Source organism: Hyperoodon ampullatus (genome assembly GCF_949752795.1).
Source record: "Hyperoodon ampullatus genome assembly, chromosome: 11".
In the NCBI taxonomy this organism is placed as follows: Eukaryota; Metazoa; Chordata; class Mammalia; order Artiodactyla; family Ziphiidae; genus Hyperoodon; species Hyperoodon ampullatus.
Genome location: NC_136924.1, coordinates 92,996,602 through 93,068,690, shown reverse-complemented (window position 1 = coordinate 93,068,690; position 72,089 = coordinate 92,996,602). Strand labels below are relative to the sequence as shown.

General features: G+C 41.7%; 2 protein-coding genes across 2 annotated transcripts; both read left to right on the top strand.

Moving 5' to 3' along the window:
• Positions 1–19,260: 19,260 nt before the first annotated feature.
• APOLD1 (apolipoprotein L domain containing 1) lies at positions 19,261–21,374 on the top strand (the record flags this gene model as incomplete). Its single annotated transcript, XM_079716046.1, is given in 3 exon segments — positions 19,261–19,380; positions 19,383–19,385; positions 20,631–21,374. Coding segments are annotated over 3 exon segments (867 nt in total).
• Positions 21,375–40,170: 18,796 nt separating this feature from the next.
• Positions 40,171–60,679, top strand: DDX47 (DEAD-box helicase 47). Its single transcript, XM_079715123.1, has 12 exons — positions 40,171–40,263; positions 40,941–41,034; positions 51,478–51,666; positions 52,134–52,205; positions 52,424–52,542; positions 54,311–54,382; positions 54,509–54,625; positions 55,180–55,326; positions 55,875–56,012; positions 57,684–57,754; positions 58,333–58,462; positions 60,157–60,679. The coding sequence occupies exons 1-12, from the start codon at positions 40,177–40,179 to the stop codon at positions 60,286–60,288; spliced, it is 1,368 nt and encodes a 455-aa protein (XP_079571249.1). The 5' UTR covers positions 40,171–40,176; the 3' UTR covers positions 60,289–60,679.
• The last annotated feature ends 11,410 nt before the right edge of the window (positions 60,680–72,089 follow it).

Below are 72,089 nucleotides of genomic sequence, written 5' to 3'. Positions count from 1 at the left end.
CTGGATCTATAGGGAAAAGATGAACTATTATATCCGAGATGCTGGGATAACCCATTATACAAAATTATATCCCTAGCTCAGACCATACACCCAAAATGAATTTCAGATAAGAACCCAAAGTGAAAAGCAATGTTTAGAAGAAAAAACTAGAGAATATTTTTATGGTCTTGCCTTTTAAGGTGAAAGAAAGCCAAAAACCCAAATCACCAAGGAAGAGGTTGATAATTTCCACTACATTAAAATGAAAAAAAAAAGTTGTTTATTAAACGACATCATAAAAATTGATTGTTACAAAAACTTACAATCTGAAAGAAGATACTTGTAATATATATAATGTTACACAAGGATTAGTATCCAGATTACATAAAGAACTCCTACAAATCAATAAAATACAAGTAACCTATTGGGAAAAAAGAGACAAAAGTTAAAAAATTCACAGAAAAGAAAAACCAAATCACAAGTCATAGGATGATGAACCTTACTAGGAATTATAAAAATGAAAATAAAAACCAAGTTCAATTTTTAACCAGTTTGGCAAAAATAAATATAAATGTGAAGATACCGATTGCTGGTGAGAGTATGGAGCCATAGGACCTATTATGCACCCCTGGAAGGAATATAAATTGTTATATCCACTTTGGAGAACAATTTGGTAATGTCTAGAAGAGTTATTAATGCACATAATCTAGGGCCTAGGATTTCACTCTGAGGCATGTACTCTAGAGAAACTCTTGCCATAGTAAGTCAGTAGACTTGGACAAGAATGTTCAGAGCAGCATAGTAAAAGTAAAAAAAAAATAGAAACATATATTAGAAATATACATCAATAGGAAAATGAGTAGTTAAATTGGATTCATTAATAAAGATTACTACAATAGAATCTGATTAGATTATGATTAAACTTGAGCTACACATTCAGTATAGGGATGGCTTTTGCAAATATATTGAATGAAAAAAGCAAATTGCTAAAAAAGATATTCAGTAAGATAGTGTTTATATAAAATTTAAAACAGGCAGTTGAATACTATATACTGATTCACATTAAATATGTAGTACTTAAAGCATAATAAAATGCATAGAATGATAAGCACCAAATGCAGGATAGTGTTTACCACTAGTGGTAAAAGAGGAGGATGTGATCACCAGGAAAACAGATCAAAAGAAGTAACTATAGAGGATTTGAGTCAGACCATTGAAATCTTAAACATATATGCAAATATATACATATATATGCACATATCAGCAAGAAGAGAAACAGCATTCTTTTCAAATACACATAAAACATTCACAAAAACTGAGCACGTTTTTCAAGTTGTATACCATGGGTGACTGAATGGGATCCAGGATGGGCCAGAGGCTTTTGGGGACTGTGGCCTGACTCCCACTGGCATTTTTTTTTTTTTTTTGGCTGCACCATGGGACATGCGAGGTCTTAGTTCCCTGACCAGGGATTGAACCCCTGCCCCCTGCAGTGGAAGTGTGGATTCTTTTTTTTTTTTTTTTTTTTTTTCTGTACGTGGGCCTCTCACTGCTGTGGCCTCTCCCGTTGCGGAGCACAGGCTCCGGACACACACAGGCTCCGCGGCCATGGCTCGCGGGCCCAGCCGCTCCGCGGCATGTGGGATCTTCCGGGATCGGGGCACGAACCCGTGTCCCCTGCATCGGCAGGCGGACTCTCAACCACTGCGCCACCAGGGAAGCCCGGAAGTGTGGATTCTTAACCACTGGACTGTCAGGAGAGTCCCCCACTAGCATTCTTATCTGGGACTCTCAATTCCTTTTGGTTTACCCCAATTACATGCACAAATATGGTTTTCCACATGTGTCACAATACCAAAAAATCTGGAAAGCAGGTACTTGACCATAAAGAAAATCTTGACAGATTTCAGGCCACATGCAATGATTACAATGTACTAAAATCAGAAACTGAGGATAAAAAGAACCATCCCCAAAGCTATATACACACTTAACAATTAAAAATAAAAAGAGACATCTAAATAAATCTTGGATTAAAGAGAAAGCAATGATAGAAGTTACAAATTATTTAGAATTGAACAAAAACCCGTGGAATGGGATGAAAGAAGAAAATCTCTGTAGGTTTAAACAGAGTTTTAGAAAATGAGAAAGACGGAAAATAAATGCCTAGGCTTTTAACCCAAGAAGCTAGGAAAAACAAAACAAAACAGAACCAAAAAAAACAACAAAAGGAAAAGAAAATAAAAGATAAAATGGGAAACTAATGAGGGCACATACTTATATTCTATATTTTTATTAGCTAAATCTGGCAACCCTAAATGAATAAAAACGAAGAACAGGTTTTTTGAGAAGAAAAAGCAATTAGATAAATTTTGTGAAGTTTAATCAAGAGAAAGGAAAAGATAAAATTAACGCTGGGATTAAAAAACAGACATAATACTGATATAGAGGAGAATTTAAAGAATGTTATATATAATGTATAACAATATATTTTAAAAAGTGAACAATTATTGAAGACTACCTAAATTTTCAAAACTGAATCCGCAAGAAGTGGAAACCTGACCAGGCCAATAACCACAGAAGAAATGGAATGGTTGTCTAAGAAATACCCACCAAAAAGGCATATGGACCAAATGTTTTACAATGAGTTTTCCCAAGTAGTCAAGGAACAGATAATTCCCATCCTCTCCAAGTCTTTCCAGAGCACAGAATGAAATGGAAAGCTATGTGATTCATTTTATAAGCCCGACTTAACTCTGATACCAGCAAGGACAAAGACGGCATAAGAAAAGAAACAGGCCCAATCACGTATGGAACACAGAAGAATCAATCACTCAAGAACTAGATTTAATTTAGATGTATTCTGAATGAATAATGCATCGTGACTGATGAGAATTTATCTTAGAATGCAAGAAGAGTCTAAATGAGAATGTGACTAATTCACTATGTTAACAGATTCATTCAACAGATGCTTATTGAGCTCCTATTACATGCAAGGCACAGTGCTGGGAGCTGGGAAAACAGCAGTAAACCAACAACCTTTTTTTTTTTTTTTTAATTTAAATCAACTTTGTTTACAAAAACACTACTGTAAGAATCACAATTCTATAACTTTTCCATTTGGGTAAAAATATAATCACTTAAGTAACAGCAATTTCCTAAATTAAAAATGAGCCACAGTTCAAAATTAATTTTGAAAAGAGATTTAAAAAAAAAGTCTCTAGTTCAGTAGGAGGTTTGATTAAAAGCTGCATCAGCCTGGAAGGGCACCCACTCTGTCAGAATAAAGAGATAGTGCAGTGATACAGTATATGGGGGAGTAAAAGGAGGCAAACATTTGGTGGACGGGTATGTCTCATCGCTGCTGAAAGATATGGTAGGCCAGGGAAAAGTCCTTTGGTGGGAAGGATTCTGGCGTGGTCCATACATGATTTCTGGAGAAGCAGGAGGAAAAAGAGGTCCCCTTGGACCTGCTGGCAGCAAGGGACCACAAATTAGAGAATGAGGCATGTGATGGTTAATTTTATGGGTCAACCTGACTAGGCTCTGGTGCCCAGTTGTTTGGTCAAATACCAGTCTAGATGTTGCTGTGAAGGTATGTTTTAGATGTGATTTACATTTAAATCGATAGACTTTGAGTAGAGCAGATTACTCTCCATAATGTGGGTGGGCCTCATCCAATCAGTTGAAGGCCTAAAAAGCAAAGAATGAAGTTTTCCAAAGAAGAGGCAAATCTGCCTCAAGATTGCAGTGTCTACCCCTGTCTGACTTTCCTGCTTGCACATTTCACACTGAAAATTGCAACATCAATTCTTCTCTGAATTTCTAGCCTGCCAGCCTCTTCTACAAATTTCAGACTTGCCAGCACCTAGAATCCTGTGAGTCACTTCCTTAAAATTCCTTAACTCTTTCTCTCTATATATATCCTACTGGTTCTGTTTCTCTGCAGAACTGAAACACAAGGCAGAAGAATGAACTCTGAGAGCAAATGGGAGACTCTGAATGGAAAAGCATGAAAATATCTGCTCTCAGACGAAGCTGACCCGGTGGTGAAGACCTATATTGAAGGACACTCTCTGGGAGACTGAAACAGCACAAGCTTTATTCAATGACCATAGAATGAAAAACTGGGAACTTAGCTTGCAAATCAACTTCTCATCAGGGGTGATCAAGGCAAGATTTTTAAAGGTAGGGTTAATGAGGGGGAAGCATAAGCATTGGTTTTCTGGAAATAGGTGGGGTTCTTCCTGGAACTGAGGTGCCACCTCTTTTTCTACCTTCTATGGTCCACTACTTCCTGTCATGGCAGCAGGTGGGTATGTCATTTAGCATGCTAATGTATGCTAATGGAGCTCAAGGCCTATTGGAGATCAGGTCTTCCACCATCTTGGGTTTAGCGTGTTGTAACCAGTTCTGGTGGCCTCCTGTTTTTCTCTTCTGGTGGTTTCCTGTGAGACAAAGATAACACTTCCTCACAGCTTATATTCCCTCAGGGAAGTGGGGGTTAGAGTCTGAGACTAACATGCATGGTAACATTTCTACTAGGAACAGTTTCCCAAAATTTATTTTGACTATCATTCCTCACTCACTGAGCCTTATTGAAGTGTGTTGAGATGGACAGACCTCATCTTCAGCTCCGTTGCTGACTTGATTAACTTAAGCCAATCAGCGTATCCAGTCACCCAGCCCACAGTGACTAGTTTAGAGATCAGCATGACCAGAGTCTATAAAAGACAAGACATTCACTCACTGTGGCTTCTGGGAAAGATGTCAGGATAATTAACCTTCCTTTGGGAAGGAGATATTAAATTTCTACTTCTTACTATTCACAAATATTAATTAAGGTCGTATTAAGAACCTAGAAGAGTCTATTATTATTAGAAGACACAGAAAGGCAAAAGCCATACTGATAGGTTGATAATTTGATTACATGATGTCAGGATTACAAAACATCATGAGTAAAATTAAAAGACAAGCAACTTAGGGACTTCCCTGGTGGCGCAGTGGTTATTAAGAATCCACCTGCCAATGCAGGGGACACGGGTTCGATTCCTGGTCTGGAAAGATCCCACATGCTGCAGAGCAACTAAGTCCATGAGCCACAACTACTGAGCCTGCACTCTAGAGCCCACAAGCCACAACTACGGAAGCCTGTGTGCCTAGAGACCATGCTCTGCAACAAGAGAAGCCACCGCAATGAGAAGCCTGCGCACCACAACGAAGAGTAGCCCCCGTTCGCTGCAACTAGAGAAAGCCTGTGTGCAGCAACAAAGACCAACACAGCCAAAAATAAATAAATAAAAAATAAATTAATTAAAAAGACAAGCAACTTAATGGGAGTAAATATTTGCTACATACATAACAATAATTAGTATCCATGTCATAATAAACCTTCTATATATAGATAAGAAAAAATGGCAACCCAATAGAAATATAGGCAGAGGAGGTAATGAACAGATAATCCATATATAAGGATATGGCGGGGGGAAGGCAAAACAAAAACTACCCTAAGGGATATAACCCTTGATCTGTGATTTCCATTATTGCTCTTTCACACTATCATTTGTGTTTTGACTTCATTACTGGTGTCTTTTGTCATATTAACTTATATTTATTTTTCTATGATGAATTACATTTGTCTTTTCCTTTAGGCTCTTAAGTTTTCTATCGTGTTTTCTGCCATGTTTCCTGTTTTCTTTAATATTTCTTTTTAAAATTTTGGTCCATCTGGAATTTGATACACGTTGTGAGGAAGGGATCTAACTTTGTTTTCTTCCACACAGATTGCCAATTAGGACAGCATCTTTACTAAATAAACTTGGACTGGGTTTTTATTTTAAGTGTAAAAAAGGACATACACTACTGGAAAATTTTAAATTTTGATGCAATTGCTGTTTTTCTCCATAGGAGAATTACTGGCTGATAGATCTAGGTGCTTCTTGAAACTTATTCTACTTACAAAATAAAATTATGTCACAGGTTTAAAGGATGATAATTATCTTTAAGCTTATTATAATCTAAGATACTTAAAGACAGAAATCATACTTTATTCATTCTATATCCTACTACAATTCATGGATTACTTTTCATATATTAGGTATTCAATAATACTTATTTAAGTTAACAGTATGGAAGTAGAGCATGTATCTAACTTATCCAAGAGAACTGAAACTATTTTGAAAAGAAGCTCAAACACAACTGTATATGTTCCCATAGAAGACTCATTTTGCATGTGTGATAACATGCCTTACAGTTACTTACAGTTGAACACATTGTAACTGCTATACACCATGCAGTGAATAAGAGCACAGATTTTGAATCAAATCCTAGCTTTACCACGTATTACGTTTTATATTGTGATTGAAATAAACTTCTATCTAGTTTCTTCTAACTGGTTTTGTTCTACGTAACTAAAACTAATCCCAGCTGAGCCCGTTAATCAATGAAACAGATAATTACAAGCAAAAAGAAGGATGCATAGATATATTAAATGTTGTATACTTGTTTAGAAATAGAATTGTACAATTTTTCACCAATCTGTGAAATGAGGACCAAAGGACTTTTCTTTGATTATGGAATCACTTACTGGAGTTCACACCAATATTGTGTGTGACCATATAATTCATCATCCAAACTAGCACTCTTGAGAGTGAAAGAGGTCACTAAAGTAATTAAAGTTGTATAATTTTTGGAATATTTACTTATTGACAAATAGCTTTTTAAAAAAATTTTATTTCTTTCTAAAAAATAATGTATGTATACAAATATTTTAAAAATCTTCATATTAATTATCTGAATATTTAAAAATACGATAAGCAGAATAATTCAGTAGTCTTTTTTTTTTTTTTTTTGCGGTACGGGGGCCTCTCATTGTTGTGTCCTCTCCCGTTGCGGAGCACAGGCTCCGGACGCGCAGGCTCAGCGGCCATGGCTCACGGGCCCAGCCGCTCCGCGGCATGTGGGATCTTCCCGGACCGGGGCACGAACCTGTGTCCCCTGCATCAGCAGGTGGACTCGCAACCACTGCGCCACCAGGGAAGCCCAATTCAGTAGTCTTCATATGCATTCGCATGCTTTAATCAGTTTCTTAGCCATATCTTCTAATATTGGGTCACTGGTATTTTTCTAACTGATGTAATTTTTCTAATATGCTTTTACTGATTTGTTTGTTTTCTTGTTTTTTTCCCCCACAAAATTGCCTACAATCATCTTCAAAATTGCATTTTATAGTCAATAAACTTTAAAATATTCACTTTCAATGAAAAACAAAAACCCACCCTAAGTATATGAAAGGTGCTCAAATGTGCTCATAATCAAGGGAGTACATTTTAAAACTGCAGTATAAAATTCCATAGTATGGATGTACTGAAATTTAACCATTTCCAGACTGGTGGAAATTTAGATTATTTTTAATTTATTACATACAATGCTCAATGAACGTCTCTGTCTTGGTTTCTTTTTTTTTTTTCTTAAAAAAGAAATTTTTTTCTTAATTGCTTAATTAAATTTAATTAATTTATTTTTGGTTGGGTTGGGTCTTTGTTGCTGAGTGCGGGTTTCTCTAGGTGTGGCAAGCGGGGGCTACTCTTCCTTTCCGTGCATGGGCTTCTCATTGCGGTGGCCTCTCTTGTTGTGGAGCACGAGCTCTAGGCACACGGGCTTCAGTAGTTGTGGCACGTGGGCTCAGTAGTTGTGGCTCGCGGGCTCTAGAGCACAGGCTCAGTAGTTGTGGCTCACGGGCTTAGTTGCTCCACAGCATGTGGGATCTTCCTGGACATCCCGTGTCCCCTGCAATGACGGGCTGATTCTTAACCACTGGGCCACCAGGGAAGCCCCTGTCTTGGATTCTTGAATCTATCTCTGCTTTTGAGATATTCAATCTTGTAAACTTAAACCTAGAATGTAGCAGCAAACATCTTGGTATCTGGGCCCCAAATGGAAGCTGCATATTATGTGAATGTATGCTGAAACTTACCATCAGAATGTTCTTTGGATTTTATTCTTAATCATGGGCTTAATCTAATGCACTTAGGGACTACAGGAACTTTTTCTGGTCAGATTAGTTCAAACAGTCAGAAATTGTTCTCTTTCCTTGAAATAAAGCTGATTGAAGGATTACGTTGTATGAATAGCTGTAGGATTCAGAAACTCCTTTACAAAGACTTACTTTATTTTTAGGTTTTAAAATATCCATGATTTCTTTTGGATTAATGGTCTAAACATGCATGTTTTACCAGAGCCTTACTTTTTCATTCATCATAGCTATAGCTTGTTTGTTGCTCATTAAATGTAAGTATGTTTCAGGGAGAGGAAACTGTTGACTCTCTGCCCAGGAGGGAGAGAAAATATTTATCAAATTTAAAATTAGTATGTTTTTGTTTCAGCAATTCCAGTTTTAGGAATCTCTCCTACAAAAATAGTCACCAAGAGTTTGCACACACATACACATACCCACACACAAGGATGGTGGCTGAACCATTGTTTGTAATAAACAATGCAATTGAAAATATGATAAATGTCCATCAATAAAAGAATGGTTAAATAAATCATGACCTGTCCATAGGATGAGCGACAGCTACGTGTATCACCTTAGAAAAATGTTTGTATAAGAGAGGGTCCCAGGAGGAAACAGAACTCACTCCCAGATGGGTCAAAAGAAGAAATTTTAAGTAACGGTTTACTTACAAACATTGAGCAGTGTTAAGCAAACGAAGAAAGGATGAGGACGTACCTACAGACTAGCAATAGTGGAAAGCTATTACCATTCTAGGGCTTAAGAGAGGCCTTAAGGTACATAAGAGAGGACATAAACACCAGAAACAGATTCATAGACATAGAGAACAAACTTGTGGTTGCCAAGGGGGAGGGAGTGTGGGGGAGGGAAGGATTGGGAGTTTGGGATTAGCAGAGGCAAACTATTTTATAGAGGATGGATAAACAACAAGGTCCTACTGTATAGCACAGGGAACTATATTCAGTATCCTGTGATAAACCATAATGGAAAAGAATATTAAAAAAAGAATGTCTAGGGCTTCCCTGTTGGTGCAGTAGTTAAGAATCTGCCTGCCAATGCAGGGGACATGGGTTTGAGCCCTGGTCCAGGAAGATCCCACATGCCGTGGAGGAGCAACTAAGCCCATGTGCCACAGCTACTGAGCCTGCGCTCTAGAGCCCATGAGCCACAACTACTGAGCCCTCGCACCACAACTACTGAGCCCGTGTGCCTAGAGCCCATGCTCCGCAACAAGAGAAGCCACCGCAGTGAGAAGCCCGCACACTGCAATGAAGAGGAGCCCCTGCTCGCCGCAACTAGAGAAAAGCCCGTGCACAGCATTGAAGACCCAACGCAGCCAAACATAAATAAATAAAATAAATAAATTAAAAAAAGAAGAATGTCTCTATGTGTACAACTGAGTCACTTTTCTGTACAGCAGAGATTGCCACAACGTTGTAAATCAACTCTACTTCAATGAAAACATAAAATTAAAAAATAATAGGAGTACAGTGAAATTTGGAGCATAGGGGCAGGGCCACCCAGTGGAACTATAGCCAACGAGGGATTCAGCTACAGTCATCCCTCAGTATCCATGGGAGATTGGTTTCAGGACCCCCTACGGATACCAAAATCTGTGGATGCTCTAGTCCCTTTCAGTTGGTCCTCTGTATTCACAGGGATATATGTGGAACCTGTGGGTATGGAGGGCCGACTGTGTTGCAAAAGACAGAGCTGAAACAAGGGAAAGCAGGGAAGGAATACTCTGACTTCTTTCCTCTTAGGCTCTGATCTGTTGCTGGTATGTCCCATGGGCTGGACCCAGTCAGAAGCGTCTGGCAGTGGAAGCTGAGTGAGGCAGTACACAGGAGACAGGCTGCTGGGGCACAGAGCAGGCAGAGGGAAAGGGCAAAAAATAATCTGTGGAGATAGAGAATGACTAGCACAATATTTAGGTCATATTTTCTCAGTGGAAAAAAATTTGCACAGCAATCCATAAACACTATGCTATTTTGTAAAAGAAAATCACAGCCACATATTTGTATAATTGTAGACATTATGAAGAACACATAGCAAACTATAAACCTTCATATTACTTCTGGAGGATGAAAACAGATGGAGGGGAAAACTTTCTAACTTTTTGACATTTTTATACTATATGAATTTATTACAAGAAGTATTTCTATTGTGGTTAGGAAAATAAACTACATTTTCCATGAAAAGAAAGCACTGTTATGCCTAATATGAAGACAAAGGTAGGAGAAACCCCTAAATGGTTGTTAAACAGTTAATTCACTTAAGGGCACTGCATGAACACCCCCAAAAATCTGTTATTATTATTTTTTAATGTTAAAGTAAAAGAGTCAATCTTATCCGCTCTGGTGTTGGTTATAGTTCTCTGTTGCAAAGATCAGAAAGCAATCAAGATTATTCAAATAATAAAGGTGGAGTTAAAAAACTAAGGCTATAGGGCTTCCCTGGTGGCACAGTGGTTGAGAGTCCTCCTGTCGATGCAGGGGACGTGAGTTCGTGCCCCGGTCTGGGAAGATCCCATGTGCCGCGGAGCGGCTGGGCCCGTGAGCCATGGCCGCTGAGCCTGCGCGTCCGGAGCCTGTGCACCGCAACGGGAGAGGCCACGACAGTGAGAGGCCTGCGTACTGCAAAATAAATAAAAAAATAAAAAATAAGGCTATAGGATGGCTCATGGAACAGCGAAATAAAAGTTAAATAAAAGAAATAAAGATTAAGACTTCCTTCCGTTTGCCTTTCAGGTCCTGTCTCCTTATTTTTCTCAGCAAACAAACTATCTCTGCTCTGGGGGCACATAATGGGCAAAATGTAGCTTCCCCACAGATCTTGATATTTCAGTTCCAGCCACTGAGAAGACTAACTTAAGTCTCTCTAGGTCCAAATTCCAAAATCCCACGAGAAAGACTCTGACTGGCCAAGTTTGGTTCTGATGTCCACCTCTGGTCTATCTGGCTACAGTCAGTGGAGAAGGACCATGTAACACAATACAGACACAGATCCTGGAATTCTCTGGATGGAGCTAAAGAGATATTGTTAAATCAAGGGTAGGGCATATGTTCCCAAGCCACTTACGACAGTTGCAAAAAGGGTGAGAACATTATAAATTGATAAGCTAAAAATCACTTTTGAATTGCCCCATAGCTGAAAAATAAAGATATTTCTGAGGGAGCCACAGAAAGGCAATGGTAACATACTGATAAAAAAAATAAAATCAGCTGATAAATCAAATAATATCTTATCAGAATAATAAAGTACAAATGTTGAACTATTTAAAAGGCTAGGACTTCCCTGGTAGCACGGTGGTTAAGAATCTGCCTGCTAATGCAGGGGACATGGGTTCGAGCCCTGATCCAGGAAGATCCCACATGCCGTGGAGCAACTAAGCCTGTGAGCCACAACTACTGAGCTTGTGCTCTAGAGCCCTCGAGCTACAACTACTGAGCCCACGTACCACAACTACTGAAGACCGTGCTTCTAGAGCCCGTGTTCTGCAACAAGAGAAGCCACCGCAATGAGAAGCCTGCGCACCGCAACGAAGAGCAGCCCCTGCTCACCGCAGCTAGAGAAAGCCCGCATGCAGCAATGAAGACCCAATGCAGCCTAAACAAACAAACAAACAAACAAATAAATAAATAAAAATTAAAAGTAAATAAATAAAAGGCTACAAGGTCATCAGAAATCACAAATAGTCACTGGTTTGGGGAAAGGTACCAATAACTTATATTTGCACCCAAATTTCTAGATCTCAAAAGGATTCCACATTCAATTTCTAATTTAAACACAAAAACTCTGTAAAGGCAATTGAGGCTCAGGGAGGTTAAGTGATTTGCCTAAAGTCACACAGGAACCACAGACTCAGGATTCAAGCCCCGTGTTTTCACTGTATACATAGAGGTCTACCTTACAGGAATCTGCTTTCCCTCGTTTTCAAAGGTGGTTTAAACTTTTTTTTTAGCATAGAAAGTAAAGACAGAAATAATTTTTAAAGTGCTAAATTTTTAGGGGAAAAGTAGATTACGAAAAGTTATTTTCTCATCTAACTCAAAAGCAAATAGAGTCGAAAACCCACTATAATAACCATTTATTTTTTAAAAAGCAAAAACTAGAACATGAACAATCACCTTTCAGGGTGTTGGAATATACACCCTCGCTTCACTATAATGTTTAATGTGGAATGACTGAATTCTTCTTATTAAAAATAGGCTTTAAACAAAGTTAAAAAAGAAAACCAATATCTAACATTCTCTTGTCTATAAGAGACATGCTAAAAATGAAACTATTCAAATATCTGAGATTTGAGGGAGCACTTAAGATTTATTATGCTTCTCTACATACAGAACAACCAGGTGTTATAATCCAGGTTGCAATGATTGTTGCATATGTCTAACCCGGGAGAAAATGAGTAAACCTGGGAAAGGAAGAGACAAAGATAATTGTTTCCCGGTGTCCTGGGAGATAAGAGAATCTTTACGGCTATCGAAGGGATGTGGACTCAGCTGCAGTCTTTCTGGCACCAGAGGAAAAGGCATGTGGTAAAGATGTTACTATAATAGGGCCCATGGGGCCAACGCATCTGTATTAATAATGTAATGTATGTTTCACCCACATGATCCCAGGTATCCTGTGCAGGTGTGCACACCTGTGGAAGAGAAAGTGGAACAAACTTAAACTGGCTTCAGTTTATCACATTAGGGAGGCTGGGGCAATTGAAGAGCTCCCAGTGTCAGATTTGTGCAGAACAAGCAAGATTTTCCAGGAAGAGGCGATTATGATAGATTCTCTCTTTAAAAATAAAAATCCTATTATCAAGCAGTGATTTTCAAAATTATATTATATTGAATTAAAAACAGGTAAACTTATCAGTAAAATAGAATAGAGTTTCTAGAAGTAGATGTAAACAACAGTAACAAATCAATAAAAGACAAAGACAGCAATAACACATCTGTAGAAAAGCATATTACTATTTTATAAAAGTGATCATTCTGGGCAAGAATAGCTTAACTTCCACCATGTACTATAATGAACTCCAGGTGGGTCAAATTAGATAAAAAACAAAGATGTTTTCTTTTTCTTTTTTTCCTCCAAGCATCAGTTTCCCTCTCCCTAATATACCACCCCAACCATAATTTCCTAGTGTGAATTTTTTTCTGTCTGACCATATGTAGTGTTGGTGGGAGGGTAAAGTTCTGTTACTATTTTCCATTTGGAAGCTGAAGGTGATTTACCCTTTCTCTAACCACCCAGTACAGCCAGGGGATGGGCCTTTGACCTAAGCTCAGCCAATCCAGTGGTCACTCCTCGAACTTTGATTCTGATGCAAGGACAAGAAAGAACAGTGGTTGGTCAGTGACGCCCGAACAGGTCATTCCAACTACAGAACAGCTGCTGTTCTTCCAGCTCTGGTACTACAGAGCTCCTTGATCCTTTCCCAATCTCAAGCATGTTCCCTCAGACTCACAGCAATAGTTTGTTTATACTGGCCGGGGTGAGATTCTTTCCATACCCATGTGGAGACTGCAATTCCAAAGAAATAACTGATGAAAGAAAAGACAACACGAAATGGTTGGTGGTGTCACAGCTCATCTCGCCATATCTCCTTTACAAGGAAAGCACTCTGGTAAATGGTCCGATGGTTTGCATTTCTTCCTCTTGCCTCCTCCTACGGGAGAGGTATACTTCTCTAACCCATTGACCTTGTCTTGGCCATGTGACTTGACTGACCAATAGAATGTAAGTGGATATGATGGGTATCATGTCTGAGCAGAAGCTTTAAGAATGATTTGCCAAATTTTGCTTCCAAAATATATATATTTTACATTATCCATTCCATTCTTCTACCAACACTGTCCAAACCCATGCTGATCTTGTTCATCCACTTCAACAGCCTTCTAACTACCTCCTGGCTTTTAGCTGTGTGCTTCTGAAATCCACCCCTCACACATCTGTCAGGGATGTCAAATCTAACCTTAGCCACAGATTAAAAGCCTTTGATAGTTTCCTATCTCCGACATGGCATTTGAGAGCCATCATGACTTGCCTGCTACCTATCCCTTCAGCCTCATCCCTGGACACCCCCAGCTTCCCACTTTATGCTGAGCAATAGGAAACTGCCTAAAGCATCCCGAACACTGCACCATGCCTTTGTCCATTCTGTTCTCTTAGCTTGCCCTCTGCTTCCTCCTAATTTTTGTCCAAATAATCACTTCTGTTCAACTCTCAAGGTTCAGCTCAGTATCAGTGCTTCTAGAAGGTTGTACCCAGTGCTTTGTAGGCATGCACTTTCCCTGTGCTTCCTTGGTGCATACACCCCTGGCACTTTCCACATGGTATTGAAATTATTTGTCCTGTATCCTTCTTTCCAATGGATTGCCTCCATTCTGGATGGCAGACACGATATCTTATTCAGCTCTTTATCCTCAGAATCTAGCATGATGTCTGGCACATGTAGGTATTCAATACATGTTTGTGGAGCTGAAATAAACCAAAAAAATTAGCCATGAGTATAAGAAAACTGTGAGTAGTGTCATAGCAGCTGGGATTCTTACAAAGCTAAAAACATTATAAATTGGTTCTTCTGGAAAGCAGTATGACAACATACAACAAAAACCATGAAAATATTCATCTCCTTCACTTGGCATTTTCCTGTTTGTGAATACTCCCCAAAGAAATAATCCAAACAGGGAAAATTTATGCAGATGTTCCCGGCAACTCTAGTTAAAATAGTGAAAAAAACTGGAAGCAATCCAAGTGTCTAACAGGGAAATGACTAAGCAAACAATGGGATTATAACATAGCTATTAAAAATGACAGGGGTGAGGACTATGTCATCATGGAGAAGTGTGTATCTGCAGGAATGTTAAATGAAAAAAAGAACACAGACCAGTGTTTAAACACTAGTGGTTAAGGATGTGTGGGTACATTAACGAAGATCAGAGGCCAATTTGGAGAAATGAAAATGGATGGCGTTCAATATTCACTGGGTCTTTTCTTTCCTGTGCAGCTCCATGAGTTTATGACAATAATAGTTGAGATCTCATGCAACATAGATATCTTGCAGAATAAGGGCTCTAGGGACTTCCCTGGTGGCACAGTGGTTAAGAATCTGCCTGCCAGTGCAGGGGACATGGGTTCAAGCCCTGGTCCGTGCAGATCCCACATGCCGTGCAGCAACTAAGCCCGTGTGCCACAACTACTGAGCCTGCACTCTAGAGCCCGTGAGCCACAACTACTGAGCCCGTGTGCCATAACTACTGAAGCCCGTGTGCCCAGAGCCCGTGCTCTGCAACAAGAGAAGCCACTGCAATAAGCCCGTGCACCACAACGAAGAGCAGCTCCCGCTCCAGTGAAGACCCGCCCCCACTCCAGCAAAGACCCAATGCAGCCATAAATAAATAAATTAATTAATTAATTAAAAAAAAAGAATACGAGCTCTAAATTTCCTACCAGGTTCATCAAATTATTATGAAAATAAAGACACTTCTTCAAGGGAACAAAATACTTTAATTCAACAAGCAAATCTGAGTTTAACTATGTGCTAGAGCACTTACATGCTCATGAAATTTAAAAAAACATGGGCAAAGATCCTCAGGTGGATGTGTGTTATTATTTTAACTTATTTTTGTTTATTTGGGACTGTACACATTAGGACCTAGTATAAAAGAAAGTCTGAAAGATCTTTGGCCTAAATCACACATTCACAAATTTTCTCAATTTTACACTTTTGATATTGTCTCCAAAAAGGGTTCTATGTACAGTCACTGAGATATACTGAGAAAGGTTAAAAGGAAAAAGCCATCATCACATCACTTTAAACTTGTGTCACACTGCCAATGTAGTGCACTGTTTTTATAAATCTGTGATTATCTTGTGAATAGCAGAATATTGACATTGTAAGATATATTACATTGCAATTAAATGAAATAAACCACAAATGTTTATATCTTGTTTTAAAATTTCTTCTTTTTCATTTTTTATTGAAGTATAGTTGACTTACAATGTTGTGTTAATTCCTGCTGTAGCGACCAGGATGGATTGTCATACTAGGTAAGTCAGACAGAGAAACACAAATACCGTGTGATCTTGCTTATATGTGGAATCTTAAAAAATGGTACAAATGAACTTATTTACAAAACAGAAATAGAGGCTTAAGAGGGAAGGGATATGGGGATATATGTATACATATAGCTGATTCACTTTGTTGTACAGCAGAAACTAACAACATGGTAAAGCAAGTATACTCCAATAAAGATGTGAAAAAAAACCCACAGAAATAGAGTCACAGGTGTAGAAAACAAATTTATGGTTACCAAGGGGGAAGTGGAGGAGGGATAAATTGGGAGATTGAGATTGACATATACACACTACTACATATAAATAGATAACTAAGGACCTACTGTATAGCACAGGGAACTCTACTCAATACTCTGTAATGACCTATATGGGAAATGAATCTAAAAAAGAGCGGATATATGTATATGTATAACTGATTCACTTTGCTGTACAGCAGAAACTAACACAACATTGGAAATCAACTATACTCTGTTAAAAATTAATTTAAAAACTTTCTGCTGTACAGCAAAGTGATTCAGTTATATACATTCTTTTCTTTAATATTCTTTTCCATTATGGTTTATCATAGGATACTGAATATAGTTCTCTGTCCTATACAGTAGGACCTTGTTGTTTATAAAATTTCTTCTTTTTTAAAAAAATTCACTGAGACCTTAAAAAATGGAGGTGGCTCAGGCTTCTCTAGATCTCTGGGAGGCCCAGAATGTAATTATCACTTTATCTTTAAAATGTGATAGTTTTAACTAGGGGCCCCAAACTAATGGGTTGTTAATAACTTAGCTATGTAAACACCTAACTTACAAACTGCTATCTACTAGCTGTACGTACTGTTTCTGCTGCCATGTAACCAGTGGTCAGAAAAGTCACAGCTTTTACAGAGGTGGTTCACAGCCCTGGTGGCAGGTCAGAATCACCTATGTTTTTTCAGACCCCACTCCAGGACCTAGGTTCTCCAGGGCTGAAGTCTAGAGATTCCTATGCTTAAAAAGCTTTCTTCCTTTTTTCTTTCCTGCACTGTATTTCCTTACAGTTCCAGGACTCAGAATTCAAGCTAGTACTGTTAATTGTATGGTTTAGCTGCATCATAGGTTTAACAGATCTGAAGGCTAATCTGAAGGTCAATCACCATTTTCAATGGAACCTCTCTGGGGTGATGTGTTATAAGGGCCCAAAAAACAATTTAGAAAAGAAGTTTGAGGGTGCGGTCCACAGATTTTGGGAGGAACTGCCTACGTAACATTTTTAATCAAAATACCTTCAATTATTCCTCAAATTTCTTATTGTGCTTAAATATATGAAAGTAAATAAATACTGAATCTAAGTGTTATGTTCAAGTGTCCATTCTTAGAAATGAAGTGAAGTAGCAGGTTTTTATAAGCAGTAAAACCACAACAAGCCCAAACTGTCAAATGACTGAATTCTTTTTGCTTCATAAAAACACAAACCTGGGGCTTCCCTGGTGGCGCAGTGCTTGAGAATCTGCCTGCCGATGCAGGGGACACGGGTTCGTGCCCCGGTCCGGGAAGATCCCACATGCCGCGGAGCGGCTGGGCCCGTGAGCCATGGCCGCTGAGCCTGCGCATCCGGAGCCTGTGCTCCGCAATGGGAGAGGCCACAACAGTGAGAGGCCCGTGTACTGCAAAAAACAAACAAACAAAAAAACCCCACAAACCTGAAGAATATGGGTTTATAACACAGAGAAAAACAAATTCCAGGATGTGGGCTGAGGTCAGTGCACGTGCTGTCCATTCTCCTGTACCTTCTCCTCTTCTTCCTGGCTCTGTACTATGATTACTGATGCTCTGGAGATGATGACCCTCTCTGTGTCCCAGCAACATTCACCATCCATGAAATAAAGATTTATTTGTGCTCATCGAAACCCAAAACACACAAGAAAATGTCCAGGGTAGTTAGAGGAGCACATGGGAACTGAGAATCAGGGTTACATTGCCTCACTTCCTGCCTACCCCATTCACCCTACCTTACATTCCCTTTGGAGTGATTATGTCTATGGGGTCAGAGGAAGACATTTTCCTACTTCTTACCTCAAAAGCGCAGACAGACACTGAAGGCATCTGACTAAGGGTTATGTTTATCCTTTGAGGAGCTGTTACCAGAATATTTGGACTTGGATCAAATTCAGAAAAATCAAGTTCAAAAGGACCATGATTGTGAGAGCGGCAAATGGCATGGTGTTGATCAATACAATGTCTAGTTATAGTGGTGGCGGATTTAATTGTGTTCCAGAAAGATATGGCTGTTAAGGTTTTCCAGATGAACCAGAGAGCTGAGACAATAATTATTTAAGTTTAAATCCACTTTGGCCTTCCTTATTTGAAGGTAAGAGTGTTAGAAGAAGGATGATATATCTGGGACCCTGTGGTAGGAAGCTTCCAGGCTGAACTGCCACCACCTATGTGATTGCCCCAGAAAGCATCCACAGATGCTATACAGGTTTTCCTCTCCCGAATGATCCAGAAAATTGCCCTTCAGCCCATGCTTCATTACGTGGGGTAGAATGCATTCATATAACTATTGCTTGGGCTACAATTGCTGCTTCAGATGAAAACCCAGGAAGCCGAATCCCTGCTGCTGTTGGAAGTGTATAATTAGCTCCTTGTGCAGCCTGACCCCACTGATTCTTCTGACGCATTTGGCTTGAGGTGTGCCCTTTCTGGGACCTCCAATATCTTCACAGCTGGAGATGCCCCAAACTGCACGCAGCACTTCCTGTGGGCGTGGTTTTGCATTCTGAGGGCTGCGCGCAGAGTGAATCACGTGTTTCAAACGCTCACAGATTCACGGTGCTTCTTTTAAAACACAGGAGTGGGTTGTGAGTGGCTCTGTTAGACATAAAGAGAATCCCCTCCTTCCTTTTTTTTTTTAAAAAGTGATTTTGTAATGGTAGCCTCTCAAGAAACACTGTAATTGGTCAGCCTGGGGTGCGTTAGATGTCCTACCAGATAACGTCATTAGCTATTCTCAGGAGAGGAAAGGCAGGGTATGCCCCCTGGGACAATGACAACACTTGTTTCAAGTTGGGGAAGAGCCTGTGGCTCTTTTCCTGCGTTTGGGGGAAAGCGAACACACAATGTTCATTTCCTAACTACGGGATGTGCTGCGAGGCTGGTGTGTCATTTTCCACCATGTCACATCCTTCTGGATGAAGGCAGCAGGGGCCAGGACAGGAAATGGCAAATTCTCAGAATGAGACAAGGCTTTCCCAGTGCAGTCATTGGCTCTCTGGAACTATAAAGCATGCTCATCCAGAAACAGCCTCAGATTTTTCTTTCCCGGAGTTAGCCCGAAGTGAATGGTAAGTGGGGAGGCCAGAGGGATGCTGTCTGAAAAATAGCCATTGGACTTGTAATACTGGGGTTATATCCTTGGTCTGTTATATATTTTGAGTAACTTTGTCTCATTTTGCTCAGAGGTGTCTTTATCTGTAAATTTGTCAGTGGTGGGTGGAATTATGGAGGCATGCAAGTAAAGTTAAGACTTAGGAGCCAGGAGACCAAGATTCTAGACTGGGCTCTGAAGAATCAGCTGCATCTAGAATGTGTCTGTGTTTCGATTTCCTCATCTTCCAGTTGAGAATAATGATTTCTGCCCTGATATCTCACAGTAGTGAAAGCTTCCATTTCTGTGGCTTCTGTGCCTCTTCCAAGAAGTTCCTGATGATAAGGAATACAGTGCATATGAAGGGAGGGATTTTTGGCAACTAGGAAAGATGTACTTTTACCCAGGATGTACAGTTCTCTCTGTCAGTCTTCAATTGGCTTCATTTCAACTTGGTACAGGTAGCCCTCAGTGAGTTGTTAAAAAATTTTTGGCCACTTTAAAAAACGTTCCTCGCTTTTAAAGGAAGCTTTCATAATAAAGGGACATAGTGGTGTTAATTTAATGTTATGTATTTTTAATGAAGCACACATCAAAGAATGAAATTTCTGAAGACCCGATGAGCTCTAATTAGAAGAAGTGGCACAAACCACATCTTAGGCTTGATTCTAAGATAAGAGCCGGGGGAAAAAAAACAAGCAGAAGAGTTGCTTCAGGCGAGCATTTAACTTAGAAAGATTAGTTTTCTTACACTTGATAGACGGTGTGATTTTTGAGTTTTTGGCGGCTTGTGTTTTTCACTCATCAGAGAGAAAAAGAAAAAAAACAACCCTTTTGCAATAAGAGTATTGCAAAACTCTTAGGATCCCAGTCTTGGTGTAAGGAAAGGGCCTTGTAAAGGGGTACAACATACGGCTTGCAAAGTGTCACCTTTCAGAGAAGAGGCCTCAATATTGCAGTAGACTTCTAATACCACCACTCCCTTATTTAACAGATAAGAAAATCCATCCTTGGCATATCCTGGGAGAAAAAGCGGACAAGAGCATTATTCCTATTGACTTACTCGGATTTAAGGTCCTGAGAACTGGAGGACTTGTCCCAGATTATAGAACGGGTCTTTGAGAACTTGACACATGACTCACTGGAAAATGACCTGTTTCCCCTTGGGTGGAAGCAGCTGTTGTGCTTGACTCCGGGCTAATCGCGTGTCGTGTCCCCGCAGGGCATGGAGGGGCCGGAGGCCCGGGAGCTGCAGGGCGCGGATGCGCTGCGCCGCTTCCAAGGCCTGTTGCTGGACCGCCGCGGCATGCTGCACGGGCAGCTGCTGCGCCTGCGCGAGGTGGCCCGGCGCCTCGAGCGCCTCCGCCGGCGTTCCCTGGCGGCCAACGTGGCGGGCAGCTCGCTGAGCGCGGCGGGCGCGGTCGCAGCCATCGTGGGACTCTCTCTCAGCCCCGTCACCCTGGGGGTCTCTCTGATGGCGTCGGCCGTGGGGCTGGGGGTGGCCACCGCCGGAGGGGCCGTCACCATCACGTCCGACCTCTCCCTGATCTTCTGCAACTCCCGGGAGCTGCGGCGGGTGCAGGAGATCGCGGCCACCTGCCAGGACCAGATGCGCGAGCTCCTGAGCTGCCTCGACTTCTTCCTTCGCGGGCAGGGCCGCGGGGACCGCCAGCTGCTGCAGAGCGGGAGGAACGCCTCCATCGCGCTGTACAACTCGGTCTACTTCATCGTCTTCTTTGGCTCCCGCGGTTTCCTCATCCCCAGGCGGGCCGAGGGTGCCACCAGGATTAGCCAGGCCGTGCTGAAGGCCAAGATTCAGAAACTGGCCGAGAGCCTGGAGTCCTGCACCGGGGCTCTGGACAAGCTCAGCGAGCAACTGGAGTCCAGAGTCCAGCTCTACACAAAGAGCAGCCGTGGCCACGACGTCAAGATTTCTGCTAACCAGTCCGCTGGGCTGTTTTTCTGAGAATATCTTTTCCCCCCTAATGACCGAGGCCAGAAACCATCCCCATGGGATGCTCCAGATTTGTAGCCCCTCAGGAAAATACCAAGTTGGGTTAGGAGCTGAATGCAAAGGATGAGAAAAACTGTTCTTCAACAGTTTGAGAACAGTGGTTTGAGCCGAGGCTGGAGAGGGTTGCAGACATTGCCACCCTTTGGGTCTTCCCCAAGCCCCACTAGGCTTTGAAGTCCTCAAAATACCTCTAAGAGGAGACACTAGCTTTAAAACCTCTCTGCCAGAGTTCCTGAGTACAAAGAAATCCAGAATCCAGAGCAAATCAGACCCTCTCAGAGCTGTGTAGGAGGGCTCAGAACCCAAGAGAGGCACCTCCCGCTAACACCTGTTCCCTCCCCTCTCAGCGTGCCCACTCATAGATCCAGCCTGGGGATGGAGTGGACCTTCCTGGGTGTCTTCATATCCAGACCTCCAAGGTACTCTGAGAGCGGAAACCAACTAAACGGTCACCTAAGTCCCGCTCCCTTGCAGAAGACACTGAGGCCAAGGAAGAGGAAATGACTAACAGTTTCATTTACTGACATCATAGCATAGAGAAGGGAGCAATGGCTTTTGAGTTAGTCCTGGGTTTACTGTCTAAGACTTGGCTTACTGGTCTGTAAAATGGATGCTAAAACCTCACCCTGCTGGGAGGTATTAAGTGAGATAAAGTGCCAAGCACAGTGTCTGGGTCACAAAGTGTGGCCCCTGGGCTGGCAGCATCACCTGGGGACTTGCTAGAAAGGCAAATTCTTGGCCTCAACTCTAGACTTAAGGAGTCAGAAATTCTGGAGGTGGGGCGCAGCAACCTGTGTTTAAACAAGCTCTTGGGGTGATTTGATGCCTGATAAGGTTTGAAAACCGCTGCAAGGGATGTTGGTTTCTGATCCTCTGATGAGCTTTCACGAAGTCTGTAGCCTCTCTGGGCTCCGTGGTCTTCAGAGTCATTCACAAAAGGTCAAGAACAGTGTCCCAGAAATAAAAGAAAGAAGGTGCGTGGGGACGGCTGTGTCAATGCTTCCTGGGGCAATTTCCTGCCAGGTGAACTAAGGGATGTAACAGAATCAGCCCTTTAGAGGGCAGTGTTGCCCACTCGTTGTAAAAACTGGTACAGAAAGGAATGTGAATTTAATGGAAATTGACCTTTATTACCTTCTCTGAAAATCTCCAGACCATTTTTAAATTATTTATTTTAAGTTTCTTATTTAATTACTGTTTATTATTAACATTTAATTTTATTTAACCACAACATTAGAAAATAATAGGAATATCAAGTTGCTGAATGGGAGACTACTGAGCTTCTTTCTGGGAGATGAAGTTGAGTTTGCCTTTCTAAGCTGGGCCATGAGCTGAAAATAGCATTGCTTTCCTTGAATAAGTCTCTCTCCTTCAGAGGGGAATTTTTTCCCCCAGTGTTTTAAATGATCCTTTTAAGTAAATGTGGGAAGTTCTGAATAGAGAGACCAGGAGCTGAATTTAAGCATACAAATGGAGGCTTGACTTGTCAATATACAGATGATGCAAGCATATCTATCCTGAAGGTACAAGAATTTGCCAGCAGATAACACTTGACCTGAAAAGCCTTCCCTATTTAGTTCAGGGGGGAAAAAAACCAATTAGAGGCATATGAAGGAAGCACTTGGAAGCCTGATGTCCTGTGAAGTTGGGTTTTATGGGTGATAGACAAATTAGCTTGTGTTATGATGGTGATGTGTTATATTTTCACTTTGGGAGCTGTAAGAAATCTGTAAACTGTCTCTTAGAAAATACTTCCAATTTCTTCAATTTCCATTCCTACAAACGTATTGTTGAAAAGTCTTTGGGACCACACGCACAATAAAACTTGGCTGTATTATTTAATTATCTAATATGCTTCAAATTGACCCAGTTGACCCCCCATGCTTCCCAATGATGGCAGGGTGTCTGAGGAAGCGTAATTTCAGTGCTGGGGAGAGGGGTTGATGTTTCTATATTTTTATTTTTCCTATAAATGGCAATGGATCTTTATCCTGGTTTATTTTGAAGTTGGTACCAGTTGTGTTTTTTTTAAACTGGTGTCATTTCCTAGATTGCCTTGCACAGATGCTAGCATTTTAGATGACCAGAATGTACTTCACAGGGTTATGTTATGTTATAAAGGTACAATCACTGCCTAACCTCATCTTTTATTAATGCTTAAGTTTAAATTATATTCTTCCAGTGTCTGAGCTGTTTCCTAGAAATAAACTGGGCACTTTTGGAAGCCCCAGCCTCAGCAGGAGCAACAGCAACCATTTCATATTATTAGGGTATTTTGCATGTATCAAAGTCTTAAACTCTTGAAGTTATAATTTCAGTGACCCACTGTACATCTAAGGCAGGGTGTCTACTTTGGAACAATACTTTGCATGTTATAGGAGCTCAGTAAATGCATTTGAATGATTTAATGAACTGCTTAACCATATTAAGAGGAATTTGTTGATAATGAAAGAGCATCTATCCTCTTATGTGTCTGTTATGGAAGCCTCTACCAGGATTTAAGTCAAGTTCAGTTAAATGGATCCTAGAGACAATCATTTTCTTTATTTCTTTTGTGGGAATGTGAATAAGGCTTTTCCTTAAGGCCTTCGTTCTATAAAACAGATTGAAATGGTATGTTGTAAAGGGAAGAAGAGAAAGGGGTATTTAGATTACAAGTGTACTTCAGAAAAATATCCGAGTTCGAAAAATAAATATGTTCATATTGAAGGTTTAAGTGCTTCTGTTGGTTTCTGGGGTTTACCATCATTTGGATTGTTTTCTTTCACAATAAAGGAGATTCATTTGGTTCTGCATTGCAAGGATTCAATAAAGCTACATTCTACTCTATTAAAAAGATAATCCTTACCAGACATTTCTGATTCTAATCACTTTGATGCATTTGTCCTCAGGCACCTGTCATTTCCAATGTGGTAAATGTCAAAGTCAAAAGTATTTACTGGGAGAAAAAAGAGAGAGAAGCGTGGTGTAGAAGGCACTCTAGATCAGATATGTCAAACAATTTGTCAACTTGATATATTTCTCACTCAAAGCCTTGGCGTGAAAAGAAAGTAGAAGGAATGGAGATGTTGAGAGAAAGACATTGTGCAGAGATAAATGGGGATACCATTAAATGCAGCAAATTTTGAATTCCACATTTTTTTCCCACTGTAGCAAAATCAGTCCTTCCCTTTATTGAAATAAATTGCCCAGTCCTCAAACATCTTCTTCTTCTTCTTTTTTTTGGCACTGCTATGCTGGCTTGTGAGATCTTATTTCCCCGACCAGGGATCAAACCTGGGCCCGTCAGTGAAAGCACCGAGTCCTAACCCCTGGACCGCCAGGGAATTCCCAACTTCTTTTTTTTTAAAAAAATATTTTCTGATTCTTTAAAATTAAAAAAAAATTTTACTAAAGTATTGATTTACTCAAACTTCTCAGTCTTCTTGGAATTAATTACCTAACCTCATGTTTGCCTGTGTATAAATTAGTAACTTTGAAAAAGGGCAGAGGTTTAATTATTTTTACTTAGAATATTCAGCACCAAACTGTATAGATCAATTTTTAAAGAGTTATCAAATCATGTATAGGAATTCTCTTATTATCTAGAAATCAGACTTCCAGCAGTTTCAAACCTTTGAACACAATTACAAACTGAGAAGTAATTGAAAAGAATCCCAGAATCAGCCAAATTAGGCTTCACAAAACCCAAACACTAGAGAGAGGCAGAGAGGGGAGGCAAGGGGCGGCATCTCTATTAGGAAGGAAGAACTTTCCCAGGAGTCTCCAAGGGACTTCACCTGGCAGGTCACTGATCTTAACCGTGCAAAGCAAGCTGGGAAATGTAGTTTTAGCTAAATGTACTTTTAGCTAAGAACTAGCTGTTCCCAAAATACCTAGGGTTCTGTTTGTAAGGACAAAAAGGAGGATGGACATTGGGTCGAGGGGCCAGCAGTCCAAACAAAGAGCCTACAGTGGTTGCTGCAGTGAGTTGAGAACTTCTGCTGAAGGTAATCTGGAGGTAATCTCGTTATCTGAGTGCCAGCCTGAGTCCGCATCTTGGAAATATCCCTGGATGTTGCACTGTTAATGACTGTGCAACCGAAAAAAGAAAAAAAAAAAAAAGGCTGTGCTGGCAGAATCCTGGCTGTTTGCAAAGGCCAGCCACAAGCTGGGACCATATCTTTGCTAAAGCATATGGTATTCCTGTCATAAGAAGTAACCTTTTAGTTAATTGCAATAAATCTCTCCTTGTTGAGTTGACAGGAGGTTGGAAAATTGTTACTTTTTGCTCCTGGCAAATTCATAAGAGGAAAGTAAACCCTGCTGTGGTCTGGACTAGGACAAAGACTGAGCCCTAAGATCTGGAAATAATCCCTTAGCAACCAGAGAGTTGTTAGAAGAGGGGAAATTGTGCTGTTGAAGCGAGACCCCTAAGGGGCAGGGATGAACCTTAGGGACCCTCAGCATCCCCCAGTTCTGACTGGCATTAGCACTGGGTTGTGGAGAGAAGTCCCTCCAGTGTGGTCTTGCCTGTACAGGTAAAGCTTGTCCATACGAAGCTACGCTTGCAGAGAATGATGTTTAATCCCATTCTGTATTTCCATTGTAACCCCAGGGATGCGAGTGCAGGCAGGTCTGCAACCTGATTTGCCCCAGAACTTCAGCAATGAGTCATGGCCAAGGTCTCTCACTCTCAAGAGCATAGGGCAGCCACAGCAGGACTTGTTCCAGCATTTGTTCACATCCAGTTGCTAAATTAATAAAACAGTTGTAATTGGGAGAAGCTTTTTGTGTAAAGGGAGTTGGGGAAAGGCAGTGATATCTAAAATCTTTCTTTTATGCTCCAAATTTCTTGTGCCAGTTTCCCTGGTTGACATGGGGACATTTATTAAAACTGATCTTGTTATTCAAACTGCACTGAACTTATTTACAAAACAGAAACAGACTTACAGATATCAAAAACAAACTTATGGTTACCAAAGGGGAAACGTGGGTGGTGGGGGAGGGATGAATCAGGAGATTGGCATGAACACACACACACACTATATATAAGACAGGTAACCAATGAGGACCTACTGTGTAGCACAGGGAACTCTACTCAATATTCTGGAATAACCTATATGAGAAAAGAATCTAAAAAAGAATGAATATATGTATATGCATAACTGAATCACTATGCTGTACACTTGAAACTAACACAACATTGTAAATCAACTACCCTCCAATAAAATTAAAATTAAAAAAACGGTACTGTCAAAATTTCATTACAGAACAATACTTTTCTAAATGCTTAAATGAAATGACATTTAGATAATAAAGTTAGAAAATAAATGTGGATATTTAAAGATGATAATGATAGTTAACATTTATGGAAAACTTACTAGGTATCGTTCTAAGTACAATTTGACATGTGTTATCACACTTACAAACATCTTATGAGGTAGACACTATAATTACCGCATATTATTAGATAAAGAAAGTAAAGAACTGAAAGGTTGTACAGCTAGCAAGAGCTGCCCCAGGATTTGAATCCTGGTAGCCTGACTCCAGAGTTATGCCCTTAGTTCTTCTGAGACCAAGTATATTCCTAATGTAAAATAATGGCCCACAAGAGTGACAACAGATTCATTCATCCAGAAAACATTTATTGAGTGCTCACCTTGCATCACCTACTGTCATTTGTGAGCAATGCAGACAAGGTTCTAGATCTTATGGCCCCAACAATCTAGTCATTCAGGTAGGGTATACTCTGATACCAGTAGGTTAATTGATAAGAAATTAGAATGCAGTTTTGCAAATGGCTAGGATGTGCAAACAGCAATATAGGTGCAATTTGAGAATGACGAAACTTCAGTTTGGATTGTAAAAACTTGTGCATAGGTATTTTGTAATGCTGCCCCAGACGTCCCAAACGTGGCAACATTCTTGTGAACAAAACACGTGAAACGGAAGGATGTGATTAATAAGAGAGGTTTGCTAACTGTTGATGTGTTGGGACAAAGGTATGGAAAAAGCCCACACAGACATGAATAAAGGAATTACTGGTTCAACAGGCCTTTCCAGATCTTGCATAAAGACCTCTGAAAATGAAACTTCTTGGGGTCATTCCATCGAAACTACCACTGAACCTGCTTGTCAGTTTTCTTCCTGTTATGGGTGTGTATTCAATTTCAGTATGGGAGCTATGAACTAAATCTGCTGGACACTTGTGGGTGAGTAGACAGGTGTGAATAGGAATAAGATTCTAATAATCATAAAATTATTCAAAATAATAATGCTTTGTCTCTGGATGATTTGTTTTTAACATCGCTCCCTGAGCTTTTGCATGGCGAACACTATTAATTGTTGGACTTTCATTCTTTTTTTTTTTTTTTTTACCATCAACAAGTTATTAATTTTCAAGACCTCAAGGAAAGCATTTCTGTTGATTTCTCTGTTACTCAAAGGACCTTTCTTTGATGTTTGAGCATCTCTGGCAATTCACACTCTACCATCATCTAATTATCACTGGAGGGAATTCCCTGGCAGTCCCGTGGTTAGGACTCCGTGCTTCCACTGCCAGGGGCCCAGGTTCGATCCCTGGTCAGGGAACTAAGATCCTATAAGCCGTGTGGCATGGCCAGAAAAAAAAAAATCACTGGAGCAAGATTGGGCATGAAATCTTGGAAAATCTGAAGCAGATATGTTAAGATTGATGTAGCTATATGAAAACAAATTACTAACCTTTTAAACTACAATTTAATTTATGTTTAAGACTTTCTTCCCCTAAGTAGAGTTTTAGAGTATATTGAATATTTTGGGTGACATTGTAAAAAGGTGAAATAGTATAAACAATGATTTTATCTTTCATTTGTTTCACATTTATTTATATATTATGAAAGGATTCAGTCTTCTCTAAAATTGTGTACCCCAAAAGGATAACAAACAAAGACATTAGCAGACAATATAAAAAAAGAAAAACATGTGCAGATGGTCAATAAATAGGACTTTCATTCTTTCTAACTTTTCTGCAGTTTTGACATTGTTGACTACCCAGTTCTTAGAAGACTCTTCTGTCTTGAATTCTGTAACACCTTTCTTGTGTTTCTCTCTGTTTAGCTTCTTTTATTGTTTTCTTTCTCTTCTATTCCTAAACTTCATACCAGCCTGCTACCCTCCCTCTTCCATCATGTAGTCTGAGTCTTCCACATCCAGTGTTTCACTAGTCTTAGGTTGGATGTTGGTATGAGTGAAAGCAGTGCTAAAGGATTCTCTTGTGTCAGTTTGAATTTGTTGGGTATCAGATGAGATCAAAACAAAGGTGAAGATCCCTGACTGAGTAAAGCAGGTGCAGGGAGCATGTATGAAAAAGACAGTCCAAGCTGTTTCCTCCTACCCTGTTCTCCTCATCGGAGTGCTACACTTTGATTTCAGCCAGATGTGGTCTTGTACTTATCTGGATATCTAAAAGCAATCTGTTTCTGTCTCAAACACACTTGTCACATGGTACCTTTTATTAGAGGTATTTGTGCCTACTCGAAGGCTCTTTAGGACAGAAACAATATCTCAGATATCATTAAGCCTCCCCACAGTGTCTCTCCAGCTTGTGCACCAGGAGATGCTCCATAAGCATTTGTCGACTGAATGAACCAATGAACAAGCACTCTTCATCCACATGGGTATATGGGCATTGCTTCTCAGCACATCTAAAGCTAAACACATCTTCCTTCTCCTCTGCAAAACGGGCCCAGTTTCACAACCCTCCTACTTCTGTCAAAGGCAACATCAGGGCTTCCCTGGTGGCGCAGTGGTTGAGAGTCCGCCTGCCAGTGCAGGGGACACGGGTTCGTGCCCTGGTCTGGGAGGATCCCACATGCCGCGGAGCGGCTGGGCCCGTGAGCCATGGCCGCTGAGCCTGCGCGCCCGGAGCCTGTGCTCCGCGACGGGAGAGGCCACAACAGTGAGAGGCCCGCGTACCGCAAAAAAAAAAAAAAAAGGCAACATCAGTATCCCAGCTGCCTACCTTGAAATCTCATTCTTATCTCCCAGTCTTCCCCTCCCTTATTTCTCTGATGTACCTTTGCCAAGGTGTATCCTTCCCCTTAAATGTCTCTCTAGTGCATTCTGATCCATTCCACTGCTACCCTAACCCATGTAGGCTTTTACCTCCTAACGCTTCCAACAACCTTCAAACTGGTTTTCCCGATTCCAGGTTCTTTCCGCTCAAATTCATGCTATACTCCAATCCTTGATTCATTGACATAAATCATGGATTTCCTCATATTACAATTTAATGGAACGTCACCTTACCTAAAACTTGACTCTGAATTTGAATACACACCCCAGAGAGGGTTCCTGCGATGTTTGTTATATTTTAACAGTGGATTATGATGGGTGATGTTGAGAAGGACTAAGACGAACTTAATCCTGTGGGGTTTTTTTTCATTTTTATTTATTTATTTATTTATTTTGGTTGCTCCAGGTCTTAGTTGGGGCATGCACGTGGGACCTAGTTCCCTGACCAGGGATCGAACCCGGGCCCCCTGCATTGGGAGTGCAGAGTCTTACCCCCGGACCACCAGGGAAGTCCCAATCTTGTGGTTTTAATGGAAAAAAACAATAAAGTACTTTATGGACTTTGCAAAAAGGGCCGAATCTGGAAGAACAAGTCCAAGGGGGGAGGAGCCTTAGGAGGGGTATGAAGGTGGAAAGCAGAGGGCAAGCAGCTGGGAGAGGCAGGGTTGGGCCATCCCTAGGGGAATATCCTCCATGAAGCTGCGGGTGTCCTGGTTTTGAGTGACCTGGAGGGAAGAATCAGATCACCACATGCCAACAAAACAAACTGTTTGCAGGACCTTCGATGGTGAGAAACAGGAGCAGAGAGGAAAGGTAGTTGAAATCGATGTCTCACCTCCACAGGCTCTTAAACCTGTGCAGTTGGCATAAAAAGAAACTACACGCCCAGCTCTAGGTCAGCACTATTTTGTAGCTGAATCATCAATCTATGGAGCTGACAATGAACTTCCTGACCTCTGAAACCTTTCCTCCCCAGAGAGGCCTCCTTTTAAAGGCGTGTTATCCAAAGAAGAGAAGACTTCAGAGTGACCTGGGGGGTCCATGTCCCTCCTCTGCAATGTGACCAGTTCTGTCAGCTCTGTCTTGAAGTTGCTGATCCACATTCGCCTCTCTGAACAGGAGAGGAGGACACCGGTGTGCAGGAGCTGCTAAGTGAGATTCTTCCTCTGTGTACCACCATCACATTGGACCCTGTCCCCATACCACTGCCTTTACACATGGAAAGCTGTTGGGTTTCTGTCCTCACCAGGAATGACCAGTCTTGGCTCAGGGCAATAACCTGCCTCCAGAAGCTCAACTTAGTTCACGACATCTTTTACACACAAGGATATGGCCTTTCCACATCACAATGGCTGCTTCGTCTCTCCTTCCTCATCCCCTCCCATATACACTACACACCTGCAGACACTCGGATATTCATTGACTCAACAAAATAGTTATTGAGTGCCTACTATTTGCTTGGTATATTTCTAGGCACTGAGCATAGAGTAGTGAACAAAAACAGTCAAATGTCTTGACCATCATGGACTTTGATTCTAGTGATGACAGGGGGCACAGACATAAAGAAATAAACGTCTGGTTTGCAAGATGGTGTGTATTTGTTTGCGATTGCTGCTGTAACAAGTTATTGCAAACTTAGTGGCTTAAAATAACACAAACTAATTTTCTTACAGGCAGAAGTCTGATGTGGGTCTCACTGAGCTAACATAAAGTAGTTGACAGGGCTATGATCCTATCTGGAGGATCTCAGGGAGGATCTGTTTTCTGGCCTTTTCCACCTTCTAGAGGCTGCTGCTTTCCTCAGCTTATGACCCTCTTCCACCCTCTTCAAAGCCTGCAATGATGGATTGAGTCCTCCCCCACTGTGCCACTCTGAACTTCTGCCTTTTCTTCCACTTCCAGGGCCCTTTGATTACTTTGGGGCCACCTGGACAATCCAAGATTATCTCCCTATTTTAAGGTCAGCTGATTAGTGACCTTTATTCCATCTGTAACCTAATTCCCTTTTGCCATGTAACATAACATGTTCACAGATTCTAGGGATTGGGATGTGTGCATCTTTGGGGTCATTATTCTGCTTACCATTGGCAACAAGTGCCACGAAGAAAAACAAAACAGGGAGGGAGAGAGAGTATGGGGAGGGGGTGGTTTGCAAGACCTTGATGACAAGGTGACACTTGAGTGAAGACCTGAAGTTGGTGGGGGAGAGAGCCAAGAGGGTATCTGAGGACAGAGCATGCCAGGTGAAGGGGACAGAAAGGACAAAGACTCTGAGGCAGATGCATGCCCGATGTGTTTAAGGAACAGTGAGAGTGTAGGGGAGGGGACGTGTAGTGAGGGAATGAGTTCAGAGGGATGTCAGCTGGAACATGTAGGGCTTTACGGACAGTTGTGAGGACTTTGACTTTTCCTCTGAGATGGGAAACCTTTGGAAAGTTTTGAGCAGAGCAGTGATCTGATCAGACTTATGTTTTAAAAAGATGCCCTTGCTGCTATGTTGAGAATTCACAGTTGAGGGAATGTGAGTAGTGGCAAGCGAACTAGTTAGGAGGTTGGTTAGCAGACTAGATAGGAGGCAAGTGGACTAGTTAGGAGGCAAGCAGACTAGTTAGGAGGCTATTACAGTAATCCAGGTGAGAGCTCTTGGTGGCTGGGAGTGGAGAAAAATAGTCAGATTCCAGATATATGATGAAGGTGGACCAACAGGACTTGTTGATGGATTGGATGTGGGAGGGGGGAGAGAGAGAAGAGTTTGAGCCTGAGTCATTTAGAAGGGTGACGCTGCTACTACCTCCCACGGAGAGGACTGGGAGATGCGAGTCATGGGGAAGTGGAATCAGGAGTTCAGTTTTAGAGTCAAGTTTGAGCTACCTGATGTATCCAGGAGGACAGATGATGAGACAGTTGAATAGATGAGTCTGCAGTTCAAGGAAGGAGGTAGGGGGAGCTATGAACTTGAGGATTCTTAGCAAACAGGAGACATTTCAAGCCATGAGATCACATCCATGTGACCACTATGGGAATAAGTGCAACTAGAGAATAGAGAGACTAGGTTCGAGCCCCAGCTGGTCCTCCACCGTTGAGTGAGGAGCCAGTGGAGATGAAGGGGGCTAACTGGGAAGACCGAGAAGGAGTAGCCGGCAAGGCAGGAGACAAATCAGGCGTCTCTGGTATCTTGGAAGCCAAGTGAAAAGGATTTTGCACGGAGGACAGAGCTAAATGGTGCTGAAGGGTCAAGTCAAATGACGGATGAGAATCGGCCGTTGGGTTTAGCAGCAGTGATGTCACTCCTGACCTGCCAAGTGGGAAGACAGAGGCGAAAGTGGTTTTTTTTTTTTTTTTTTGCGGTACGCGGGCCTCTCACTATTGTGGCCTCTCCCGTTGCGGAGCACAGGCTCCGGACGTGCAGGCTCAGCGGCCATGGCTCACGGGCCCAGCCTCTCCGCGGCATGTGGGATCCTCCCGGACCGGGGCACGAACCCGTGTCCCCAGCATCGGCAGACGGACTCTCAACCACTGCGCCACCAGGGAAGCCCCGAAAGTGGTTTTGAGAGACAAGAATTGGAGGCAGCACAGGTGGACCTCTCTCTTGAAGAGTTTTGCTGTCAAGGGGAACAGAGAAGTGGGCCTTAGTTGGAGGGGGATGTGGGGTCATGAGATATATTTTTCAAGATGAGGAGAAATAATAGCACGTCTGTAGGCTATGGGGATGATCCAGTGGACAGGGAAGAATTGATAGTGCGGGAGGGAAAAGGGAGACTTGAGAGGAACGTCCTGGAAGGAGTAAGAGGGGGTGGGATTTAGCCCCAGAGCACAGGTGGAGGCGTGGCCTTCGTTTGGTAGGAGCATTGAAAGCACACCCGGGACTTCCCTGGCGGTCCAGCGGTTAAGACTCCGAGCTTCCTCTGCAGGGTGCCTGGGTGCTGATACCTGGTCGGGGAACTAAGATACTAAGATCCCGGATGCCACACACACACAAAAAAAAGCACATCCTCCGAATCAGAGGGAAGGTGGGCAGGCGATTAGATGGGTGTGGGAACTTGTAGCGGAAAACTTGAGGTTTTCTTCATTTTCCCTTGAAATAGGAAGTGAGGTCATGGGATGAGAGTGACAATGGGAGAGGAATACGGGATGGTTGACAGGTCGTTTAGGAGAGGATGGGCTGAGGAAATGCACTAAGCTTGCCAGGAAGCATGAAGGGCCACTTGCAGAGGGACAGTGTGGTGAGTGTGTTTTAAGGATGTATCATCGGGGAAGCATAGTTCTTTTCCCTCAGAAAGTTGGCTAGTTAGGGTCCTTAGATTCACAGAGCAGAAGCTCTTCCAACTAGTTAAGCAGAAAAGGAACTTATTAATTTATGTTTAGACGTTATATATTACTTGTTAATGCATTAAAGCATAACGAGGAGGAATCTCCAAGAAGGTGAAAGTCAGGTTTGGGGGCAATGCAGCCAGAAACAATGCCCCAAGCTGGAGATCACTGCTCCAGCAGAAACTCCACTGCCACTGTCACTAAGCTAGGATACCTCAGACTGCATGTCCCACAAACGCTCTGGACACCAGAACCTTTGCTACTGCTGCCCCCTTAAGCTGGACACCTGTGCTTACGTTGCTCTTTTCTTTTTTTTCTTTTTTCTTTTTTTTCGCGGTACGCGGGCCTCTCATTGTTGTGGCCTCTCCCGTTGCGGAGCACAGGCTCCGGACGCGCAGGCTCAGTGGCCATGGCTCACGGGCCCAGCCGCTCCGCGGCATGTGGGATCTTCCCGCACCGGGGCACGAACCCGTGTCCCCTGAATCGGCAGGCGGACTCTCAACCACTGCGCCACCAGGGAAGCCCCATTGCTCTTTTCTGAACTAAGCTCTGGAGGGGTGTGTCTGCTTGGTAGAGGGCACGTGTCTGTGCCCTGGGTGCAGGGGAGAGTGGGAGAGTGAATTTCTGGTTTCTACTGGAGAAGGACTTGTACGGGGAGAACTTTGCACATCATTGGAAAATTGTTCAAAAGATTTGGGGCTATGACCAAGCATGAGAAATTGTCCAGGACAGCAGTTAATGTTTTATTTTATCTGTTTATTTCAAACACTTAGACATTAACTTCTACTTAAATTCATATGCTTCCATTTGAAAGTGTGGCTGGAAGCTGCTGTGTATTATACTTACTATTTCATTGTGGCAATGGTATCTGCATTGCCAAGGAATTTTTTAACTACCTCCATTTCTAGCAAGTTGTTTTCTAAAAAATTGTATCCTCATTTAAAATAATACTCGTATGAAAGGAATACGAAACAACCAGGAAATCAGGAAATGAGTCAAAGCTGCCTTTCCTTTATTAGCTACCCCATAGTATGAAGTGACCTTGAAACTCTAGCCTCTGTGGTTTATAAAATAACATTTGAGCTTCCTGCTTGCTGTTGACTTCAGGTTAAACCCATTCCTTTCATATTTTATTTACATCTCAGAGTATCTTTGATCTCTTCATTGTAATTCTCAGTCTGAGACATCAGGTTTTTTCAGGTACTGGACATAAAAATCTTTCATCCTAAAAATCCAAGGATGGTAGTAGACAAGGGTTTCTGACCACTGTTCCAGGGCCCAAGGGGCAAGTTTGGTAGAGAAGTGGCTTTACTGCCATGCTGAGCTGCTTCTGGCCACTGCCTATGGGGTGATGTCTGCCATGGGAGTGGCTGCAACCTGCCTTGTTAAATGACCACACTCCAAGGTCAGTGTCTCCATTTTTTTCCCGAGATTCAGAAATTCCCTGTTCATATAGTTAGCAAATAAATAGGCTCTGGGGATTTATTCGTGCCAAGCACGCTCACAGGAGACTAATTTACAAACCATTCTCATATTCATTGAACAAAAATTTGCTGAATGCCTGCTTTGTGCAAGGTACCGGGAATGGAGTGCTTATAGTCTGCTAGGAAATCAGACAATAGTGAAGTTCATTCTGGACTAGGTGGTAGTGATGGAAAGGGAGGGGAACTAGAGGAACTCAAGATAAATTTAGGCAGCTGAGCCTACAGGACTTGCTGATGTGGAGGCTGGAGGAAAGGAAGAGGTGAGACGAAGAGATACAGAGAGAAACAAGTGCGGGGGAGAAATCCAGATGCTCGTGTCTTAATGTTCATTGGAAGACAAGGCCAAGTTGAGACTCAAAGCTATCCACAGAAGAGATACCCTTTGGGGTGTGTAACTACACAGGACACAATATTTGGCTTAAGCTAACTGAAAAATTTAAGGGCATATTACTTATATTTCCATCTCCCTTTGCCACACTAGGGAAAACACAGTGACAATACACTATGGTGGTAAGAGTGTGGGATCTCAAGCCAGTCTGCTTGGGTGCAAGTCTTTGTTTCTACAGTAACCATTACCTTCTGAACATGACCTTGTTTCCCTATCCTCCCACGTAGTTGCCCCTCTTCTGGTGTTTTCTAGCTTTGTAAAGTTTCCACCAAGTCTCTACTTGCTCAAGCCAGAAACCTAGAAATCACAGACACATCCCTGACCTTCATCCTCCGTGTTAAATCAGTCATGAGAATTTATCTACCTCTACACACCCTTGAACTTTGTCCAGTTCTCCCCAAACCCACTGCCCCTATCTGGTCCAAAATGCCATCATCGGACTTCCCTGGTGGCGCAGTGGTTAAGAATCTGCCTGCCAAGGCAGGCTCGCTCTAGAGCCTGTGAGCCACAACTACTGAGCCCTCGTGCCACAACTACTGAAGCCCGCGCGCCTAGAGCCTGTGCTCCGCAACAAGAGAAGCCACCGCAATGAGAAGCCCGCGCACCTCAATGAACAATAGTCCCCACTCACTGCAACTAAAGAAAGCCCACTTGCAGCAACAGAGACCCAAAGTAGCCAAAAATAAATAAAATTAATTAATTTAAAAAAACGCCATCATCTTTTGCTTAAACAACTGCTAACTGATCTTCCTGCATCCCTCTCCCTGACCGAATCCATTCTTCACTGTAGCCGAGTGTCCTTTTCAAATGCATCTCTGATGAAATCTCTTCAAGTTTCCCGTTGACCTTGGAATAAAGTCCCAAATCCCCAGGTCATTTACATGACCTATAATGTCCTAAATATCCAGGTCCCTAACTATATGTCCAGTTTCATCATAAATCACCATTTTATAATCTTTAAAAGCTTCATTTGATTTTCCCCACTGCAAGGCTTAACTGGGAATGTTCTTGCCGTCTGTAAATCGCTCCCTACTCCCTACACAGCCCGTAAGTGGTGCTCATATTCCAGGTCTCAGTTTAAAAGTCCCTTCCACGGGGAAAATGTCCCCGATGTGCAGAGAAAGGCCAGGTCACCCCATCATACGTTGCTATAGCATCTTGCTTTTTTCCTTTTTACCATGCATCTCACTTGTGATTACTTTTTTGTGTCCCACTTGATTGTGAGGATTTATTTATTTATTGTTATTTAAAACATAGGCTGCCCCCGCCCCCGCAACTGGAACATAAATTCCATGCTTACTTCTTGTTCCTAATGTGTGGTCCATGGCCTGCCATAGTGTTTGAGAATGTTTGTTGAATAAAAAAAGAAACATACAGATTTTCTGTATTTTAAAAAACTTTCCAAACTAAAGACAAAAAAAAAAAAAAAAAAAAAGAGGAAAGAAATCAACAAGTAACCAGAGCTAGTTATCTTCTTTTCCCTAGTCACAAATCGGTTCAATAATGAAGTATTTTGTACATCATCTCTCTTTTTCTAGATTCCTTGGAGCCTGTCCTCTTCTCTCTCTGCCCTCATTATTACATCATCTACCTCCTTTCTCCCCTTGGACATACCTACTCATAATAGATTAGAATTCATAAATTATGGGGAATTCCCTGGCAGTCCAGTGGTTAGGACTCTGTGTTTCCACTGCAGGGGGCACAGGTTCGATCCCTGGTCGGGGAACTAAGAGGCTGTGCGGGGCAGCCAAAGGAAATAAAAAAGAATTCATAAGTTAAAGATGATTTTTTTTTTTTACGGTACGCGGGCCTCCCACCGCCGTGGCCTCTCCCATTGCAGAGCACAGGCTCCGGACGCGCAGGCCCAGCGGCCATGGCTCACGGGCCCAGCCGCTCCGTGGCATGTGGGATCCTCCCGGACCGGGGCACGAACCCGTGTCCCCTGCATCGGCAAGCGGACCCTCAACCACTGTGCCACCAGGGAAGCCCAAAGATAATTTTTGGATGGATTAAATTTTGCATTGCTTCCTTCATGATGAGTATAGAACACTTTGTTAGAGGGAGCTCTCTCCAAAACTACAGGGTACAGGGTATGCAGCTTCTGGGAGGATCTTGAGCAGAAACTGATTAAGAATTGGTTCTTATCTGAATCAGTTCCACAGAACTCTTGTCCGTAATTTTGGGCTCATGTTACTTTTGGTCCAGGAGCCACCTCTATCCTCACATGCTCTCACCCCACAGCAGCCTGTGTCACTGGCTTGTTGAAGGCTTCCCTGTGGTCCTCACGCCCTTCCCTCAACCACTAGGGCCGGGAGCCACGGTGCCTGGGAGACCACCACACTTTTAGAGGCCCACATTAAGGTTTAATTTCTTTTTTTTAAATTTATTATTTATTTTTGGCTGCATTAGGTCTTTGTTGCGGTGCACGGGCTTCTCATTGCAGTGGCCTCTCCTGTTGTGGAGCACATGCTCTAGGCGCGCAGGCTTCAGCGGTTGTGGCTTGCAGGCTTAGCTGCTCCACGGCATGTGGGATCCTTCCGGACCAGGGCTCGAACCCGTGTCCCCTGCATTGGCAGGCAAGCTCCCAACCACTGCGCCACCAGGGAAGCCCCAAGGTTTAATTTCTTTTAAAAAAATCAAAAGAAAAAGATAAACTTTTAAGTCCAAGAAAATATTTTAATATATGTTAATATATTTATCTTTATATTAAGGCAGTCATAAACTATAATTTTTACTAGATATTTTTGTGCGTTTGGAGGAAGGGGCACATGAAGGCCTATGAAAACCTTTCGCAGGGAGAGGGATAAACCAAGACTTTGGGATTAATGGATACACACTACTATATATAAGATAGACAAACAAGGACCTACTGTATAGCACAGGGAACTATATTCAGTATCTTGTAATAACCTATAATGGAAAAGAATCTGAAAAGGAATATGATATGTATAAATGAATCACTTTGTTGTACACCTGAAACTAATACAACATTGTAAATCAACTGTACTTCAATAATAAAATTGAAATTAAAAAAAAAAACCTTGGGGGCCTCCCTGGTGGCGCAGTGGTTGAGAGTCCGCCTGCCGATGCAGGGGACGCGGGTTCGTGCCCTGGTCTGGGAGGATCCCACATGCCGCTGAGCCTGCGCGTCCGGAGCCTGTGCTCCGCAACGGGAGAGGCCACAACAGTGAGAGGCCCGCGTGCCGCAAAAAAAAAAAAAAAAAAATCTTGCAGAGGGAGATGGGGTCAGTCACTTTGACCCTTCCTTCTGGGGCCCGTGTATTGTTTCAGGCCTGCTTTGCCCCTTATTTTGAGTGTTTGTTTCGATTTCCTCTGTAACCTTTCTCATTGTTCTGCAAGTACAGGATATGACATGGTTCAGTTACTAGAATGGACCTCTATTATTTCCACGACCAGAACGTAAATATCCAAACTACTCCAGACTTGGTAGGAAGAGTCAAAAGCAGACAGTCCTCTCGGCTGGAATCCGCCTGTGCTTACCCTGCTGGTCTGACGCGAATCCTGTCATCGAGGTGGGCACTGGCACCAGAGGAAGTTTCAAAAAGAGCCCATGTCTGATTATCCAAGAACACACAGAAGAACTTTTTCCTGGCTAAAATGAGCAGAGTTTGCTATTATAATAGCAGCTTGGTGGTTTAAATCAGTTTCCCTTTAGAGCAGGCCCAGAGCCCCAGAAATCTTAGGCTTAATTTTTTTTCGCTCCTGTAACTCATTTGACCAAAACTTAGGTAACTTTAGACCCGGTATTATACACAGTTTTATAGTCCTACCAATTGTTTCCATCTGGGTCCCCTTTTCCAGGCCTCTTCACTCTGCTTCCCTCAGTTTTACGATTGAGTCTTTCACCTTTTCCCAGCACTTGTAATTCCCATTCCACTCTCCTACACGAAATCGGAGTGTGAGCCTAAGGGAAGCAAAGTAAGTCCTTCTCTCTTTGTTTGTTTGTTTTTTTTTTTAACGCGGGCCTCTCACTGCTGTGGCCTCTCCCGTTGCGGAGCACAGGCTCCAGACGCGCAGGCTCAGCGGCCATGGCTCACGGGCCCAGCCACTCCGCGGCATGTGGGATCTTCCCGGACTGGGGCACGAACCCGTGTCCCCTGCATTGGCAGGCGGACTCTCAACCACTGCGCCACCAGGGAAGCCCTCTCAAGATATTATTGAATAAATGAATGAAATAATATTTATAATAAATAAATAGTACTGTAATATGAACATGTTCAAAACTCTATGGTTAGAAGAGGGAGGAACACAGCGGTTGTGAAAGGTGGGGAAAACTTTCTAAAGGGACCTAAAGGGCAGATTAGTGGTCCTGGTCATCAGGCCCTTCTGCACTTGGCTCAGCTCCACAACTCCAAACGCTTATACCCACACCTAATTTTTTTTTTTTACTGCTTTTCCGCGAAACCCCGCCAAGCCCGCAGGGGGCGCCCACAACACGCCACCCGGGAGAACGAGAACTACATTTCCCAGCATCCCGCGCGCCGCCGACCCACTTCCGGAGCCCGCGGATAACATGGCGGCGTCCGAGGAGTGCGATTCACCGGCTGAGGTGCCCCAGATGGCGGTGGAGGAGGCGGAAACGAAGACATTTAAAGACCTGGTAAGAGTGATGACGCCGGTTTCCCTTTTTCCTGCTGGCGCCAGGCGCGGTCAGGGTCCGGTTGCCTTCGATACCGGCTGCTGGTGTGCAAAAAACAGCCGGGGCCTAGCTCAGGTTTACCCCGGGATGTCCAAAGCTCGGGTTCCGGACGAGCTCCCTCTGCTCTGAGTTTGGGTGGTGGGAGGGCGGCCGGTGCCCGAGAGCCCCCATTTGCCCTTTTGAACTCCACCTTGGTGTGGCAGTGTTGTGTCTGTGCAGGATGTTGTCCATGCGGCGAATCCGATTTTTGTGCATCTTGGGCTTTGGATTCAGATGAACCGGTATTGAATTCTGACCCAGTCACTGACTAGAGGCAAGTTATCTCGTTGCCTCACTTTCCACATCTGTAAATTGGGGATTATGATAAGTACCGTATAGAGTTGTGAAGATTAAATGAAGTGACACAGCAAAGAACTTGGTTTTGTCCCGGGCGAGTGGAGAGTGATTGCTAAGTCTTAAGTTCCTGTCCCAGTTCTCAGAGTTAAGGAGAAGACTGAGTAGACTCACAATAAAAACCTCTTGAATCAAAGCGTAGGGGACGCACATGTCACCAGCAAGGCGGCCCTAACAGTCATTTAATTGTGTGGGAGGTGAGTGTGTGTTTTTCTTTGCTAAACTGTGTTTTTCTGAATTCTAAGGGTGTGACAGATGTGTTGTGTGAAGCTTGTGACCAGTTGGGATGGACAAAGCCAACAAAGATCCAGATTGAAGCTATTCCTTTGGCCTTACAGGGTAGGTTGAAATTAAGTATGTGGCCTGTTTCAGATTCAGTATGAAGTTACACATATTCAATTAAATACCACTTTTGAGAGCTATTGCTTTGCATACGTCAAGTGAAATAAAATACGGCCCCTAAAGATAAAAAGTTTGTGGCCTATTGGATTTTGAAACAGTAATTCTCCAGTTTTACGGAGCTTACTTTCTACGAGGGGGTTTATTGTCTTCTCCTGTTTTTCTAGCTTTTTCTTTCTCAGTTTCTTTTGGCTCTTTTCCCTTTGCCTTGCGGTGTTAATTCTGTCTTTATCCTTTTTTCTCACTCTAAAATGTTAACTAAGATTTCTCATCCAGTTCTGAAGCTTTAATACTGTCTGCATCAGTGAGTTTCAGCCAATGCTCATTAGAATCACCTGTGGAACTTTTAAAACACTAGCGATTTCTGGGCTCCAACCTAGACCTTCTGAATTGGAATTTCCAGGCATGGGACCTAGGCATATATAGATAGTTTTGTACAGATACAAAACTTAATAGTTCTGGGACTTCCCTGGTGGTCCAGTGGTTAAGAATCCTCCTGCCAGTGCAGGGGGCATGGGTTTGAGCCCTGGTCCGGGAAGATCCCACATGCCGTGGAGCAACTAAGCCCGTGCACCACAACTACTGAGCCTGCACTCTAGAGCCCACGTGCCACAACTACTGAAGCCTGCGTGCCTAGAGCCTACAGCAAGAGAAGCCTGTGCACTGCAACAAAGGGTAACCCCTGCTTGCCGTAACTAGAGAAAGCCTGTGCACAGCAATGAAGGCCCAGTGCAGCCAAAAGTTAAAAAAAAAAAAAATAATAATAATAATTAATTTAAAAAAAACATAATTGTTTATTCTAATTGGTCTGCCCCTGGGGGAGCACACATGAGCACTGGTCAGATGCTCATGGCTCCCATGTCTATATTTCTAGCCCACACTTCTTCACTGAGCTCCAAACAAGTATGTCCAACTGGTTTTTAGATATTTTTCTCTAAGCTTAATGCAGGAATCTCAAGTTCCCTATGTCCAAAACAGAGTCCTTATTTTTCCCACCAGAACTAATTTCTCTGTTTCCTTTATCTCAGTTTAAGGCTTTTGAGTTTCCCAAGCTAGAAACCTCTGTGTCAATCACATTTTCTTTTGTTACTTTCTTTTATTTCTTTATTTTCTTGAAGTATAGTTGATTTACAATGTTGTGTTAATTTCTCTTTCCTTTTTTTTTTGGGAAGTCGCATGAAGAAAGAAAATGTATTCAATATATTTTTAACAATTTTGAGAATACATGAACTTTACGTTTATATTTGCAAAAATGTACATGGAAAGTATGATGAGAATAAATAACAGGTCAACAGTACTAACACCAGCACAAACAATAAATTGTGTACATCACACCTATGAACTTTCTACGTAAGAATGATTCCAAAGGTCTATAGAAACAAAATAACACTCACAAGAGAGGTTATTTTGTTAATAATCATATATGTGTTGATTCAAATAAATTAGAATTTCATGTTGTAATGCTTTGTCTGTAATGTTCCAATTCTCATACAACTTGAGTTTATTATCCAACACTGCTTAGTCCTTTGGAGTCTCAGCAACAACGCAGACTTTTACAGCTTGATGATTTTTCAAGTCTCTAACAAGCCACGTAACATTTAACGTCAGGCCTAGTGTTACGGAAGCAGCTCTTGGAAAACCACTTAAAGAGGGCTTGAGATCCCCAGGCAGAGCCTGGTGTTTAAGGTTGAAAGGCAGTCTGTGATAAAGTAGCAAAGTTGAGCCTTTGATTTATTTCTTTATTTTAAATTAATTAATTAGCTAATCTATTTATTCATTTATTTTGGTTGGGGATTGGGTTGTCTGCCTGACAGAGAGCATCCTTCCTCAGGAAATTCTGCTCTTGCCCACTAAGGGAGAACAGAATAGTCAGGAAAGGCATGGATGACCTTTTTAATTTTTCTAATATGATACAGTATAACATGTCTCCTCAGAACTCTGATTACAAAGGAAAATTCCCCACTGCAGTCTGGTGTGCCATCCCATTATTCAGTTTTAGAAGCATAAAATGAGCCTCAAGGCAAGACATCAGAGAGCTCACTTAACGCATATTCTCCAACATAAAGACAAAAAAATAAATGGAAGAATGGAAGGAAGGAAGGGAGGGAGGGAGGGAGGAAGGTCTGATTGTTCCACATTGTTTTGGCTATTATCAACTTTTGTTAGATGTTTCCTTCTTTCTCTCCAAGGTGTATGAAACCTAGGAAGCTGTATGTGCCAAACATTTGTCAGGCAATGTGGTCCTAATTATATAGCTATTATTTGAACAAAATTCCAATCACTAATGTTAACAGCAGGTTATCTGCCTATGGCCTAGAGATTTGAATCTATACTGTACTATTAACTTTTATTGTATATAAATGAAAATTTGAAATTCATAATTATTCTGTTATTTGAAATCCCATCACAGTTTACATATCTGTATCTATACATGTGATCTCATATAATCTTTATCGTATCAGTTTTACAGTAAACAATGTGATCTTTCTGCCTCAAGCTTTATTGCCAACTTAATGGGAAATGCACTTATTTTGATGACCAAAAATTACCCCCCAAAATTGGATGCAAATTTGTCCAGTGGAGTATCATATTCTGACTCTGTAGTTGACTCAACTTAAGGATTTCGATTTATTTTATTCCTACTTACTTCAACTTGATGTGCTCGATAGCCCATTTTTATGCCAACTATCTGCAGGAAAACAAAAAGAATAGTAAAAATCATTAATCACGGCATCTTGTTCATGTTCTAAACTGAGAGCAAAAGTTATGCAAATCGAGTATCTGTCCTATTTCTCTGAATATAATCAACAGTAACAATTTTAAATGCCTGTTTAAAGAATTGTAAGAAATAATTTCAATAAGTTTTATCTATGACTTTTTTTAACATCTTTATTGGAGTATAATTGCTTTACATTGTTGTGTTAGTTTCTGCTGTATAACAAAGTGAATCAGCTATACATATACACATATCCCCATATCCCCTCCCTCTTGTGTCTCCCTCCCACCCTCCCTATCCCACCCCTCTAGGTGGTCACAAAGCATGGCCTGATCTCCTTGTGCTATGCAGCTGCTTCCCACTAGCTATCTGTTTTACATTTGGTAGTGTATATATGTCAATGCCACTCTCTCACTTCATCTCAGCTTACCCTTCCCCCTCCCCGTGTCCTCAAGTCCATTTTGTATGTCTGCATCTTTATTCCTGTCCTGTCCCTAGATTCTTAGAACTGTTTTTTTTTTTTTTTTTTAGATTCCATATATATGTGTTAGTATATGGTATTTATTTTTCTCTTCCTGACTTACTTCACTCTGAAGGACAGATTCTAGGTCCATCCACCTCATTACAAATAATTCAATTTCATTTCTTTTTATGGCTGAGTAATATTCCATTGTATATATGTGCCACATCTTCTTTAGCCATTCATCTGTCAGTGGACACTTAGGTTGCTTCCATGTCCTGGCTATTGTAAATAGTGCTGCAGTGAACATTGTGGTACATGACTCTTCTTGAATTATGGTTTTCTCAGGGTATATGCCCAGTAGTGGGATTGCTGGGTCATATGGTAGTTCTATTTTTAGTTTTTTAAGGAACCTCCATACTGTTCTCCATAGTGGCTGTATCAGTTTACATTCCCACCAGCAGTGCAAGAGGGTTCCCTCTTCTTCACACCCTCTCCAGCATTTATTTTTTGTAGATGTTTTGATTCTGACCGGTGTGAGGTGATACCTCATTGTAGTTTTGATTTGCATTTCTCTAATGATTAGTGATGTTGAGCATCTTTTCATGTGTTTGTTGGCAATCTGTATATCTTCTGTGGAGAAATGTCTATTTAGGTCTTCTGCCCATTTTTGGATTGGGTTGTTGTTTTTTTGATATTGAGCTGCATGAGCTGCTTGTATATTTTGGAGATTAATCCTTTGTTAATGCTTCATTTGCAAATATTTTCTCCCATTCTGAGGGGTGTCTTTTCATCTTGTTTATGGTTTCCTTTGATGTGCAAAAGCTTTGAAGTTTCATTAGGTCCCATTTGTTTATTTTTGTTTTTATTTCCATTTCTCTAGGAGGTGGGTCCAAAAGGATCTTGCTGTCGTAGAGTGTTCTGCCTATGTTTTCCTGTAAGAGTTTTATAGTGTCTGGGCTTACATTTAGGTCTTTAATCCATTTTGTGTTTATTTTTATATATGGTGTTAGGGAGTGTTCTAATTTCATTCTTTTACATGTAGCTGTCAAATTTTCCCAGCACCACTTATTGAAGAGGCTGTCTTTTCTCCATTGTACATTCTTGCCTCCTTTATCAAAGATAAGGTAACCATATGTACATGGGTTTATCTCTGGGCTTTCTACCCTTTTCCATTGAGCTATATACTTATTTTTGTGCCAGTACCATACTGTCTTGATTACTGTAGCTTTGTAGTATAGTCTAAAGTCTGGGAGCCTGATTCCTCCAGCTCCGTTTTTCTTTCTCAGGATTGCTTTGGCTATTCGGGGTCTTTTGTGTTTCCATACAAATTGTGAATTTTTTGTTCTAGTTCTGTGAAAAATGCCATTGGTAGTTTGATAGGGATTGCACTGAATCTGTAGATTGCTTTGGGTAATATAGTCATTTTCAGAGCGTTGATTCTTCCAGTCCAAGAACATGGTATATCTCTCCATCTGTTTGTATCACCTCTAATTTCTTTCATCAGTGTCTTATAGTTTTCTGCATACAGGTCTTTTGTCTCCTTAGGTAGGTTTATTCCTAGGTATTTTATTCTTTTTGTTGCAGTAGTGAATGGGAGTGTTTCCTTAATTTCTCTTTCACATTTTTCATCATTAGTCTGTAGGAATGCAAGAGATTTCTGTGCATTAATTTTGTATCCTGCTACTTTACCAAATTCATTGATTAGCTCTAGTAGTTTTCTGTTAGTATCTTTAGGAATCTCTATGTATAGTATCATGTCATCTGCAAACAGTGACAGTTTTACTTCTTCTTTTCCGATTTGGATTCCTTTTATTTCTTTTTCTTCTCTATTTGGTCTGGCTAAAACTCCCAAAACTATGTTGAATAAGAGTGGTGAGAGTGGGCAACCTTGTCTTGTTCCTGATCTTAGTGGAAATGGTTTCAGTTTTTCACCATTGAGAATGATGTTGGCTTTGGATTTGTCATATATGGCCTTTATTAAAGGGTAAGGTCCCTCTATGCCTACTTTCTGGAGAGTTTTTATCATAAATGGGTGTTGAATTTTGTCAAAAGCTTTCTCTGCATCTATTGATGATCATATGGTTTTTATCCTTCAATTTGTTAATATGGTTTATCACATTGATTAATTTGCATATATTGAAGAATCCTTGCATTCCTGGGATAAACCCCACTTCATCATGGTGTATGATCCTTTTAATGTGTTGCTGGATTCTGTTTGCTAGTATTTTGTTGATGATTTTTGCATCTATGTTTATCAGTGACATTGGCCTGTAGTTTTCTTTTTTTGTAACATCTTTGTCTGGTTTTGGTATCAAGGTGATGGTGCCCTCGTAGAATGAGTTTGGGAGTGTCCCTCCCTCTGTTATATTTTGGAAGAGTTTGAGAAGCATAGGTGTTAGCTCTTCTCTAAATGTTTGATAGAATTCACCTGTGAATCCATCTGGTCCTGGTCTTTTGTTTGTTGGAAGATTTTTAATCACAGTTTCAATTTCAGTGCTTGTGATTGACCTGTTTATATTTTCTCTTTCTTCCTAGTTCAGTCTCAGAAAGTTGTGCTTTTCTAAGAATTTGTCCATTTCTTCCAGGTTGTCCATTTTATTGGCATAGAGTTGCTTGTAGTAATCTCTCATGAGCCTTTGTATTTCTGCAGTGTCAGTTGTTACTTCTCCTTTTTCATTTCTAATTGTATTGATTTGAGTCTTCTCCCTTTTTTTCTTGATGAGTCTGGCTAATGGTTTATAAATTTTGTTTATCTTCTCAAAGAACCAGCTTTTAGATTTTTTGATCTTTGCTCTCATTTCCTTCATTTCTTTTTCATTTATTTCTGATCTGATCTTTATGATTTCTTTCCTTCTGCTAACTTTTGGGGGTTTTTTTTGTTGTTGTTGTTCTTCTTTCTCTCATTGCTCTAGGTGTAAGGTTAGGTTGTTTATTTGAGATTTTTCTTGTTTCTTGAGGTAGGATTGTATTGCTATAAACTTCCCTCTTAGAACTGCTTTTGCTGCATCCCATAGGTTTTGGTCCATCATGTTTTCATTGTCATTTGTTTCTAGGTATTTTTTGATTTCCTCTTTGATTTCTTCAGTGATCTCTTGGTTATTTAGTAGCATTTTTTTTTTTTTTTTTGTGGTATGCGGGCCCCTCACTGCCGTGGCCTCTTCCGTTGCGGAGCACAGGCCCCGGACGCGCAGGCTCAGCGGCCATGGCTCACGGGCCCAGCCGCTCCGCGGCACGTGGGATCCTCCCGGACCGGGACACGAACCCGCGTCCCCTGCATCGGCAGGCGGACTCTCAACCACTGCGCCACCAGGGAAGCCCAGTAGCATATTTTTTAGCCTCTATGTGTTTATATTTTTTACAGGTTTTTTCCTGTAATTGATATCTAGTCTCATAGCGTTGTGGTCAGAAAAGATACTTGATATGATTTCAATTTTCTTAAATTTACCATGGCTTGATTTGTGACTCAAGATATGATCTCTCCTGGAGAATGTTCCATGAGCACTTGAGAAGAAAGTATATTCTGTTGATTTTGGATGGAATGTCATAAGTATCAATTAAGTCCCTCTTGTTTAGTGTATCATTTAAAGCTTGTGTTTCCTTATTTATTTTCATTTTGGTTGATCTGTCCATTGGTGAAAGTGGGGTGTTAAAAGTCCCCTACTATTATTGTGTTACTGTCAGTTTCCCCTTTTATGGCTGTTAGCATTAGCCTTATGTATTGAGGTGCTCCTATGTTGGGTGCATAAATATTTACAATTGTTGTATCTTCTTGGATTGATCCCTTGATCATTATGTAGTGTCCTTGTTTGTCTCTTGTAATAGTCTTTATTTTATTTATTATTATTATTTTTTTTTGTGGTACGCGGGCCTCTCACTGTTGTGGCCTCTCCCGTTGCGGAGCACAGGCTCCGGATGCGCAAGGCTCAGCGGCCATGGCTCACAGACCCAGCCACTCCGCGGCATGTGGGATCTTCCCAGACCGGGACACGAACCCATGTCCCCTGCATCGGCAGGCGGACTCTCAACCACTGCGCCACCAGGGAAGCCCTAGTCTTTATTTTAAAGACTATTTTGTCTGATATGAGAATTGCTACTCCAGCTTTCCATTTGCATGGAATATCTTTTTCCATCCCCTCACTTTCATTCTGTATGTGTCCCTAAGTCTGAAGTGAGTCTCTTGTAGACAGCATATATATGGGTCTTGTTTTTGTATCCATTCAGTCAGTCTGTGTCTTTTGGATGGAGCATTTAATCCATTTACATTTAAGGTAATTATCAGTATGTATGTTCCTGTTACCATTTTCTTAATTGTTTTGGGTTTGTTATTGTACGTTTTTTCCTTCTCTTGTGTTTCCTGCCTAGAGAAGTTCCTTTAGCATTTGCTGTAAAGCTGGTTTCTTGGTGCTCAGTTCTCTTAACTTTTGCTTGAATATAAAGCTTTTGATTTCTCCATCGAATCTGAATGAGATCCTTGCTGGGTAGAGTAACGTTGGTTGTAGGTTTTTCCCTTTCATCACTTTAAATATGTCCTGCCACTCCCTCTGGCTTGCAGAGTTCCTGCTGAAAGATCAGCTGTTAACCTTATGGGGATTCCCTTGTATGTTATTTGTTGCTTTTCCCTTGCTGCTTTTAATATTTTTTCTTTGTCTTTAATTTCTGATAGTTTGATTAATATGTGTCTTGGTGAATTTCTCCTTGGATTTATCCTGTATGGGACTCTCTGCTTCCTGGACTTGATTGACTATTGCCTTTCCCATGTTTGGGAAGTTTTCAACTATAATCTCTTCAAATATTTTCCGCATCCCTTCCTTTTTCTCTTCTTCCATGGGACCCCTATTATTTGAATGTTGGTGCGTTTAATGTTGTTCCAGAGGTCTCTGAGACTGTCCTCAATTCTTTTCTTGCTTTATTCTGCTCTGTGGTAGTTATTTCCACTATTTTATCTTCCAGGTCACTTATCCGTTCTTCTGCCTGTTATTCTGCTATTGATTCCTTCTAGAGAATTTTTAATTTCATTTGTTGTGTTGTTCATCATTGTTTGTTTTCTCTTTAGTTCTTCTACATCTTTGTTAAATGTGTCTTTTATTTTCTCCATTCTATTTCCAAGATTTTGGATCATTTTTACTATCATTACTCTGACTTCTTTTTCAGGTAGACTGCCTATTTCCTCTTCATGTGTTTGGTCTGGTGGGTTTTTACCTTGCTCCTTCATCTGCTGTGTGTTTCTCTGTCTTCTCATTTTGCTTAACTTACTGTGTTTGGGGTCTCCTTTTCGCAGGCTGTAGGTTCGTAGTTCCCGTTGTTTTTGGTGTCTAACCCCAGTGGGTGAGGTTGGTTCACTGGGTTGTGTAGGCTTCCTGGTGGAGGGGACTGGTGCCTGTGTTCTGGTGGATGGGGTTGGATCTTGTCTTTCTGGTGGGCAGGTCCACATCCAGTGGTGTGTTTTGGGGTGTCTGTGAACTTATTATGATTTTAGGCAGCCTCTCTGCTAATGGGTGGTGTTGTGTTCCTGTCTTGCTAGTTGTTTGGCATGAGCTATCCAGCACTGGAGCTTGCTGGTCGTTGAGTGGAGCTGCGTCTTAGCGTTGAGACAGAGATCTCTGGGAGAGCTCTCACCGATTGATATTACGTGGAGCTGGGAGGTCTCTGGTGGACCAATGTCCTGAACTCAGCTCTCCCACCTCAGAGGCTCAGGCCTGACATCTGGCCGGAGCACCAAGACCCTCTTAGCCACATGGCTCAACTTGGTACGAGGGATGCTTGCCAGTGAACTAAGGTGCGAAAAAGACCCAACGCATAAATACCAAAGGTGTTGCCTGTGGTGCCAACTCTCTGGTTCCACGGACCTCTTTCTTTACTTTGTAATTCTCACTTCGGCTGGCCTCCATTCAGGCCACCATCATAGCTCCCCTGGTACCCTAACTGCGCTCTCATTTTCCTGTGTGTTCCCCATTCTGCCCTTTAGTTCATTTTAAGTTGTAGGGAAGAGAGTCATATTCAGGTTACCTCAGGGAAAGGAGGTTATTGCAGGGTTATTCTCTATGTAAGGAAGCCTCAGCAGTCAACTGTGGAAGTCATTACTCGACAGGAAGGCTTCCCACTGGGTGCTGTCCTAGTGCTCAGCTACTTTGGGGGCTGCAGCCAGCATAGAGGCGGTGGTCTTGGCTTGGAAATTGATTGCCAAATCTTCTCAGTTTTGGCTTGATTGGTGATAACAAACCATGGGGACCCATTCTTAAGGTATTACTTCTGGCATTCTTCCCTCAGAAGGAGCAGTGTAAATGGCTGTACTGTTAAGCTCCTTGGGTCCTTCTTATGCCATCAGGCCTAGGGTTTATCTTCTTAACGAATAACATTGGTCACGATATTCCCTGCTTAACATCCTTCAGTTCCTCTCTCTTATAGGAAGATGTCAAAACTCCTTAGCATGGCTGTGGGTTTCCTTTTTCTTCTCCCTTTCCCCCTTGACTTCTGTGTTCTGGCCACGTTGTACTTCTCCCTCTCTGAACTCATGCTGTGTTCTTTTTTTTTTTTAATTTATTTATTTAATTTATTTATTTTTGGCTGCATTGGGTCTTCGTTGCCGTGCGCGGGCTTTCTCTAGTTGTGGAGAGCAGGGGCTACTCTTCGTTGCGGTGCGCAAGCTTCACATTGCGGCGGCTCCTCTTGTTGCGGAGCATGGGCTCTAGAGCTCAGGCTCAGTAGTTGTGGCGCACGGGCTTAGTTGCTCTACGGCATTTGGGATCTTCCCGGACCAGGGCTCGAACCCGGGTCCCCTGCATCGGCAGGCGGATTCTTAATCACTGCGCCACCAGGAAAGCCACATGCTGTGTTCTTTAAAGCGTCTTTCCTCATATGGGACTGCCCTTCCTTTCCTGCTTTGCTTCCTTCCAGATTTAATTTACTCATCACCTCTGTTAACCTTTCCTGACTCCTCCTGGCAGTAGGTTGCTCGTTCCTTTTTGTTCTCACTGTATCCTGTAGGGACCTATCGTATTAGAACATATTTGCGTATTTCACCCCTGGATTTTGAGCTAATTTAAGACAGAGACTGTGTCTTCTGTCTCATCAACCTCCCCCTCCCCTGAATTCATCCAATATTTATTCATGGTCTACTTTGTGCCAGCATTGGGTCCTTGTGGAATAATGTGGAAATGGTGCAGAGGGCATTTCTTTGCTCTTAGGTGTTTTCTTTGTCTTCTAGGTCGCGATATTATTGGGCTGGCGGAAACCGGCTCTGGGAAGACGGGGGCCTTTGCTCTGCCCATCCTGAATGTGCTGCTGGAGACGCCCCAGCGTTTGTTTGCCTTAGTTCTCACCCCCACTCGGGAGCTAGCCTTTCAGATCTCAGAGCAGTTTGAAGCCCTGGGGTCTTCTATTGGGGTGCAATGTGGTAAGTGTGGAGAGGAAAGGAATCTTCAGAATTTCTTCACAGTTTGAGAATGAGTGTGGGGGGCTTCCCTGGTGGCACAGTGGTTGAGAGTCCGTCTGCCAATGCAGGGGACACGGGTTCGTGCCCCGGTCCGGGAAGATCCCACATGCCGCGGAGCGGCTGGGCCCGTGAGCCATGACCACTGAGCCTGCGCGTCCGGAGCCTGTGCTCCGCAACGGGAGGGGCCACAGCAGTGAGAGGCCCGCGTACCGCAAAAACAAAAAAAAAAAAAAAAAAAAGAGAGAGAGAGAATGAGTGTGAAAGGAGAATGGAAGGAAGTGTCATTAACATAAGTTCATTGACCTAGCTTCGGGGAAAGTTGTAATTGTAAGGGAAGAAAAATCAAAGTGGAAATGTGTCATTGGCTTTACGGTAAACTATGGAAAAAAATTAAGGATCTCTTTTCAATATACTTTTTCTTTCTGTAGCTGTGATTGTAGGTGGAATTGATTCAATGTCTCAATCTCTGGCCCTGGCCAAAAAGCCACATATAGTAATAGGTGAGTAATGACAATGGTAAAAGACAGTGGTGATGATGAATTGGAGAAAATCTACTGATATTGGGTGTAACTTCTTTGTGCGGAAAGAGTTCAAAGAATGGATTTAATTTTTTGTTTAATTTTTTTTAATTTCTGAAATTCTGGTTGGGAGGGGGTGGTCACTTTCTTTCTGTCCTTTTTCTTAAACATTGCCCTCTCTCCTCAACTTTTCTTGTTAGCAACTCCTGGTCGGCTGATTGACCACTTGGAAAATACAAAAGGTTTCAACTTAAGAGCTCTCAAGTATTTGGTCATGGATGAAGCAGACCGAATATTGAATATGGATTTTGAGACAGAGGTGAGCTCTCAACATCTTTCCTCTTCCTAGAGCATCTCAAAATCTGTTCAAAATCTGGTTCATTACATACCTGCTTTTGTGGGGCACGTACCATTGTTGGTTAATTTAACATCTCTCTGCTTTTTTCATTCTTGATGCTCTTTACACTGTCACTGCCTCAGCATCCTCTTTATTTTTATTTTTTCTTTCTTTTTTATTGAAGGATAGTTGATTTATAATATATTATTTTTAGGTATGCAACGTAGTGATTCAATATTTCTGTAGATTATACTCCATTTAAAATTATTACAAAATAATGGCTATATTTCCCTGTGCTGTACAATATATCCTTGTTGCTTTTTTTTTTTTTTTTTGCGGTATGTGGGCCTCTCACTGTTGTGGCCTCTCTCGTTGCGGAGCACAGGCTCCGGACACACAGGCCCAGCGGCCATGGCTCACGGGCCCAGCCGCTCCGCGGCATGTGGGATCCTCCCAGACCGGGGCACGAACCCGTCTTCCCTGCATCGGCAGGCGGACTCTCAACCACTGCGCCACCAGGGAAGCCCCTTTGTTGCTTTTAAATTAAATTAAATTTAATTAATTTTTTACTGAAGTATAGTTAATTTACAATGTTGTGTTTCTGGTGTACAGCAAAGTGATTCAGTTATACATACATATATAAATATGTGTATATATATACATATATATGTGTGTGTGTATGTGTGTATATACATATACCTACACAAACTCCTAATTTATCCTTCCCTCTTTTCCCCTTTGGTAACCATAAGTTTGTTTTCTATGTCTGTGAATGTGTTTCTGTTTTGTAAATAAGTTCATTTGTATCATATTTTAGATTCCACATATAAGTGATATGTGATATTTGTCTTTGTCTGACTTCACTTAGTATGATAATCTCTAGGTCCATCCATGTGGCTGCAAATGGCATTATTTCATTCTTTTTTATGGCTGAGTAGTATTCCATTATGTATATATACCACATCTTCTTTATCCATTCATCTGTCTATGGACATTTAGGTTGCTTCCATCTCTTGGATATTGTAAGTAGTCTCAGCATCCTCTTTCAAATATAGTCTGACTTGGGGGGTGAGGGATAAGTTAGGAATATGGGATTAACATACACACACTCCTATATATAAAATAGATAAATAACAAGGACCTACTGTATAGCACAGGGAGCTATATTCAATATCTTGTAATAACCTATAATGGAAAAGAATCTGAAAAAGTGTAAATATGTATGTATGTGTAACTGAATCACTTTGCTGTACACCTGAAACACTGTAAATCAACTATACGTCAATTAAAAAAGACCGTTGGGGAAAAAACATATATATATATATGCATACATACATACATACATACATACATATAGACTGACTTTGATTTCAGAGATGAGAAATACCAAAACCAGATTTTCTTTTTCCATTTCATTTGATTTCAACCTCTTCCATCTTTTCTTTGATGACCCATTCATCATAGCTTATTTAGTTGATTCATGCTTATTCTTGACTTTTCTCTCAGATTAGCTCTACTCTGCTGATTTAAGCTGTTCTTTTCTCTGACTGGCGTTGTTTTTTGATAGCATCTGGTATGGTATCAAATAGTAACTATTCAGTCAGTTTTCGCTGAACTGAATCAACGTTCTGAGTCCCCACATCCCCACAGTGATGTACGTAGTTTGGTACCCGTCATCTCCTTCACAAGCAGCATTTGCAGGTGTCCCGTCTAAACGTCATGTTGGTTTCCTTTGCTCTTTCTGCCTTAGGTTGACAAGATCCTGAAAGTGATTCCCCGAGATCGGAAAACATTTCTCTTCTCTGCTACGATGACCAAGAAGGTGAACTTTACTAGGACTTCTCTTTTCTTCTTTATAAGAATTGATAAATAGAAACAGTCAACAGTGACAATAATAAAAATAGAGTATTTAGGAATCAGTGTACTATTCTAGGTTTTCTTTCTTCAGGTGCAAAAACTTCAGCGAGCAGCGCTGAAGAATCCTGTGAAATGTGCCGTTTCCTCTAAATACCAGACGGTTGAGAAGTTACAGCAATATTATCTTTTTATTCCTTCTAAGTTCAAGGTAAAGTGTTTGCTTTGATCATTCCTGCCTCTCCCTCTCCTTCTTCACCAAGACATCTGAAAATGTGTCAACTCTTGATTAGCTAAGAGCTGTGCTACAGATTGGAGTCCTTTCTGTTTGTTTTAGAGCTCATGCCATGCTTATATTTATCACTGATAAAGTCAAACATTCCGGGAATTCACAACATATTAAACCACAGTAATGAAGTCATGATACAATCCCTTCCTAACCCCATCCTTGAGGTAGTTTTTCTTTTGCCTGCTTATTATGTGGCTTTTTTATGGACAAGGGACCCTAGTTTTGTGCTTTGATGTCAGGGCTTTGCGTGCTTGCTGAGTACAGATCTCCTTGTGCTTGGCTTCAGGCTGTGTGTGAAACTCATGGTTCACAGAGATGATAATGATAATGCCAGTTAAGGAGTGCAAAGCTGGCGGCTGGGGGTCTGGATAACTGAGAAGCAGCTATGGGCTTAGTCTTTTACATAACTTATATGCCCAGGACGCCAACCTTCTTCCAGGTTCAGTTACATATATTGTTTTGGCTTTGTGACTTAGGATACCTACCTGGTTTATATTCTAAATGAATTGGCTGGAAACTCCTTTATGATATTCTGCAGCACCTGTAACAATACTCAGAGGACAGCTTTGCTACTCCGAAATCTTGGATTCACTGCCATTCCCCTCAATGGACAGATGAGTCAGGTAACTATTCTTTGGAATCATTAGTGGTGAACTGGGGGCATGAGAAAGCTAAACCTTGTAGCAGGAGATTTCTGCAATAGCAACACATGACACTAATGCATCTTCCCATAGTTGTCCTGATTTTATGGGCATTAAAGTTGCTTTGGATGCTACTTCCTCCTTTCAGGATAGCAAGAGGCTCAAATTAGAATATTCCACAGGTAGTTGTCTGGGATGGAAGCTACTGAGTTGATTTATTCAGCCCTCATGTTAATAGTGACTCTCTCGTCTCTAAAGACTTTCAATAAATTATTTCCCAATTATCTTTCTGTCATGTTTAACAAACTCTGTTTCATGTTAGTATTTTCTAGCTTTAGTCTTAAATATCTTTTTATTGCTTCCATGTTTCCTTTGGACCTGTGAAGCCTAGTTCAGACTAAGGGGGAAACATCCTTTTAAAAATTTCTCTCTTGGTTCTTGTATTTATTTAGTGTGTCTAGTTTGTGTGTCTTGGATTCCAAGTTTTTCAAGATTAAAATTCTTTCCATTTCTTCGTTTCATCGTCTCAGAGCAAGCGCCTAGGATCGCTTAATAAATTTAAGGCAAAGGCTCGTTCCATTCTTTTAGCAACTGATGTTGCAAGCCGTGGTTTGGACATACCTCATGTGGATGTAGTTGTTAACTTTGACATTCCTACCCATTCCAAGGTGAGTCCTGTTGCCAACCTGACTTTCTAGCCCCAAAGTGTTTTTCTTTTCTCTTTTTTCTTTTCCCCTTCCCTTTCCTTCCCTTTCTTTCTTTTCCTGTCCTTTCCTCCCTCCCTCCCTCCCTCCCTTCCTTCCTCTTTCTCTCTCTCTCACCCACCTCCTTCTTCCTCCTTTTCTTTTCTTTTTTTTAAAATTGAGATGTAATTGACATATAACATTATATTAGTTTCAGGTGTAAAATGTAATGATTTAATATTCGTATATATTGCAGATTGGTCATAGTAAGTCTAGTTAACATCTGTCACCATTCATAGTTATGCATTTCTTCTCTTGTGATGAGAATTTTCCCTTAGCATTTTCCCTTAGCAACTTTCAAATATGCAGTCCAGTATTCTTAACTCTAGTCAGCATGTTGTGCATTACGTCCCCATGACTTATTTATTTTGTAACTGAAATTTGTACCTTTCGCCCCCTTCACCCATTTCACACACACCCATCCCTGCCTCTGGCAACCACCAAATCTGTTCTCTGTATCTGTGAGCTCAGTTTTTTTTGTTTCTGTTTTAGATTCCACATATAAGTGAGATCTCAGTATTTGTCTCTGTCTAACTTATTTCACTTAGCTGAATACCCTCAAGGTCTATCCATGTTGTCACAAATAGAAAGATGTCATTCTTTTTTATGGCTGAATACTATTCCACTGTATCCAGAGTGTATTTCTTAATGGAATGTTTTCTGTCTTTCCTTAGTTACAGTATTGGAGGTTTTTTTGGTGTGTGTGTGTGTGTCCTTGATTAGTTAAGTGTCAAAAACAGGGAAAGCTCTAGATCTTTTCATTCTCCTCATCTTGCACATGCCTGTGGATGTGATATTAATGAATGTGAATGAAGGAGCCCAGGAGAGGGGTTAGAGGCTCACCGTCGGAGGCACAGTCGCACCACGTGCTCACCTCTGTCGGTCTAGCTGATGAGAAATGGCAGCCTGTGGTCCTCAGTGTATCCCAGGGTTTCTCAGCCTCGGCACTGTTAACATCTTGGTCTGGGAATTCTTCGTTGCAGGGCTGTCCTTTGCATTGTAGGATGCTTAGCAGAATTCCTGGCTTCTACTCACAGGTGACATTGTGACAACCATATATGTTTCCAGACATTTCCAAATGCCCGCTGGGGAGGATGAAACTGACCCCAGTTGAGAACAGCTAGTGTGTCTCGACTTCGTATTAAACTGCTGTAGGCAGGGTCCTGTCTCATGATTTTCACAGTAACTCTGTGTGAGTTTGGCCATGTATTTGTGTCCCTGTTTTATAGATACAAACCAGGGTTCAGAGAAGTTCTGGACTTGGAGACACTTGTGTCGCTGGTCGGTGGCAAAAGCAGATCTGTGACCCAGGTCTGCCTCTAGATCTAGTGCCATTTTCCTCTGCCTGTGCTATGTCCATGGAGATTTGCTTTGTAGATTTGTCTTTCTATAAAAGAAAGGAAAAAGGGGGTCAGTTTTGTGCTGTGAGGAGAATAAGAAAAGTGAAGTAGATGTATCTCTGTAACAGATTGCCAGTTCATCTCTCCATGTTCCAACACAAATCTGTTTTCTTTCAAAGGTTTGCAGGAAGAATTTACAGACAGCTTTTAATTTATATTCCAGCTAACTCAAAGTTACTTACCGTTTTCGTTTCAGGATTACATCCATCGAGTAGGTCGAACCGCTCGAGCAGGGCGCTCTGGAAAGGCTATTACTTTTGTCACACAGTAAGTGACCCGGCTTTGGGGCAAAGCAATGTAGAGAAGAGAGCAGAACTATGGGGCAGACAGACTTGCAACCTGACTCCACCACTTACTGTAACAGTCACTTAGCCTCCCTCATCCCCGCCTTCATCGTTTGTAAAATAGAAATAATAATACCGACCTAGCAGGGTTTTAATGAAGACTGGAGATGTATATGTAAAGAACATATACTCTACTACATATGTGTAGTAGAGTACTTGGCATATAGACGCACACACACAGAAAACCCTGGTATTTCTTTTAAATGCTGGAGCCAGAGAACAGTGACCATTCCCTCAACTCACAGTATTACAATAACTATTTCTGATTTTGTTTTCCAGGGAACAAATTGTTACGTACCCAGGGCTTTTCTGGGAGTAAGGGATATGTTGGGTGGTTTTCTTCTGGGCTGTGCACAGAAGATTGCATGTAGTTATTATTCTGAAAAGGAATAATAGGTTTGATATTGTTGAAAACCGTGGCCCCTGTTGCATCGTAGTTTTGGAATGGACAGACACGTGCATTGTCAGCCAGACAGAGCCATGGCGGTCTTCCTTTTTCAGATACGACGTGGAACTCTTCCAGCGCATAGAACACTTAATTGGGAAGAAATTGCCTGTCTTTCCAACCCAGGATGACGAGGTTATGATGCTGACAGAACGTGTGACTGAGGCCCAAAGATTTGCCCGAATGGTAAGCGACGCATTTTCTCACCAGCAAAGGAAGTTAACTTACATGCAAGACACTTTATTGTGTTAATCCTCAACTTGGAATATTTTATTCCAAATTTAAGATGAGCATACTAAAGTGCAGATGTAGGCAATTTGCTTTCGACTGTACAACTAAACGGTTGAATCAGGGTTTGGACTCAGTGTGACCACAGTGACCACATTCCCAGCCACTGTTCATGTTTCACATGAGGCAAAAAAAAAACCTTTGGACTTGAGATCGGGAGGTGCAGCTGTGAACTGTGAGCTTGGACAAGGTGTCTAACCTCTCAGAATCAGTTCCTCATTTATAGATTAGGAATAATAGTTACCTTGAATACAGGGTTTTATGAGCATCAGTCAAGCTGATGTAAACAGCGTAGGTACTGATAGTAGCGGTGGCGGTAGGAGTGGCGATGAGAAGGTTCTAAAGGAGCCCCTTCCAAGTGCTGTCTGCTCCCCGGGGTGCTGGTCTGAGGGGTGAAGAAACTTCACCCATGGGGTGCTTTCTGAGTAGCTCAGGTGTGGGCTTGTTTTTGTTTTTCTGCCCACATGGAATTCTTTGTTTGGTATTTTTGTTCATAAAAATATTACATGTGCATTGGGAAACATTTTTAGAAAATACACAAAGGATTAAAATAGTAAGTGAAACACATAAGCCACCCCCCACAGAAAACCATTGATAACAGTTGGCTATTTTTCTTTCTTTAGCCATAATTAGACTTTATCTAATTGTATATGACTTTATCTAAATGTATATCATTTTTCTGTTTGAACTAGCAGAGATTCATGCGATCACTTTTCTTTTTTTCACATTTAAACTTTATTCAAAAAGTGTCATCTAGGCTGTGTCTTAGCCCTGAATCGATTCAGTTACCAAACTTTCCTAAACACCAGTGGCAGGAGTAAGCTCTTGGAGTTGTTGCAAGGTCCTTAACAGCCTTCTGACTCGTCAAGGGAAACCAAATCGGGTCTTCTAGACTTTGCATTAGGCATATTTTATTACTTTCCAGTGTTTTGAAAATTGGTAATCTGAGGAGAGAGAATGCAGTTTGTTAAAAATAGCACTGCTTGCAAGTTTAGAAACTGATATCTTAGACGCTAGCACTTAGAATTCTCATGGGATCATTTCTTAATGGCTGCAGAGAATTCTGTCATGAATATATAATGTGATTTACATTGATGTGTGTTTATGCTTTTCCCAGTTTTTTGTATTTTAATTAGGACTCTGTTGAACATCCTGATATGTACAGCTTGCACACTTGTCTTGTTTCCTTAGAATAAATTCCTAGAAGTAGAATCAATTGTTGGGTGGAGGAGAATACACAGTTAAAATTCGAATTCATACGTAATGTCAAACTGCCCCCCTAGGAAAGCTAAAGCACTTTTACATGATGAGCGACAGTGTATGTGACTGTCCCCACACCTGACCAGGTCTAGGTATTACCATTCTCTTAAATCTTTGCCAGAATAATAATAATAGCTTATTGTTTTAATCTTCCTGTCTTTGATTACTAGTAAGATTAACATTTTTGTATCTTGGGATTTTGGTCTTACTCCTTTGCTGATGTGAGGTGTTAGGGAGTTACTTAGTGTTTGATTTTAAGGAGCAGAGACCAGGATGTGTCACTCTCAGTGACAGTCCTTCATTTTCAATCCCATCCTTTGCGTCTCTTGCAGGAGTTAAGGGAGCATGGAGAGAAGAAGAAGCGCTCGTGGGGGGTTGCTGGGGACAATGATGACACGGAGGGTGCAATCGGTGTCAGGAACAAGGTGGCTGGAGGAAAAATGAAGAAACGGAAAGGCCATTAATCTCTTTTATAAAGACTTGATTTCTGCTTTCTGTTCTGTAAAGAGGATTGAAGGAGAGAATGAGACCTCTCCCTCCAGAGTTCTGCAGGCAGAAATCCATCAGAATTGTGTCCAGAATCTGCCCCGCTCACTCAGTGCTCATCCCCCTTTCCGTGTGTTAGAACATCGTTGCCTGCAGAATATTTTTGAAGTGCTGATGTCAAGACTCGGACTGTTCTTCAGCTTTGGTTCCTTGCTCCTGACACTAGTAAGATGTGCTCTCCTATCCCTTCACCCAGACCTGTGCTTTTCTCAGCTGCACGTCGAGGACTGGGCTAATGAAGCCCTTGACCCGTAATTGTAAAGGAAAGGAGCTTCTAGATCTAAAAACAGTGGTACTTCCGCAGTCTCAGCTCGTGTTTCATGAGACCAAATGGGAAATAATAAATTTAAATATTATTTTTTAAAAATTCAAACTCCTTGAGGACCTTTTTGGGTTACAGACTTTACAGATTTAGTAAGATCTTTCTAATAGGTAAGAAACTGACAGTGGTGATTCCATGGCAGATTCATTGGTTGTCCTTAATTTGAGGTAAACATTATTTATGACTTTAAAAAAATCAACAAAGAAACAAGAAGATGGATGGCTTTGAAAGGGAAGTCCTGCTGAAAGGAGGTTGTGTTTTTCTTGGGGACGGAGTAGGGTCTCTTAGATCCCTGAATAGATTCACATCCCTGGCTCCTTGGATTAAAATCCTCTGTGGGGGGCGTCTCTGGAGGCACAGTGGTTAAGAATCCGCCTGCCAGTGCAGGGGATACGGGTTCGAGCCCTGGTCCAGGAAGATCCCACGTGCCGCGGAGCAACTAAGCCCGTGCACCACAACTACTGAGCCTGTGCTCTAGAGCCCGCGAGCCACAACTACTGAAGCCCACGTGCCTAGAGCCCGTGCTCTGCAACAAGAGAAGCCACCACAGTGAGAAGCCCATGCACCGCAACAAAGAGTAGCCCCTGCTTGCCGCAACTAGAGAAAGCCCGCGCACAGTAATGAAGACCCAACGCAGCCAAAAATAAATAAATTAAAAAAAATAAATTCTCTGTGGGAGTCAAGTGTGGATGTTGATTGCAGGAAGATCTTTATAAAAATAGGGGGTGGGGTGCCTACCTCTGGGGGGCTAATTCTCCATTATCTTGTTCCCTGATGGGACTCTCCAGAGTGGCTTAGCTAATAGCAACTCTCTCTCCCTCTGGGCCGGTGGGTAAAAGCCAGTGGATGGTTGCTGTTTCAGCTCAGTGGAAGACTTCAGAAGCAAGCTGAATTTGAATCGGGTTATGGGTGGTGGGTAAGAAGGGATTGGAATTATCCTGAAGGAGTCTGAACTTTCTAAAAGGGCAGGATCTCTAACTTAGGGTCTGTGGACCCCTGAGGTCTATGCATATTTCTGGGGAGACTAAAAAGGTTAAAAACCCCTTCTAAAGCTTATCTGTTGTTTCTGAAGTATATACGTATTATGCTTTGCTAGGATGGGAAGACAGGACTCTAGGGGAAGAAAGGTGGATGATGTGTCTTCAGGCATATTAGTAGGCCCAGACCATAAACTAGAGTCCCAGGCAGAACAGGTAAAGGTGTCATTGTGAAGGGCAGGAGGCACAGAAATAAACGAACGCGACCTAGTAGTAAAGGAGGGCAGAGCTGCTGAACTGTTCTTCCTGCTCCCTGTCCGCAAAGGCAAGACTGCAGGAGTCTTGAGGCTGAAACCCTCATCGAGGTGTGTATGAGTTTCCTGGGGCTGCTGAAACAAAGTACCAGAAACCGGGGGGCTTAAGACAGCAATTTGTTGGATCACAGTTCTGGAGTCTAGATGTCCAAGACCGAGTTAGCAGCAGGTTCCATCCGAAGCGTCTCGGGAAGGGTGTGTCCTTGCTGCCCCCTAGCGTCTGGTGGTGGCCAGCGGTCCTTGGCTTGTGGCAACGTAGCTCCAGTCTCTGCCTCCACGTCTTCACATAACCTTCTTCCCTGTGTGTCTGCCTTCACATGGCCTTCTTACAAGGATGCGATCATTGGATTAGGGCACACCCTAATGCAGTATGACCTCGCCTTGACTCCTTATCTCCACAAAGGCCCCATTTCCAAATAAGGTCACATTGTGGGGTTCCACGTAGACATGAATTTTGGGGGGGACACCATTTAGCCCAGTACAAACCGTCTTTCTGGACTGTTGTGTTTTGGGGGGTTTAAGATTGTGTTGTGGAATACAAGTGGTAGAGTTAATTACAAAGAAAGTAGAGAAAAGACAGGAGCTAGGTCTTCAGAAGCAGGATGGGTAGAAGTAGAGAAATGTACAGTGACATCCTCTGAAATGAAATGTAAATCGTTTTGTAGTCAGCGTCCCAAAGGGTCTCGTTTTAGAAGTGGAGAAGGAGGTCTCCAGCCTTTCTTCTAGTTCCATCTTAGTGTAATTCCTTAGTTCTGCTTTCCTGATTTAAGAAACTGAGGGCTGGGCTTCCCTGGTGGTGCAGTGGTTGAGAATCTGCCTGCCAATGCAGGGGACACGGGTTCGAGCCCTGGTCTGGGAGGATCCCACATGCCGCGGAGCAACTAGGCCTGTGAGCCACAACTACTGAGCCTGCGCGTCTGGAGCTTGTGCTCCGCAACAAGAAAGGCCACGATAGTGAGAGGCCTGCGCACCGCGATGAAGAATGGTCCCCACTTGCCACAACTAGGGGAAGCCCTCGCACAGAAACGAAGACCCAACACAGCAAAAATAAATAAAAAATTAATTAATAAACTCCTACCCCCAACATCTTCTTAAAAAAAAAAAAAAGAAACTGAGGGCTTCACAACAACCAACCAACCTCTCCCCCCTCCCAATTGCAAACAATTGCCACGCCTAACTTTTATGACTTAAAGGGAGTATCTTGCAATAGTCATTAGTAATGCTGGCCCAGAGAAAATTCTCCGTTATATCTCATCTGAATCATAAAACCACTTTATACAGTATTCATTGTATCATGGCTTCATGATACTAGCTAGCGTGGTTTTACTTCCTCTGTACAGAGCGAAAGTGAGATGAGGAAAATATCTCTACCTTATGAAGGGGTCTTAGGATCCCAGTGATGGGATTTCAGCTGAGCAGGCTATTCTAGGCTTAAAAGCAGCCCAGAATTCCAGGCTCTCTGGAATTTAAGGGCACTCGGGATTCTAGGAGTCACCCGGAGGGGTCTAGACTCAACTAGATCTTGATTATTCTTTTCTTAGTCCCTCAGAAATGTGATGAATATCCTAGAACTTGGCTGATTCTATAAAGACATCTGGCTTACAGCCAGAGTGTTTTCCAGGTAGCTTCCTACCTGCAGATATATCCAAACATCCAAATCAAAGACTCTGTCTACCCCAGGTCCCTCAAAGCCCTGGGAAATGAGACCAGAAAGAACCACAGGCTGCGGTATTGGTTACAGAAAATGAAGGCGTCCAAGTTATCAAAAGCAGGTAACAAAATAACAGCAAGCACGTATGCTCCAAAGACTTGAATGCAGAATTAGAGAGTATACAAGAAGTTTTAATCCACATAGTTCTCAAGGTGAAATCTAGCCTCAGGGCTGATAATAAATCAGGGTGTGAGTCACCCCTCTTTAGTAGGAATGACGAGAGACCCAGACCCTGGCACTAGAGACTCAAAGGCTACCCACACCCACATTCTTTTTCATGCCTCACCTGTCCCAGGTATGCACTAAAAATAACTGCAGAAACTTGAACTCTGGGAAATCACACTGAACAGTCTCACCTAGAAGAAAGAGTTGATTTGTGCCCAGTGGAAGAGAGACGGGGAAAAATGGGCTCGTGTAGAGACTATGTAATCTCTAGTTGGTGGGCCCTGATGTCTTCATATTCTTGAAGTTTTTATCTGTTTGTAGTCCACCCAATACCTTCCAAAACTATAATTCTTCATTAACCTGTGGATGCCATCTAGGGACTGGAAGAAACTGGAGGGATGCGGAGCACAGCGAAGTGTGGGGCAAGTGTTAGTCTTGCTTACGCTGTAGCTCTGTGACCTCTTGAGAGTTACTGAACCTCGATTTCTCTCACTTGTTAATACGGAAATAAGAGCATCTCGCCAATCTGCCTCAGAGTCTTGAAGCTGGTTTCATTTATTTTTAAATTCTGTTCCCTCCCTCTCTCCCTTCCAGCGTCTGCTCTCTCCCAGCTACTGTGCCAGGTACCAGGAAGACCATACTGAAGAGAAAAGTCAGACGCTGTCTTGGACGAACTCAGTCTAAGCGTGGTATTGTGGTCGTGCTTGCCCAGGGGGCAGGGCCCACGGCCTATTCGTGGGTGTGACTCTAACATCTTGCAGGGCCCAGCACACAGTGAAGGTTCAGTATCTGTCCTTTTCTGAAACATAACTGTGTATTGGCATCTTCACACGTGTCTTTAGTTCCCTTCAATCCTGAAAGGTGGATGCTGTTGTTCCCATTATAAGCTAAGGAGCCGGACTATCCAATCTGCTTCTTACCAGCTGTGAGACCTTGGGCAAAGTATTCAACCTTTTCTTGTTTCAATCTCCTTATCTGAAGAAACACAGATAGTAATAAACCTACCTTGTGAGGTTTAAATGAACTCTACTGTGGCTGTCCTCATAATGATCAATAAATGTTAGCCATTGTGATTGTCATTATTATTGCTATTATTACAGATGAAGAGTGGCTAAGTAGCTTGTCCGTACAGCTTGTCATACAGCGGGTGTTGGACCACGTTTGATTTCAAGCCTCTACCCTTTATGCTAAGTACGCTACGTGTGAAGTGTGTGTGTATAATTCCATATTATTCATTCAGCAAGTGCTTATTGCATGAAGATTGAGCCATCATTTGTCATTTCTTCCTTTGGAAAAATGCATTCCACATAACAAACAAGTAGGACACAAATGAGCTTTCCGACTCCAGCCTGTTCAATATTTGCAGATTGGAACGGCCAGGTGGGAGAATATGACATTTTCATTTCCACCAGTAGATGGCAGAAGGGAGAAAAGATGCCCCTAAATAGGAGGAGTTTTCACAGCGGCTGATTAAAAGGACTCTTTGTCTAATGTTTGGCCCACAGTGGCTGAGGGCCCGGGGGTCAGGGTGGGTATGAGAACTACCTTCAGGTATCTGAAGGTGTCAGCCTTCAAGAAGGTCTACCAGGTTGACCCAGAAGATGGGGACTGGGGATAGAAGTAAACTGAGGCTCAGAGGTAGTAAGAAGAAGAAGTTGCATTCCACTGCTATCTCTTCCTCACATTCCCAGCCTGCATTCCCTACTGTTCAGCCCGCAAGCAGCTTTGTTCTTTTGAAAAATCTGCCCTTCCCTCCTGGGATTTTAAGTCCCTTGTCCTCCGTCTATGCCCCCTCCAACTCCCACCCCCGTCTGTGACCTCAGAGTACTGTTATTCTCCCCCCAACATCACTGCCTACTCCCACTACATGTTCGTGTTTCTGAGTGTAAATTTGCCGAGCCATGAATCCCCCTCCTGTTGTACCTTCTCTTTGACTGCATCTCCGTCTAGTAAGCTTTGTCCATAGCCCTCGCTCCTGTCAAATAAGCCTGGTGCTGGTTAGCTGGAGAGCCACTTCATTCTGCCCTAAAGACGTATCTTTCAGCTCCAAGTGATGGGGCATTGTCCCTCTGGTTCCAAAAGAATGGTAGCAGCCTTCAGGTGTGGTGGTCAGAAATGACGGAGCAAACTCCACCGTCACTGATTTCTGTGCCGGCTCATTCTTCACACATTCCTTTTGGGGGAGGAGTCCACCGGTGACTCCTGCCCAATACCTGACCTCTTAGAAACTCTCCAACCCAAGCCGTTCCATCCCGTGCCGACTTCACACCAACATCCTTATTGTGTTTTCTGGGTGGGTCAAAACCGTAGGGACCAGGAGAAGGGGTCTTATTTGACATATTTCTACTTGTATATTTGTAATGGCTTGTTTGTTGCTCTTTACATAAGGATGTGTGGAGAGCCTGCTGTGTGCTAGGCATTTGCTAGGTGCTTGGCATATGCTGTTTCATTTACTGGAGATAATGAGTCATTTCTTGAGGAAACAGAAAAGCTTGTTTGTGATATTTTAAAATCACAACCTGGTCACTCCTTATTCTTTATCGTCCATGATTTCTTAAATTCATCCAAAGCGGTTCAGGAAATTAGCATGGTGAGCTGATGCTGACAAAATGAAATAGAGATTTGATCACATCATAGATAATCTGTGACTTCTGTGTCCATTTCGTTGATCTGGGTAGAATCCAAAGGCCTGAGGGTGAGTGGGGGAGTGGAAGAGATGCCTCTCTTCACCATAGTTTTATATTTTCACCAAGTCTCTATAAAATAATAAATTTGATGTTTGGACTCTGTCATAATATTCATGTGAAACCTCACCCCAAACCAGAATTTTAGGGTTGAGAGGACCTTGGTGATCAACCAGATTGTTCATTTTTCCTTTGAGGATACTTAAAGGCAGTATGTGTATCTTTGTAAGTTTGTATGTGTTTTACAATGTGTAAGTTTGTGTTTGTTTTATAACATGCTCACAAGGTTATAGCAATTTAAAGAGAGACACTATTCTTCAAAAAAGTTCTACTCACTGCTGAGGTCCTGGGTTTGACCCCTAGTTTCGGGAACTAAGATCCCACCAGCCATGCAGCCCAGCCAAAAAAAAAAAAAAAAAGCTCTGATGGAATTTTGTTCATAATACCTGACTAAAGGGGAAAAAATGCTTGCTTTTCAGGATAATAGCTTAAGACTGAAGTCTCCTTTTTGAGAAACGTGGTGGAAGATGTTGAGGCACAAATATGTGTTTTAGATGGCTCTGGTTAGCCTAATTTTCCTAACAAATGCCAGTGTTGTCCCCAACCAGGTTCCAGGTGCTTTCTTGGGAGGAGTACGGGTAAGTCATATTTCATAGCTCACCTCTTTAACATCTTTGCCCAGGTGACCTGCAATTGATGTGATCACCAAGGGCGGCCTGGAAGGAGGCCAAAAGCCCCAAAAGGACAAGGTTCAGGCCAGCAGTTTACGTGGGAAAGAGAGAAGAGCCACCTCTGGGCTGATTACCTGGTTTGGGGAGGGAGAGGAAAGAAGGAGACAGCGTGTCTCCTGAGATCGATAGCCTGACGTAGGCTGCGGAGTTTATGGTACCGGGCAGGAGTACCGTCATTTCCTGCCTCTTCTCCTTCACTCTGCAGACTCCCTGAGTCACTCACTGGTCAGTGGCCCGTGGCCAGGACTCATTTCTTTCTCCTCTGACCTCGAGGAGCCGTGGCCACAGTGGGGCACAGACATCCAGGGGAGTGTATGACAGTTTATCGGAGTATGAGAAGAAGCTACTAGAATTTTTACTTATATTTATTTTTAACTCATCCTTTTTGAATTTCTATTCTTGTATATTTTTTATAATGCACATAAAGTATTATTTTAATGACAACTTCTACATAAGTATGGAAGTATCTTAAAAATGTTAAATAGGGGTGCACTATTGGGAAAGTTGGAGACTAAAGCCCTAGGAAATTATTCTGACAACAGTCCTTTAGAAGAATTATGTTTCATTCTGAAATTAATTTTCAGACAAAGCTCTGATATATCCTTATAGTTTAAAAAATTGTTTTTTAAAGAGAAGTTTTAGGTTCACAGCAACATTGAGAGGAAGGTACAGAGATTTCCCATATACCCTGCTGTCCCCATGTTTGTATAGCCTCCCCCATTATCAACATCCCCTACCAGAGTGGTACATTAATTAACAACCACTGAACCCACATTGACCCATCATAATCACCTGAAGTCCTTAGTTTACCTTAGGGTTCACTCTTGGTGTTGTACCTTCTGTGGGTTTGGACAAATGTATAATGATGTGTATCTACCATTGTAGTATCAGAGAGTATTTTCAGAGTAAATCCTCTGTGCTCCACCTGTTTGTCCCTCCCTGTGCCCTGAAACCCTGGCAACCACTGATATTTTTACAGTCTCCATAGTTTTGTCTTTTCCAGGATGTCATATGGTTGGAATCATACAGTATATATATAGCCTTTCCGATTAGCTTCCATCGCATTATAGCTCATTTCTTTTAAGCGCTGAATAATATTCCATTGCCTGGATGTATCATAGTTTATCCATTCACCTACTGAAGGACATCTTGGTTGCTTTCAAGTTTTGGCAATGATGAATAAAGTTGCTAAAAACATTCCTGTGCAGGTTTTTCTTCCCCCCACTTCTCTTTTAATGTGGTAAAATACACATACCATAAAATTTACCATCTTGACCATTTTAAAGTGTACAGTTCAGTGGTATTAAATACATACACATTGTTGTGCAACCACTACCGCCATCCATCCACTACCGCCATCCATCCCCATGGCTCTTTTCATCTTGCAGAATTGAAACTCTACCCATTAAACAATAACCCCCATTTCTCCCCTCCCCTCAACCCCTGGCAACCACCATTATACTATCCATCCTTATGATTTGACTAAGTACCTCATGTAGGTAGAATCATACCGTGTTTATCTTTTTGTGACTGGTTTATTTCAGCATAATGTCCTCAAGGTTCATCCATGTTATAGCATATTGCAGAATTGCTTTCCATTAAAGAAGGCAATAAAGAGTTGTATGTATAGACCACTTGTATGTATAGCCACATTTTGCTTATGCATTCATCTGTTAAGTGCGCACTTGGATTGCTTTCATGTTTTAGCTGTTGTGAATAAGGCTGCTATGAACGTGGGTGTACAAATATCTCTTTGAGACCCTGCTTGCAATTCTTTTGGGTATATATACCCAGAAGGGAAATTGTTGGGTCATAGGTAATTCTATTTTTAATTTTTTGAGGAAGCACCAAACTATTTTCCACAGAAGCTGTACCATTTTACATTTCCACAAACAGTGCACAAGCGTTCCAATTTCTACATCCTCACCAAAAGCTGTTTTTTTCTGTTTTTTGTTTGTTTCTTGTTAGCTGCCATCCTAATTTGTGTGAGGTGGAATCTCATTGTAGTTTTGATTTGAATTTCCCTAGGTGATGTTGAATATCTTTTCATGTGCTTACTGGCCACTCGTATATCTTCTTTGGAGAAAAGTATTCAAGTCCTTTGCTCAGTTTTGAATCAGCTGCAAACAGGGATAATGTATTCCTTTCCAATTTGGGTGCCTTTTACTTCTTTTTTCTTGCCTAATCGTTCCGGCTAGCACTTCTAGTACTATGTTAAATAGACAGGGTGAAAGTGGACATCTTTACCTTGTTCCCAGTCTTAGAGGAAAAGCTTTCAGTCTTTTATCATTGTATATGAGGTTTGCTATGGCTTTTTAATATATGGCTTTTATTATGTTGAAGTAGTTTCCTCTACTCCTAGTTTACTGAATGTTTTTATCGTGAAAGGGTATCAGATTCTTTTTCTACATTAATTATATGATCACGTGTCTTTTCCCCTTCATTCTGTTGATGTCGCACATTATATCAATCAATTTTCCAATGTTGAACCATTCCTGCATTCCAGGAGTAAATCCCAGTTGGTCACTTGTAATCCTTTTAATATGCTGCTGAATTCTGTTTCCTACTATTTTGTTGAGGATTTTTGTATAAATGTTCATGGGGAATATTGTTGTGGTTTTCTTGTAGTGTTTTTGTCTAGCTTTGGTATCAGGGTAATCCAGGCCTCAGATAATCACTTAGAAAGTATTCCTTCCTGGGAATTCCCTGGCAGTCCAGTGGTTAGGACTTGGTGCTTTCACTGCTGTGGCCCGGGTTCAATACCTGGTTGGGGAACTAAGATCCCACAAGCTGCACAGCATGGCAAAAAAAAAAAAAGTATTCCTTCCTTTTCAGTTTTTTGAAAAAGTTTGAGAAGGATTGGTATCAGTTCTTTAAAGAGGTTTAAAGTCACTTAAAGAATATTTGGTAGAATTCATAAGTGAAACCATCAGGTCCAGGGCTTTTCTTTGTTGAGAGATTTTTATTACTGATTTACTTTCCTTGCTAGTTATAGATCTGTTTAGATTTTCTATTTCTTCATGATTTAGTCTTGGTAAGGTCTTGTGTTTCTAGGAATTTGTCCCTTTCATTGAGGTTATCCAATTTGTTGACATACAGTTGTTCATAGTACCTCTTACAACCCTTCTTATCTCTGAAGAATCAGGAGTAATGTTTCCACTTTCATTTCTTTTTATTTTATTTTATTTTGTAATTTTTGGTTGCATTGGGTGTTCATTGCTGCATGCAGGCTTTCTATAGTTGTGGTGAGCAGGGGCTACTCTTTATCACTGTGTGCGGGCTTCTCATTGCGGTGGCTTCTCTTGTTGCAGAGCACAGGCTCTAGGTGCACAGGCTTCAGTAATTGCAGCATGCAGGCTCAGTAGTTGCAGCATGCAGGCCCTAGAGCTTGTGGGCTTCAGTAGTTGTGGTGTGTAGGCTCAGAAGTTGTGGTGCTTGGGCTCTAGAGCACAGGCTCAGTAGTTGTGGTGCAATGGCTTAGTTGCTCCGCAGCATGTGGGATCTTCCTGGACCAGGGATCGAACTTGTGTTCCCTGCATTGGCAGGCAGATTCTTAACCACTGTGCCATCAGGGAAGTCCCTCTACTTTCATTTCTGATTTTAGTAATTTGAGCCTTCTTTTTTCTTAGTCCATCTAGCTAAAAGTTTGTCAATTTTGTTGATCTTTTTAAAGCAACAATTTTTGGTTTCATTGATTTTCTCTATTGTTGTCTATTCTATATTTGTTTCTCTCTGCTCTAATCTTTATTATTTCCTTCCTCTGCTAGCTTTGAGTTTAGTTTCTCCTTTTTCTGGTTTCTTAAGTTGTAAAATTATGTTGTTGATTTGAGGTCTTTGTTGGTTTTATTTTTACTTTTCCTCTCTTTATCACTTTTCTTTTAATCTACCTGTGTCTTTATATTTAAAGTGGATTTCTTGTAGACAACATATTACTAGGTCTTGTTTTTTGGTCCACTCTGGCATTCTCTGTCTTTAAATTGGTATGTTTAGACCATTCACATTTAAAGTGATTATTAATATAGCTAGATGAACATTTACCATGTGTAACTATTTTCTTATCATTGCACTTGTTTTTTGATCCTATTTTTATCTTCCTCTTTCCTCCCTTTTTGTTTTTGTTTTTTAATGTGTTTATAGCTGTACATTTTCCCCATAGCATCACTTTTGCCACATTCCATAAGTTTTGGTAAGTTGTATTTTCATTTTCACTACCTTGTAAGCATTTTCTAATTTTCCTTGTGACTTCTTCCTTGATCCATTGGTTGTTTAAAAATGTGTTGTTTAGTTTCTCAACAATTTTGTCAATTTCCAGCTTTCCTTTTGTTATTGATTTGTAACTTCATCTGGTTATGATCAGAGATCATACTTTGTATGACATCTGTTTTTAAAAGTCTACTGAGACTTAATTTGTGGACTATCCTGGACAATGTCCCACATGCACTTGAGAAGAATGTGTATGTTGCTGTTGTTGGGTAGGATGTTCTGTGTTTGTCTGCTAGAGCTAGTTGGATTATTTTGTTGCTTAAGTCCTCTATTTCCTTACTTCTGTCTCATTGTTCTGTCCATTACTGTGAGTGGGGTATTGAAGTCTCCAACTATTATTGTAGAAGTTTTTCTCCCTTCAATTCTGCCAGGTTTTGCTTCATATATTTTGATGGTCTATCATTAGGTACGTGAATGTTTATAGTTGTTACATCATCTTGCTGTACTGAACATTTTATAATATATAACACTTTTCTTTGTCTCTTGTAAACTTATTTGTTTTAAAGTTGGAACTTCCCGGGTGGTCCAGTGGGTAAGACTCCACATTCCCAA

What these genes read in the sequence shown, in the direction of transcription:
- DDX47 (XM_079715123.1), top strand. Translation starts at nt 40,177, where the DNA reads ATGGCGGCGTCCGAGGAGTGCGATTCACCGGCTGAGGTGCCCCAGATG. An exon ending in CTGCTACGATGACCAAGAAG is followed by an intron (nt 54,383 to 54,508) that starts GTGAACTTTACT and finishes TTCTTTCTTCAG; the next exon opens with GTGCAAAAACTTCAGCGAGC. An exon ending in CCCAAAGATTTGCCCGAATG is followed by an intron (nt 58,463 to 60,156) that starts GTAAGCGACGCA and finishes CGTCTCTTGCAG; the next exon opens with GAGTTAAGGGAGCATGGAGA.